The sequence below is a fragment of the Sturnira hondurensis genome, unplaced genomic scaffold, assembly GCF_014824575.4.
Source record: "Sturnira hondurensis isolate 20B ecotype Veracruz unplaced genomic scaffold, ASM1482457v3 Scaffold0014302, whole genome shotgun sequence".
NCBI lineage: Eukaryota > Metazoa > Chordata > Mammalia > Chiroptera > Phyllostomidae > Sturnira > Sturnira hondurensis.
The window spans coordinates 10,144,880-10,216,968 of NW_028086933.1; the positions used below are offsets into that span (position 1 = coordinate 10,144,880).

A 72,089-nucleotide genomic window follows, 5' to 3' on the forward strand; every position below is an offset into this window, starting at 1 on the left:
GTCAAGAAGATTTTTAGATATGCAGCGTAAGGTATTTTCATATCGAATGGAAGTAGGCAGTAACAACCTGATAAATTATCCTGGTTTGCAGTTCGAATATCTTTGGTGATTTTTTTCTGCAATACACGTGAAGATTGTCCATATGTAAACTGTTATGGTGATTTCTCTGAGGTTTATATCAAGTTTTCTCATGTTAGCTTATATGGCTTTCAGAAAAGGACAGTTTTAATTATCAATGATTTCAAGTCAAATAATGAATGAAAATTGAAGATATTAGTTTAGAGAGTCATAACCAGATGTTGGAAAAAACTAGAAAAATTCATAATTCAGTTTAGTTCACAAGTGGGAACAAAACCTCAAAAGTAATAGACAACTCTAGAATTTAACATTCAGAAATGTACATTACTGAAATAATTTTTCTCTTTAAAATCAACCTCATTTTTACCAATGATAGCCAAATTGTACTAATTTGTTTATAAAAATAAGTCTAGTTTTAATAAAGGTGGCACCCTGGCTAGGTAGTTGAGTTGGTGGTAGCATCATCCTTTATACCAAAAGATTGTGGGTTCCATTCCTTGTCAGGGCACATACCTGGGTTGATGGTTCAATCCCCATTTGGGTGCATATGTGAGGCAACTTTTCATTTCTCTCTCACAGTTATGTCTCTCTCTCTCTCTCTCTCTCTCTCTCTCTCTTTCTCTCTCCCCCTTCTCTTTCTGAAAATCAATAAAAAACAAACCCTTGGGTGAGGATTTTTTTTAAGTATTAATAAATGTGGTATGCTCTTTATATAAGAGCAACAAGACTAGTAATTAACCATATAGGCTATATTAAATCTACTTTGCTGGAATTTTTCATAAGGAATCTTCAGAGTGAGGTTTAAAAAGTCCCCTCAAGGCCAGAAAAGCCAAGGCAAGGACTTGCCATCAGTCTTCATCTGCAACATATATAGATTTGTGTGAATTCCTTTAATTTCAAGATTCCCCAGATACCTCGAGGATTCTGTACCTACCAGGAAGTGACCTTCTTTAATCACTTGGTAAGGCTGCTAGAGACCTTGTAGTCAAGGTACCAGGCCTGTATTTCCAAGAGTTTTATTGGTGTCAATCTTAATTCCTTAAAGCTGTTTTTTCATATCTGAGTCTATGCATGTTTCTCTCAAATGTGACATTTCCATTAAAGTCTTGGTAATATAACTAGTTTCCAATTGGGTCCTGTTACAAAGAAAACTGATTTTTATTAACCATATGAAAATAATATTTCCATGACAATAAGAGTACCCACTGAGCCCTGGCTGTTGTGGCTCAGTGGATTGAGTGCCAGCTTGAGAACTTCAATTCCCAGTGAGGGCACATGCCTGGGTTGTGGGCCAGGTCCCCATATGGAGGCATGCAAGAGGCAATCTCACACAATGATGTTTCTCTCCATCTCTTTCTTTTCCTCTCTCTATAAAAATAAATAAATAAAATATTTTTTAAAAAGAGAATATGCACTGATAATTTCCAAATTCTGGAGGGCATTTCAATTCTACTTACAAAGGTATAATTTATCAGATTGTTATGTCATAGGTAGCTTATGAGAAGTGATTTCTTTAGATCTTGATAACAAGATTAAATGTGAAGGGGGGGCTCCACCCACAGCCCCCCCTTTCCCCCACTGGCCACCATGAATGAGAATAAGTCTACCAAGACATGATCTGCTTGGGGAGGAAATGTGGCCAAACTCTCAAAGGAGAAGGGCCAAGAGCCTTTTCCTCAATGGGCTTTTATTGGGTTCATTTTGCACAGGAATACAGGTAAAGCTCATTAATCATCGTCAGGCAATAAGGATCAAGCAATACATAATGTACAAAGAACTGAGGGCTTATTCTGAGTCAGAGTCTGATAGGTAAAGGGCGACAAAACTTTGGGAAACAAACTCATTTCCTACTCAGACCTTTATTATTTAATTAAGAGCATTCTTAAGAAAGCAGGCTTCACAGGATTTTATGTATTCTTCCTTAGGCCTGATCACCCAGGGAACCTGCCCTTTCCAGCACAGGGTTGCACCACCCTCTGTCATTGTTTCAGGCTTAAGTCAGGCAGGGGAAGGAGGGCAGCCAAGAGATTAGGAGACTTCTTGCAGACAGAATGAGGACTCAGGCTATGTCAAAGCTGAGAGGTGAGGGTCCATCACCCCCTTTCTCCATAGCCCCCCAAGTCCTTGCCTGGGGCCTCCATGTGATCATGCCTGTCTTAAGTCATCCCCCTCTTGCGAAATCTTACCCATTATTCTCTAACTGATCAAGCATTGGGGGCCAGTTATGGATGAAGAAAAAGGAGCAGAAGTGGCATCCCTGCCAGGGAGATAAGCCTTGTCTCCGTTAGTGGCTTACAGTTCGAAGGTCACTTTCTCAGCCTTAGCCATGGGGGGGTTACAGCTCCTGAAACCAGGCAGGGCAGTTCCCAACAATTAAAGAACCAGATTATTTGTGATTCAAATAAAATGTCATAAAGTTATAATCATCCTCATTAGTTCATTCAGTTTTACATAATTATTTTTTATATAAGTTTAGTTTTTCTTCAGAGTGCTGCATATTCCTCATGAAGTTTGATGATACAGTATGAAAGTTTATCAGAATCCTGTATCTTAGAGCATGTCAGTCCTCTTTATTAATCTCTCTGCATATACAACATTTTTCAAAATAAAACAGAGTAAGATACTGACTCTGTAAATGGCAAAGACTTAAAGTTACATTGTTAAAAATCTGATTACAATGAAATTGTCAAAAATATTTGCTTTTCTCTGCAACATACAATATATTAAGATAACAACTGGATTTTCAAATAAAAACATCAGGACATTGTGGTTTCTCAGAAATTTTATATACTTTCTGAAACATTTATTTTAATAAATATTTGCATGCAAATACTTTATTACTTTTTGCCAATGCTTTCCCTGTAATTTCAACATATCAAATATATCTACTTAGTGTAATCTCCCCTTTTAATAATGAGAAAGAGATTTTCTTTGAAAAGTTTCATGAGTCTTCCTTAAAAAATCTCAAAGTTATTTTTAGATTACGAAGAAGACTATTAAACATTTGAGTTTTGAGATGTTTGCTAAGCATATCAAAAGTTTTAAAACACTTGCTCTAATAAAATCATAGGGCACTGTGAAACAATACTTAGTTATCCATTTAATAATGGTGACAGTGAAAGACTTTGTAGACAGGCTCTCTGTTCCTCCTGTTCCACAGACACCCACATCTTCTTACACAGTGCCAGCCTCAACCCTGAGACATGATAGTGAAGATTGGAGTGAAGGGATTTGGCCATATTGGGAGCCTAGTTACCAGAGCTGCTTTTTACTCTGGCAAAGTGGATATTGTTGCCATCAGTGATTCTTTCATTGACCTCAAACACACAGTCTACATGTTCCAGTATAATTCTACTCATGGCAAGTTCAAAGGCACAGCCAAGGCTGAGAATGGAAAGCATGTCATCAATGGAAAGTCCATCTCCATCTTCTGGGAGCAAGATCCTGCGTTGGCAGGATCTGGGGTGATTATGCTGCTGAATACATTGTGGAGTCCACTTGTGTCCCCATTGCTATGAAGAAGGCTGGGGCTCACTTTAAGGGTGGAGTCAAGAGGGTCATCATCTCTTCTGTCTCTCTGGATGCCCCCATGTTTGTGATGGGTGTGAATTGTGACAAGTATGACAACTCCATGAGGATTGTCAGCAATTTCTTCTGCACCACCAACTACTTGGCCCACCAGGCCAAGGTCATGCGTGACAACTTTGGCATTGTGAAGGGACTTATGACCACAGTCCATGCATAACTACTACCCAGAAGATTGTGGATGGCCCCTCTTGGAAGCTGTGGCATTATGGCCAAGGGGCTGCCCAGAAAATCACTCATGCTGCTACTGGAGCTGCCAAGGCTGTGGGCAAGGTCATCCTTGAGCTGAATGGGAAGTTCACTCACATGGCCTTCTGTGTCTCCACCTCCAATGTGTGGGTTGTGGGTCTGACCTGCCTCCTGAAGAGAGCTGCCAAATATGATTACATTAACAAGGTAGCGAAGTAGATATTAGAGGGTCCTCAAGAGCATAGTCCTCCTGGGCTATAATGGAGACCAGGTTGTCTCCTGCAACTTTAACAGTGACACCCACTCCCCCACCCTTGATGCCAGGGCTGGCATTTTCTTCAATAACCACTCTGTCAAGAGCATTTCCTAGTATGACAATGAATTTGAGTATAGCAACAGGGTGGTAGACTTTATGGTTCACATGGCCTCCATGAGTAAGAGCCCTGGACCACCAGCCCCAGCGACAGGAAGAAGACTCTCAGCTGCTGGGAAGTCCTTGCCCCAAATCAGTCCCCCAACGCACTTAGAATCTCCTGACCTCTGGTTTCCATCCTAGAACCTCTGAGGAGGGGAAGAGTTTAGGGAGCCCTGCCTTGCCGTGCACCATCAATAAAGTTCACTGTATCCAGCTAAAATAAAAATTTCCTCAGAAATGCATTTCCATAATTTATGCCTTGTTTTACCAAAAAAATTATGTTTTTCCATTCAAAGTTGCTTCTATTGTTACTCCTATAATTCATTTGCAGATATTCATTAACAGATCAAAATTTATCTTTTAGCTTTTCTGTAATAAGAAGTCAAAAATAAGTAAACTGATATTTATTTACCAGTCAATGTTTCAGTATTTTATCTTATTTGGAAATGATCTGAGTATTCAATGACTATTCATCACTTATTTTGCTGGCAAAACTTTAAAGTCTCAAGTTACTAAACAGTTTGGGGAAACTATTTTTAAGTACAAATACTATAACACATATAATCATTACTAAAAAGTTATAGCTTAAAAACAACCTTTTCATCTTACTTATATCATCTAATTTACTAGATTTTAACAATTATTGATAGATTACTTATAAAAATTTCTTCCTACCAAGTTATTATTCTTGCTGACAACTTTTTGCTACAGGGATGAATGAATATATTTAACTAATAAGCCCAGGTAGAATAAAAGTATTATATTTAATGTTGATATATCCAAAGACATGCCTATTTAACAAAACCAAACCAAAATTGTCTCCAGTATCAAATATTTTTCCAAATTATGTGATCCTATCCAACCTTAGGGTTAATTTCTATTGCATATTTTTTTAAAGCCTCAACTTTTTATTTTATTTTTGACTAATTGATTATTTTGTTTTGTTTTTTATTCTCACTGGAGAATACGTTTATTGATTTTAGAGGGAGGTGGAGAGAGAGAGAAATATCTGTTTGTCACTTCCCTGGCAGGAGGTCAAATCCACAATCACTGGAAATCAAACCCACAACCTTTTGAGACCAAAAGGGATGAGGTTCCAGCCAACCAAGCCACCCAGCCAGGGAAGTTTCTATTATATAACTTTGATATAAGTGTTTAATTTCTTTAACCAATTAAAGAGAGCATTTTACATACATACCAACTTTAGTAATATCCTATAGAGGTAGATGTATATACATGGACATATACACAGATATAACCAGAGACTTAATAGTTTCATTTAAAATTTTCAGTCAAAAGGGAAAGCCCCCAATAATTTATAGCAGTTGAACTAAGTTAAGTATATTATTTCAGATAGCTAAGGTATTTTTTATTAATATTTGTGGAGAAGACAATTAAAATTTGTATTTGTCCTTGGCAAGGAGCCTTGAAGCCACATCAGCAATTTACAGTTTAAGAAATTTTAAAGTACCTGCTCAGATGCCTGAATCTTTTGGGATCCTTTTAGAGCTCTTCTCTAAAAAGTCATTTTTGTGTGCATGTGCACTGTTAGTGAGAATGCAGATTGGTGCAGCCACTGTGGAAAGCAGTATGGAGTTACCTCCAAAAATTAAAAATGGGCTCTGGCTGGTGAGACTTAATGGTTTGAGTGCTAGCCTGTGAACCAAAGAATCATGAGTTCCATTCCCAGTTAGGACACATACCTGGGTTGTGGGCCAGGTCCCCAGTTACAGGGGTGGGGTGATTGTGCAAGAGGCAACTGATCAATGCATCTCTCGTGCATTGTTTCTCTCCCTCTCTTTGTCCCTCCTTTCCCCTCTCTCTAAAAACAAGCAAATAAACAAATAAATAAATAAATACTTCAAAAATCAAAAATGGAACTGCCTTAAACATAGTCATTCCACTTCTGGGAATTTATACAAAAAAATCAAAAAAACATTAGAAAGAATATATGCACCTCTATATTCATTGCAGCCTATTTACAATAGCCAGGATTTGGAAGCAGCCCAGATGTCCACCAGTAGATGAGTAAATAAAACAACTATGGGACATTTATGCAATGAAATACTCCTTGACTACATAAGAGAAGAAAATTTTACCTTTCATGACAGCATGGATGGACCTAGAGAGCATTATACTTAAGTGAAATAATCCTGTTGGAGAAAGACAAGTACCATATGATTCCATTGAAATGTAGAATCTAATGAGTGAAATGAATTAACATGCAGAATAGAGACAGACTCATTGATAGAGAGCAGGCTGACATTTCCAGGAAGCCTGGGGGTGAGGGGAGCAGGTGGAGGGATCAAGCTAAAAAGAAAAAAGAGAAAGAACTCTTGGAAACAAACAACAGTGTGGTGATTGTGTGGGGGAATGTTGGGTGGCAGTGGAGGAGGGTATGGGGGAATAAATGGTAGTGGAAAAATTAACAAAAAGAAAAATAACTAAATAAAAAGTCATTCTGTTTTTTAGGAGCTTCTGCATATCAATCACATTGTCCCCAAGAAGTTTGGATTCCTCTTCTTTAGAGGGGTGGGCCCTCCGGGTGGACTTAGGACAAAGATTTATTTGAATGACAAATAGAGTTTTAATTTATTTTGACTGAGTTGGTCTATTTTATTAGAAAAGCATAAGAGGAAGGACCAATATGTTTGTACATACAACGAATAGAAATTTTGAGGAAGGAACTCTTTGGGAACTTTTAGAGGGTGAAGTTCATATGTTAAAGATAAATTCCCCTGAAGCTCTCATGTCCAGACAAAAAGGCAAAGGAGATGTTAAGTTTATCTTTGAATCATTTAATTACTTAGAAACCTCTAAATACTAACTGAAAATGCTTCTCACTCAACTTGTTTAATATTTCTAAAATTTCCTCATTGGGTGTGTAAATACACTAATTTGGGAATTTCAAAAGGTCCCGAAGTGGCCACTGTCATTCTAAATTGTCTTTTGTAACAGAGGATTATCTATCCATCAAGATATAATTAACAGAGGATTAACCATAATGTTTAAACATAAATCGAGCTGGTGTTGCAGATGGTGGGGGTTGTTGTTTTGTAGCAGCTGTAGACAAAGAATGCCTCATCATAAAAAACAGTACCCAACTAGTGGAAACCTAGAAGACAAAGCACAAAGGGTTCAAGCAGCTACCTTGCTTAAATCTAGCAGTATTGCTGAAATAAAACAGAGAACTTGAATTTTACAATGCTGACACTGTAAGTATCACTAGAATACAAAAAGTCAGGAGGTTTTGTCTACAAATAAGTGATAAAGATTAATTCAAGGGTCTTAGAATTTGCAAACTGAAAATAGAGTTAGGCAAAAACCCAGAATTGTTCCAAGAAGAAAAAACTTGAGATTTATAGTTAGAGTTATATCCTTGAGAATATTCAGTCCTGCATTCTTAGCCCTTGGATTGGCCCAGGGCTTAAAATTGGTCCTTAGATTATTAATTAGATGTCAGGAGGTCTGGAGGATGGGTGCCGGGAGGTCTGGTCACGTCCTGAGTCCTTTAGGGAATCGTCCGAAGGCTACCAGTTGGTTTAATATATTTCCAGGCTTGACACACAATGAATTAGTGTATTTCAGGAGCTGCAAAGTTCAAAAGTTTAAGTTCCCAGGGTAGTTTAGAAAAGAAACGAATCATTTACTCAAGCCTCAACCCTCATAATGTTAATACTTTGTCAGCTTGGTTAGAATGACAGCATTTTATGTTTTCCTCGTCTTTACTCTTTCTTCAGAACTTGTGCAGTAGGCGTTCTCTCAGCAGGCTTTATGCAGCAGGACACAGCCCCAACCACCACACAGTGTTCCTTGAAGCAGCCTCTCCCCCAGGGGCCACCTCCAGGAGGCTACCCTGGTGTTCAGGTGTGTTACTGGTAGTTACCCCAGCTGCCCTCACCACTCAGCCCTAGCAAGGCAGTCCAGAAACTTGGAGTTCTGCATTTTGTAAGAATTTTCTTAGTAAATATTTTAAGGCTTGGGAGGAATCAAGACCCCAACCTCCCCTGACTATGCTCAGTAGTAGATCCCTAGCTACCCAGACCTGCTCGGGACAGGCTTGCACAGTATGTGCCCTTTCATCATGCTTTGGGCAGCGGGGGCCCTTTAAACCTGTAGTGCAGGGACCTGGCCCCAACACCTGTGAGTCTTCATTGACTATGTGGACCACCTCTAGAAAATTGCCCTGAAAGAGCAGCTACAAATTAAGGACAGTCAGTCCTTACATGGACACTCGGCATGAGTAATCCTAGGATTTTCCATCAACCAGGGTCTCAGGTGTCTCTTTTGAGATGATTCCCCAGTCAGCCAGATCTGCCCTACCCTGACAAATAGGCTGGTACCCTCTAGTTCTGTTTTCAGGGAGAAGATGCTCACTTGTATAATTTGAGGCTTAGAAAAAGGCAGCTGTCTTGTGTTACAAAGATTCTATTTCTGTGACCAGTTTTCTCTTGACCTATTCCTTAGCTTAGGCTCCAGGCTACCCTGTGTAGTCAGGCCATGTATGTGCAGTGTGAACTGCTTCAGCAGGCTTTGACAGCAGGGGTCTCCAGACCTGAGGAGCTTGGGTCCAGCCTCACCTACCTGCATACTCTCAGATGTGGAGAGAGACCACCCTTTCAAAATCACCTTGGGGCAGCCGCTGGATTTGGAGACAGCCATTTGGACTTGCTACCTCCTGTTGCTGTGAGCTTCTCTATCTCCCAGAGTTTCCAGCCCCACCCAAACAAGGCAGTCCAGTAACCTGGCACTCTGCAATCAGTTTGAATATTGCCCATTTTGCAATATTCAAATATTGCAATATTCAATATTCAATATTCAAATATTCAATATTCAAATATTCTGCATCCTCCTCTAGAGATTGGGCATTTTAGGGCTTGCAAGGTGACATCCCGTGACTCAACCTCTCCCAATCTTGTCAGTTCCAGATCCCTGGCCATTCCACAAATGCATGAGCAGTAAATATCCCATCAGCCAACCTGGGCAGCAGGACCCTTCAGACTGTGGGCTGGGACCCAGCCTAACCACCTGAAAGTCTTTAGTCAGGAGGTGGCCCACCTTCTAAAAATAACCTCAAGGTGGCAGCTAAAATTGGTCACAGTCATTTTTTAAAATTTTTTTATCCTCACCTGAAGACATTTTCTCATTGCTACTGGAGAAAGAGAGGGGAAGAGAGAGAGAGAAACATCAACATGAGAAAGACTCATGGTTAGGTTGCCTCCTGTAGGTGCCCAAACAGGGGATTGTACACACCTGGATAAAGGATTGAACCCGCAACCTTTTGACTATGGAACAACTGAGCCACACCGGCTAGGGCCACACCAGCTAGGACCATAGCCAGCCACCTGAGGGTCCTGGTCTGACTTCTCTGGCAATCAGTGTGCCAGCTGTTTGTATTAAATGTTTGCTCAGTCAGATGGTCTGGCCCCACCCTTACAGGGCAGACCTGTATCTTCCATTTCTACTTTCAAGGGGAATATCTGATTTTAATGTAGTTGAGGGATTGAATTTGCACAAACGCCTGTGTCCACAAGATCCTATTGTTGTAACTCAGCCTCTTCTAACCCACGTGCTTTTCCAGGTCCCCAGCAACTCTGGGCTGGGCTTCTCACAAATACACAGTTTGCATTACTTCAGTGGGGTTCGGCAGCTGGGTCCTCCAAACCTGCCGATCTTGTGCCTGTTTTCAACCACCCACATAGGCTCCAGTTTGGAGAAGTCCACCTTATGAAAATCACCCTCTGGCTGCAGCAGCAAATTGGCCATAGTTAGTCTGACCCGTGTGAGGTAATATCTCATTGTGGCTTTAATTTTCATCTCACTGATGGCTAGTGATGTTGAAGATCTCTTCATATGTCTAAGGGCCTTCTGTATGTCCTTCATGTCCTTTGCATAATTTTAATTAGATTGTTTATCTTCCTGATGTTGAGTTGTATGAATTCTTTATATATTTTGGAGATTAAACCTTTGTCTGATATATTGTTGGCAGATATGTTCTTCCACACAGTTGTATTGGATGAGCCAGCACCTGAGATGCTGGCTCCCTCCTGACATCTGCTTCTTATTGCAGGTGCTGGTTAGCCTAAACTACACTGGCCAGAGCATGGGCAGTACACACTCTGTCAGATGATTCTACATAGCTGGTGCCTTCAAGGCCAGGGGCTCTGGGGTAGTCCCCAGTCTCCCTCAACCTCCAGAGATAGAGGAGCACCACCCCCTTGTGGTGAGAGTCAGTTCCCACTTGGACATACTGCCCAGTGGTGGTGTCCTGGCTTCCCCAACAGTCGTGATGTCCTTATGGAGGGGAGCCTAGGCCACCCAGCCCAGTGGCCCCTTCCTGGACAGGCATGAAATCCTGCCTTTTGCAGCTCAGCCTTCAAAGTAAATATCCACATTGTGGTAGGTTGGGACCTTTAATTAGGCATCTGCTTTGTATGCCCAAAAGCTAGAGCTTGGTGGCTTTCCTTAAGAAGGTAAATTAGAAGCTAAATTAGTCCTAGACTTGCTTGGTTTCTTTGGGGATCTCTTGCTAGGAACCAAGCATTATACTAACTGCTACATGTCCCGGGCATTTCTGTTTCTGCTTCTCTATCCTTGGTTTGTGGCTTTCCTTAAGATGTAAGGTGGCTACTGAGCCCCTGGGTGTTGGGAAAAAAATCTTTCCATGAATGAGACATAGTTTTGTATGGTCCAGGCTTTCTTAACAAAGGTGTGTTACGATAACAAATCCTTGGAAATTGGAGATAGTGTCTCTTAAGCTAGAGACCTCCAAGAACATTTGGAGAGTTAAAACCAACTCCTCCACCCTGGAGACATTTCTTACATTCCAAGTTTGTAAACCTAGTGGTGTCTTCCTTCTCTTTCCTGAAGGAGATTTCATTAATGAGTAATCTCAAGGGGCAAATCCAAGAGAAGCTTATAAAACTCCTAACTTTGGGATTCCTTTACTTTGACACAAACCACGTTGTATTTGAAGGTAACATCTGGGCCTCACTGCATCCTCCTCTAGAGATTGGGAAACTGGTGTTAAAATGCTGCTCTGGCTGCTTTTGTCATGAGTAATCACCTGTTTCTCTGATCCAGAACACCTCAGGTCTCCTGTCAGTATATATAGAGTATATAAACTGTGGTAGACTAACTCGTTAGTTTACAATTAGGGCACCATGTCAGACTCTTCAGTTTCTGATTTAACAAATCTGAGTCTCAGGTGCACCAGCTGAGTCTATTTCTTATAAAAACAATCTTAGAACCTGTGTCTCATATAGTAGTCAGAACTTAGCAGCTTAGCACTCCCAAAGACAAAGAAGTTCCTGGTATGTATGAGTGTTCTAGCTGAATGTCTTGCCACCCCAGACTAGATCAGAGTTTGATACCAAGAAATAAAGTGAGAGTGGATGTTAGTGATGCATCTCATAGTGGTTGGTTTGTCCCAGGAATTTTGTTACACTGTTTCATTACTACTGTTACACTGCCATCTTTCCCAGGTTTTCACAATGTCTTGTCAGTAGAAAATATTTTCCAAGTTCCAAATAATTTACAGTTATGATGGGAAATAAAATTAAATAGGGAATTGGTAGACCTATATTGTGCTGTTTATTAATGGTATGCCCTTAGGAAGGTCATGATCCTGTTCAGTCTCAGCTCCTGAAAATTGAAAATGATGATTAAAAATTTCAGACATGGAGACTGGGAGGAAAAATGTGCCAATGTATGTGAAGATTTCTAGTAAACGTGAATCTCAGCTGAGAGAGTGGAAGGTGAAGCACAAGTCCAGGCAGCATGGAACTGAGTCATCTTTCAGAGCAAAAGCTAGCAAAAGCTAGCTCCAGTGATGTCAAGTGTCTGAATTCACATATGGTCAGCACAATACTTCACATCCTGACAGCAACAATGCCCATGACTGCTAAATTGTACAATCAACTTGCAGTAGTTATTACCACTTTGTGTAAATAATCCAGAACACATAGCACCAGGCTGCTCAATGGTCTTCAGGAGCTGAAGTCTTAGGCTTTCACTTAATGCTGCTTTAATGGAGATAATTGAGTAATCATGTTTTCCAATTTGCTTAAAGAAAAGTATCTTTCATCTTGGCACAGGTGCTTTCATGCATACAGAGTAATACTTAGCATGGGTGAAGAGAAGGAAAAACACATGACTGGAAATCAGCATCCAGTTTTTACCACAAACATCTCTTAAAAATACACACTGTGCTAAGATGGTAAAATTTCAGCACCTGAAGTTATAGTAACTACAGAATTATGTGTGCCTATTCAAATGTATTCTGTAGCTTTCTCAAAAGTTATTGAATAAAACAGATATCAGAATATTAAGAAGTATTGCTGATTTGTATTAATTATGTATCATTCACTGTTATTCTAATAAGGAGTGCATAATTAATACACATAAGAAAAAAGACCATAATACATATAAGAAGCTCCAGTGATAAAAGATGATTGGTTGCTCTTTTCTGAGTTTTTATAAATGATTTCTAAAGTTGTTTACTGAATTAAATCACATCTGAATCAAAACCATTATCTGATTGTTTTATACCCCAGTGAGAGCAGCCTGCTCCTCTCCAGGACTCAGTCTGCCCCTTCAGGCCTTCAAAGCTTTCCTCTCTTGGCAGCTTTTTAAATCATGTGACTTGACTCCTGGACAATCAGTTGTTCTCTCTCTCTCTCTCTTTGCAATTTTTAAAAATTACAACTTAAAGTGTACAATTAAATACCATTAATATATTACAAATTTGTGTGACCATCAGCACTGACCCTAGAACATTTTAATTATCCACAAAAGAAACCCCATCCTCCTCAGCAGTGTCGTCTTATTTTTCTCTCATCTAGCTCCTTGCAACCACTAATATACTTTCTGTCTCTGTAGATTTGCCTATTCTGGAGATTTCATATAAATAGAATAGTATAATATGTGGGCTTTTATGTCTGCCTTCTTTCACTCAGCATAATGTTCTCAAAGCTCATCTGTGTCATAGCATATTCATCCGTGCTCCAGCATTCCTGTTGCAGCTGAATAATATTCCATTGTATAAACAGACTACGTTTTGTTTATTCACTCATCAGTTGATGGTCATTTGGTTTGTTTCCACTTTTTGGTGGTTATGAATATGTTGCTATGAACATTTGTGTATAGGTTTTATATGTAGATATTTTCAATTTGGGGGGGGATGCACCTATGAACAGAATCGCTGTGTCATCTAAGTAAACTCTTAACATCTGAGAAACTGGCAAATTGTCTTCCAAAGCAGCCACACTAATTTACATTCCCACCAGCCTTGTGTATGAAGATTCCTTTTACTCCACATCCTCAATAACACTTGTTATCTGTCTTTTGACTCTAGCCATCTAGTGGGTGTGAAGAGATATCTTGTGGTTTGGATTTGCATTTCCCTAATGACTAATGATATCGAGCCTCTTTTTAAGTGCTTATTGGCCATTTGTGAAGTTAATTTGGAGATGTCTGTTTATTTTTTTTAATTTTTTTTATATAATTTTTATTTAATTCTTGTTCAAGTACAGGTTTCTGTCTTATATTCCCAACCCTGCCCGCCCCCCACCCCATGCTCCCCGCCTCCCTCCCCTTTCCACCCCCCACCCTTAGTTATTGTCCATGTGTCTTTTATACTTGTTCATGGAGATGTCTGTTTAAATCCTTTGTCTATTTTTAAACTAGGTTGTCTTTTTATTATTGAGTTGTAATAGTTTTTTATATATTCTGGATACTTGACTCTTATCAAGTTTATGATTTGCAAATATTTACTCCCATTCTGTAGGTGATATTTTTACTTAATAGTGTACTTTGATGCACAAACATTTATTTAATTTTTATAAAACACAAACTGTCCACTTTTTCTTTTGTTGCATGTGATTTCAATGTCATATCTAAGAAACTATTGCCTGTCCAAGGTCAAAAAGATTTATACCTATATTTTATTCAAGTGTTTTATAGTTTTAGTTCTTACATTTAGGTCTTTGATTGATTTTGAGCTAATTTTTGCATATGATGTGGGGTAGAATCTATATTCACTCATGCATGTGGATGTCCAGTTGTCCCATCATCATTTATTGAAAGCATATTCTTTTCCCATTGAATGGTCTTGGCATAATTGTTAAAAATTGGTTGATTCTATGTTTATTTCCAGACTTTCAATTCTATTCCATTGATATGTGTGTCACTTCTTACACCAGTACCACACTGTCTTGATTTGTACTCACTTTATACTAGGTCTCAAACTCAAGAAGTATAAGTTTTCCAACTTCATTTTTCTGTTTCAAGATTGATTTGGCTATTCTGAATTCCCTGCATTGCTATATAAATTTTAGGATCAACTTGTCTGTTTTTGTGTAAAAAAAAAAGTTAATGACATTATACCAGTCAGTTTTTGCTTGATAATTAATTTGAGACTATTTATTAGAAACCTTTACTTACAGACTCAGGAATTCAGTGATCTGAGGGTGATTTAGACTACTTGAGCTTAAATATTAGCCCATCTATTCAAAAACCACTATACACAGTAAGTGAAATGATGGATATTCAATTTGGGAGGTCAAAATGCCTGGAGAGACCAAGCATGTCCCCACTCTGAATGTCATCTGCTATCCCATCTGCCTTGCTGTCTTTGCCAGCTTGGACTCTAGGAAAAACCTGAGTTGTGGCCTGTGGTCTGCACAGCTGGCTGGAGAACTTCTGACAGGGCACTTTCTTTTCCAGCAGTGCTATCACATGCTTAGGAAGGGCTCTGTTCCATAACTCCTACATCCCAGTGCATGGAGACCTTATAAATCCTCTGTGCACACAGTCTTGTAGAAGCCTCCCTTATGAGATGAGGGCTTTGCAGGAACAGCACTTGAAAGACCAGGAGCTCTGATTTGAAGCTCTCTGGCTTTAAAGTCATAGACAGGTAAGCACTCTAATCCATAAGGGCAAGAAACAAAATAAATAAACAAAAACAAGTTTTAATCTTATAAAAACTAGATGTCAATCCATGTAGGAGTGTCGTAGAACTCTACGAATGTAGAGTTCTACTACTCATGCTTAGGACTCAGAATTCTGTCTTCCTCATGGGCCACGCAGAAGTTTTTTTTTTTGTAGCTGCACTGTTCTGAGAGTCCTAGGCAGGAGATTCCCAATGAATTAAATTTCTTGTTCTGTGAGACTTTTGCTCCTATCCTTTCACAGGGAGTCAGAATACAATTCACAGAAGAGCTTCTGGCCTCCCCTCCTGCTCACAGAATCATGAAGAAGATCTGCAAGTGTTGGTGAATCTGTCAAAGGGCTTGGTGGGAGAGCTCTGTGGAAGGTACCTTTGTTCCTGTGATGGATTTAAGACTGTCCTGGATGATTATGAGCACTGTAGAAAACACCATTGCACCTTAAGGCCCTTTTTGTTGGGAGCCTCAGTTTCCCTAGCCTTTGATTTATTAAGGACCTGATCCAGGGGATGGAAACCTACTGAAAGTCCCTGACTGGCCTATGTCCCTTTCTGGGAATGGATGCCCTGGCTTCTGTGTGTCCTCCATACGATTCATTAGCTGAGCAGTGACCAGTCACCGTCTCTCTTTCTGGAACCTGAAACCTACCCAACCTGGAGTCATTCAATGATAGGTGCATGGGCTTGTGTCAGTATGCCAAATGGACACCCTATGTGGACCAAAGGTTGGAGAGCAGGCAACTTGAGTGATCAGAGAAAGTCATAAATAGGAAGAAAGGGAAAGAACCAAAGGGCATCCGTCCATGTCCACACTCCCCATAAGGCCCAGCTGGGCCTGCTATAGTGACCAGGCCCAGCCCAAAGTCAAAACTAAATCTTAAAGGGCATCTGTCCTATCTGGCTCCACGAACTTTGCTATCTGAACTTTGCTATCAGGACCCAGGAGCACGAATGTGAATCCAGGGGCGCCAGGGCATATCTTGAGGACATTTTTTAGGTGTCTTGGCTTTTTTTCTTTAAAATTGTGAAGTCCTAGTCAGTTTGGCTCAGTTGGTTGGAGCATCTTCCCATTAACCAGACGGCTGCCAGTTCCACTCCCAGTCAGGGCCCATGCCTAAGGTGCAGGTTCAATCCCTTGTTGGGGCATGTAGGAGAGGAATCCAATATTTCACTCCCCACTCTCTTTCCCTCTCTCTTTCCTCTTCTCTAAAATCAATAAGCATGTCCTCTAGTGAAAATAAACTTTAAAAATGTATTAAATAAAATAAGGAGCCATTTTACTCTGGAATAGATATATGCTTTTAAAAAGTGTTTTCCTACAAAGAATGTTTTAGCTAAAATGGTGTCATTTGTCCCCTGGATTCTGAACTCCTGACTTACTAGCCCCACTGTGAGAAACAGGAAGTGTGTCAGGTGCCTGATTTTGCTGGTGAGAGAATGAAATCAAAGACAAGGGCCTTTCTCCTCCCACCTTGCCCTTAATTTTCTAATCTGAAAAATGAGATTATATGATACTTCCAAGACTGCAATGAAGATAGAGACTGAATAAAGCACTTAGCAAAGTGTCCTATAGACATGCCAGTGAGGAATAAATAGCCATGTTCTTATCATCATTCCCCTCAGCTTTCTCCTCCCTCTCTACCCCTCCCCCCACCTTTCCTCCGCCCTCAGTCTCCCTCCCCCACAGCCCTTCTCCCTCTTCAACCGGAAGCCTGAGCTTGTCGGAGTGAAGTGCACACGTCAGCAGCTGGGCAGCTCTGCAGACTCTGTGTACCCCTGACCGGCAGCCACGTGCGACCCGGGCCGGCAGCCCTCTGCCGGCAGCCCACCACCGATCCCTGCCGGCGTGGGGTCCCTACTCGCTGCGGAGACCACACCACCCTACTCCAGCCAGCCGGCACCCCAGTGGCCTTGTTCTCCTACGCCCATTGCGCGTCGTCCTGGGAAAGTCCGTTTTATCGGTATTTCTGATTTCTTGAACTTCTTGAACTCTATGAGGTTTCTTTTAACCCTGACTTCAGCGGGACTGTGTTGGCTCCCGCCCCTTTCTGTAATTAACCTCTGGTTCAGGCGCTACAACTTGCTGGAACCTGCGAGGGTTGAGGGTTTCCGATTCTTTGCACCTAGTGCAGGGTTCCTGCGGTGTTTTCAGAGGCTGAGAGTGGAGCCCTAACCTGCAGATCTGTTCAGAACCTTTTAGGCTCTGGGCGTGGTTAGCGACCAGTGACCTAGGAGTCATGCCTGGGGCTTACAGGGGCCTCCACTCCCTGGGACACAGTCTGTGATCTGCCCACAGTGGCCAGGGGGGTCCAAGTCTCTGCCCCACCACACCCCTTCTCAGAAAAATCTCTCCACCTTTCAGGAGCCTTTCCTCAAAGGGTTCCCAGCCTTGGGGCAGTCTCCTGTTTCCTATGTTATTCATCAGGTTATTGGTCAGTGTTTCTGACCCATCTCTGTTCTGGAATAGGATGCAAAATTAGTCACAAGGGTAAATTACAAAATATTTTACAGGTCACTTAGTCCAGTCCCCATCAGACTGAGTGCTTAGAGTCCCCACACAACAGTCCAACAAAATTGCTTCGTTTTCTTCCTCAACTTCACCTCCTGTAGCAGCTACTTCTACTTCTGGGCTTCTGTGTTTGGTTTATCTTACATTGAACCCAAGGATGTGTATTCTCTGTAGCTTTGCCCTGGAAGTGCTGGCTCTTAGGGTCACTGGACAAAACAGGAGCAGTCTTTCCCAGGCAAGGATCATCACCTGCATGCTTATCAGTCCATTTCTTGACACTTACGTGTGCAGAGCCTGCTGGCAGGCCCTCTCCTTTGCTCCTGGGTGTTTGTCCGCATCCTTCATGAAATGCAGAGGCCAGTGGCCCAGATATGATGTAGTCCAAGCCGTCAGGGAAGGGCATTCCACAGATACTTTCCTTATAGCTCTGCCTGCACCTGCCCCTGGCCTGCGGCAGCTTCTTTGGCAGTTCAATCGCATCCTTTCCTCTAGTCTGGTCCTATGAAGTGTCTGGACAGGAACTCCCTCTTGTTACTCCAGGGTCTTGGGCAGTTGGCATTGACTCTAACACTTGCCACAGAGTTTCAGAAATTCCTTCCCTCACTGAAGGTTCTGCTAGTCCCCAGAACACCTACCTTGGTTCTGTTTTGTGAAACACTGGGCCTGCTTTGCTTCCCTGCTGCAGTTGACCTTTGGAGTTACTCTGATTCCATTTCTTTGACATGCATTTCCATACCATATGTCCCAGTTTGCCTGAGACAGTTTGGGCTTGTACCTTTGTCTTTGCCTAATTATTAATAGTACCCACTTTTACTTTCCAAGGATTTATTATTTGGTTGATTAAACTTGTCTCTGTCTCTAAATTGGATTCATTTGAATTTGAAGGCAGCAGGTAGCACCCAGCAGCCCTCACAGGACTGGCACAGGACTCAGAGGTGTCATCCACAGTCCAGAAAACTGCAATTCCTCCGGGTCAATGCTAGCTCATACTTTTTCTTATACATGGGAAGCTTCAGGCTGTTTTTCCCCTAGAGGGCAGGGGTTCCATTCCCCTCTGGTCTTGGCACAGAAATGAATCCAAGCTGGTCCTGAGAGCTTCTGTGTATCTAGTGAAATTCATTCCTGGAGGTTCTGTGGCTTTAAAATGAGAGCCTCTGAATTCATAGCTATGACCCAGAGCAAGATGTTCAGAGTTCAAACCCAGCTTCTTGACATGGCTCCTGGCTTCTGGAAGTCCAGCTGCTGTGGCACTGTGACCTGAGTTAGGCCTGAGGGGCCCTGGGATAGCCTCTAGCTTATCCCAGGCAGAGGCCTCTGGGTACCCATAGGCCAGTCAGTGTGGCTAGTGTATTAAAGGCAGCATCTCAGCACTTCTAACTACTCTTCTAGGATTAGGCTGAAGTAAGGCACTGGTTTTCAACTAGGATGACCTACTCTCCCAGTTTGCCTGGTACTAAGGAGTTACCTGGACCATATGACTTTCAGTTTTAAAGTTAGGAAAGTCCCAGGAAGTGTGGGATGGGTTAGCCACCCTGTTCTTAACCCCGGCTGCCCATTAGCCTTAAATAAAGAGCCTCTCATTTAGAGATTCTAGTTTAGTTGACCCAGGTAGGGTCCCTAAGTAGACATTTTTTTTAAAGATCCCAAGTGGATTCTAACAAGCTTCTAGAGCTGCAAACCACTAGGTTATGGGTCACATGGCTAAATAACTATTGAAGTTGGTGATTTTTCAGCAGAAGTGGCACAAACTGCTCTCTAAAGTGTATATGACCAAGTGTGGTGGTATTCTTATCCAAAGAGTTATCAAAATGACAATTATTCTCATTGCCCTTATCTTTCCCCACTCAAGGCCTTCCTCACCAGTGAGGACCAAGTATCTTTCCTGGCATGGTCTAGTACCCCTTTTCCCAAGGTAGTAAGTCAGTAAAATTGCTTCATTTTGACCGGATGGTTATGATTTGCTTAATCCCAGATGAAGCTGGAATGAGACTTGAGGCAGGGCTCCAGAATTCTGGTCTGGTACACTCACCCCAGTGAGTGGTGACCCAAAAGCTAGCTGAAGGAGCTGTGTACACTTCAGCTTTGCCCATGGGGTGCTGGAGAAAGTGACCAGGTGCCTCTGTCTACTTTGCAGGCTCTAAGGATCATGTGGTATGTCAGCACCAGGGGGATGGCCCCACGTGTTGACTTTGAAGGGGCCCTGTTCTCTGGCTATGCACCTGATGGGGGCCTCTTCATGCCCGAGAAACTCCCCGAGCTGGACAGGGAGACCTTGTGTCGGTGGAGTGCGCTCTCCTACCCCGGCCTGGTGATGGAGCTGTGCGCCCTCTTCATTGGTCCTGAGCTTATTCCCAGAGATGACTTAAATGGTGAGCATCCATCCTAATGCCATTTTTCCCACCCCTGCCAGCCCAGCCCCCAGAGAGCTGAAAATCTATCACTTCCTCTGTAGGAAATCTTTAGTAACATTTCCTAAAATTTAGGTGTTTTTTTTCAGATGCTAGAATTCCAGAATTGGGAATATCCCAAAAGAATGAATCTATTCCAGCTCCTCCCACCAACCAAAATGACCTGGGGAATTTTTTTTTTACGTTTTTGTATTTATTTATTTATTTATTCTAATCCTCACCTAAGGATATGTTTATTGATTTTAGAGAGAGAGGAAGGGAGGTAGAAAGAGAGAGAAACATTGATGTGTGAGTGTGACTACCTCCATATACACCCTGACCCAGGACTGAACCTGCAGCCCTTTGCAGTATAGGATACCTCTCCAACCAAACTGAGCCACCTGGCCAGAGCTACTTTAGTTTATTTTTAAAACACCTTTTCAAGACTAATAGCTTGAATGTTGGGATTTTTCTTTCCTGTATATAAGGCACACAGATCTGCAGATTGCTGTTTCATTTCCTTGAATGGTGATTCCAGAAGGCATTTTTGCATGTCCTGGACTTACTAGTCTCCAACTATAATGTACCTATGGACTCCCCTCAGAGATCTCATTAGAATGCAGACTCTGATTGTGCAGATCTGGAGTGAGCCTGAGAATCCTGTGTTCCTAGCAAGTGTCCAGCTGAGCCAGTACTGCTGTTTCAGGGAACAGATATGTGATATCCACAACTTAATGGTAAGAGTTTCAAGCTAGAAAGAGAAGAGGACCACTCAAAATGTCTGGTGACCAGCACTGATGGCATTGCCTGGACACTTATTAGCATTGTTAGATTCCTTCAGACTTACTGAACCAGAGTCTGCATTTAAAGATCCCAGGTGATTGGCTTGCCAATTAAAGTTTGAGCTGTGTTCCACACTGACCTGCTTTGGGTAGGGTTGTATGCAAACCCTCCAAAGGTTCTGGCGTCACAGGTATGAATTTAGTAATGCAACAAACAAACAGTATCCTGTCTTTAGGAAGAAAAATTAGAAGAGATGAGACCAACATTGATTTGTTTGTCACATAACTTTAATTGACTCCTCTGTTGGAATACATGCTCACAGGAAATCCAAATGATGAAGATATTTGTAAAATTTAAAAAACGAAAGTCTTACAGTACATTTCTGCTCTCTGGGGAATCACTATGAGGACTCTATCAACAGTTTGGTGCATGTCATTCCAGAATTTCTGTAAGATTATAAATAATATTTATGCATGGTATCATGTAGGATAAAAATTTCTGCCCTTTTTATCCTGTAGCAGAGATAAAATCTTCAAAATCAAAAGTGTAAAGAGACTAAGAGAGAATTGGAGGGAAGACATACTAATGCCCTTCACCTGCTGTGCCCACAGATCTGATCCACCGAGCCTTCAGCAGATTCCGCCACAGAGAAGTGGTCCATTTGTCCAGGTTGAGAAATGGGCTAAATGTGTTGGAGCTGTGGCATGGGGCCACATATGCATTTAAGGACCTGTCCCTGTGTTGCACAGCACAGCTTCTGCAGTACTTCCTGGAGAAGAGAGAGAAGCATGTCACTGTGGTTGTAGGTGAGCATTATGGGAGGGAGTACTAAAGCCCCTTAGTGCCCCAACTGGCTGGTGCCCACCCACAGCATGTCCTCTACTGATGTCTATCTGGGAGTATATTACTGGCTCTTCTAGACCAGGGTTCTTTTTTTTTTAATGTTTTTTTTAATTTAATTATTGTTCAAGTACAGTTTTCTCTTTTACTCCCATCCCAGCCAAGCCCCCCAGTGCTCCCCACCTCCCTCCCATTTCCACCCCCCTTAGTTGTTGTCCATGTGTCCTTTATACTAGTTCCTGTAAATCCTTCCCCTTTTCCCCCTGAAATTCCCCCCCCTCCCCTCTGGTCACTGTCCCCCTGTTCTCTATTTCAGTGTCTTTGTTTTTATTTTGCTTGCTTGTTTGTTTTGTTGTTTAGTTTCCTGTTAAAGGTGAGATCATATGGTATTTGTCTTTCAACATCTGGCTTATTTCACTCAGCATAATGCTTTCCAGTTCCATCCATGCTGTTGCAAAGGGTAGGAGCTCCTTCTTTCTTTCTGCTGCACAGAATTCTGTTGTGTATATGTACCATAATTCTTTGATCCATTCATTTACTGACGGGCACCTAGGTTGCTTCCAGCTCTTGACTATTGTAAATTGTGCTACTATGAACATTGGGGTGCATAGGTTCTTTTGGATTGGTGTTTTAGGGTTCTTAGGATATAATCCCATCAGTGGAATTGCTGTAGACCAGGGTTCTTAACCTTCTCTCATACTTTGGCCCTTTTAACAGTCTGGTGAAGGCTATAGAATCTTCTAAGAATATTTTTAACTATATAAAATAAATATGACTATGTGGTTCCAAGTTCACAGGTGCCCTGAATTTGATCCATGGGTCTCTTGGTGGTTCATGGGCGCAGATTAAGCACTAGATTCCTACCCTCAAAGTATTTGATAGTAGATATTGCCTCATTTGGCAGCAATACTTTAGGGACCATTTTTTTCCTTTTATATCTCCCTTGGTCTAAATGGGCAGTTCTTTTTTCTTCCTATCCAGGTACTTCTGGGGACACAGGGAGTGCTGCCATTGAAAGTGTTCACGGGGCAAAGAATGTGGACATCATTGTTCTCCTGCCCAAGGGGCACTGCACAAAGATCCAGGAGCTCCAGATGACCACAGTGCTAAAGGAGAATGTCCATGTGTTTGCAGGTGAGTGGTGGGACCGAGACTCCAGGGACAGCATGGCCTGTTAGAAAAGGTGGGCTAGGACAAAACTGGTTGCTGACTAGCTGACCATCCCTTCTTCCCTTCCTCCCTTCCTTGAATAGTCATATTTTCAGGTTGGTAATATGCCTTGGCTTAGCTTTGGGCAGGTTCTTGGCTATACAGTCTAATAAACTATTAGAGGTGACAGATGCATAAACCAACATTGACAGTACAAACTAGGAAATGCAAGTTTAGAAACATATACCAAAGAACACCACCTCCATGCAGTTCAACTTACCAGTGCCATGTATATATGCAGCAACCCACAGCCATACCTTAAACTAAGGGACCTGGGTTTTTCCCCCCAGGGCACTGAAGTTTAGAAGGAGAAATATGCTACATAATTATTTTAAAAGAATATGTCATTACAGCTAATGTCCTCCCTTCTAGTATGGAAGTAACTAAGGCTAAAGTATGAAAAGAACTTGACTAGCAAGTCTAAGTGTTGAAAGTAGGAAGCTCCTCAGCAGACTTGGGCCACATCACGAATCGTAGCATTTTGGGAAAAGCAAAAAACCATCTCCCTTAATGTCAGACCATCTATTCTAAATGAATTTAATCTTTATGGAGATTAAGAATGGAGAAAGAGGGAGTTAATTTTTGTTTTTATCTCTTATATCCTACAAGACTCCAGGTAGCCCCAAGGTAAGGGTCTAGGTGACGTTTTGTGCACCATGTCCTTGGGCAGGCTGTCCAGGCTGTCCTGGCTTGCTTTGGTCATGTATCTGTCAGGACAGCAAATATTGCAGAAGACATTCCTTCTATAGCTGGCCTGGCCTCCTGCTATAATCTCATAAAGTCTGTTTTTATATAATACTAGGTCATTAAGGAGAAAAAACTCAGTAAAAACAAACCTTACCCATGGGAATAGCATGAGTATCCTTTGTCTATTTGTTCAAGAAAAAAGCCCCCTGTGCTTTTTTCTTCAGCAAGCGCATACGCATTTATGGTTTAACTAATACAGGTGTTGCAAAATCTCACACGTTAGTCTTGTTAATTGCCTATATTTGGCTGCATTTTCCTGTAGTCATTGCAAGGTTTTAATGCACAAGATTCAGGTTCCTGAGGGTCCCTGTTATACCCAAAGTTCCAAAATTGCTAATTGTAGAACTAGGACTGTGTTTTCTTAGAATCAAAGCAATGAGTAGTTGTGTTTTGTATCTCTGTCCTGCTATCTACTCCCCCCCCCCCCATTTGTACAGATACTGGAAGGCTTTTACCTGAGTGTGTGCTTGGAAGCTTCATTCCTGACCATGAGTTGGAGAATGGTGCCCATTTGCAAAATAATGAAAGAAAAGTGGATGGTGATGAGTTCAGTTTCTCAGAAATATGTTACTGCTAGAGTCAAAGGGGCATTTCTGTTTTGTACATGTTCAGAGCTTTAGGAGAATCGAGCAACAGAGTTTAAATTAGTTTTTGTTTCTAGAAATCCCTGTTTAAGTTCTTCCTTTCCTTTCTAGAATTTTCTGATTTGGTTTCTGGGAGGATGTGTGTTAGTTTAGGAACAGTGAATATGTATTTTCACTTAGACTGGTGAGCTCAGGGTGTAGGGGTGGGTCACCTAGATTGTTATGTGTTGGACACTGTTTCGTAAGTCATTAATTTCCATATACATTGTATGCGTGTTGTATTCTTAAGTACACAATAATTGTCACATGCTAGTTATATATTATTTGGGATGGTTTTGGCTGGAAGTAACAGAAAATCCAACTCAAACCAGCTTGAGCAAGAATATTTTCCAGCTTATATAAATGGAAGTCCAGAGGTGGGGTGGTCTGCTGATTGGTTGATTCAGTAACTCAGCAGTACCTTCAGGGACCCAGATTCTTTGCATTCTCTGTTCTGCTTTCCCCAATCCTCAGGCCCATTTTTCTTGTGGCCTTTGATGGTTACCTGAGATAACCAAGTCTCTCTCCTCCTGTGACTTTCTCTTAAAAACAGTGAATCTTTTCCTGGAACCACAGCAAACATTCCCTTTGGCATGGTTCTAGAGGCATCCCCCAGACCTCATTGTTCTTGCACAGTGGTGGAGGTAGAATGGGTAATAACCTCAGTGTGGCACTTCTCCCAATAAATCTTACTCCACTGTCCTTCAAGTTAGGATCTAGAGGAGAAATAACCCAGATTTCAGATACGAGATCAATATTGGCTTGATTGCTGATTGAGCTGGGTTGGAGGATGCAGCTTGTACTAGTAGCCTGTTCACTCATAAATTTACCCAATTCATTTGTGAATTAATCTATGTGTATACTTTGCTCAGGGAGGAGATGTCCTGCCTGCACTAGCATACCTACCATGTAGGGGCAGAGAGCAGAACCTTCACCCTTGTCATCTAAATGAGTGAAGAAGGGCAGACCACATGGGACTCTTCCCCCCAACTCCTGATAGAGGATGGTGGCGTAAAGGATCAGCCCCTCGCTATCTCACTGTGTGTTAAGCCATTCCTTCTTCTTCCCAGAGAGTCAGGGAGGTGGGCATGGAGTAGCAACAGGAATTATTTTCCCAATATCCCAGAAAGTTGGCATTTTATATCTTATTTTATATAATAGTAAAAACATCATTACCTTTGGAGAACCATAACTGCAAGAATATGAGGCATGGTTTCTATAGTTTAAGAGCTTAATTTTGAGTATAGAAAGCCAGGCCAAGATAAACCAGAGTAAAGAAACCAAGGCCGAACCAAAATCCCAGGTGGATGGGCTTAGCCTGGAAAGCCTTGCTATGGCAAGTGTTGACTGCCTGGGATTCTTTGTGCTCCTAATAGCTGCCTTCTCTCTCCCCTGACAGTGGAAGGAAACAGTGATGAACTTGACAAGCCAATCAAGGCTGTCTTTGGGGATGTGGCTTTCGTCAAGAAGTATAATCTGATGAGTCTGAATTCAATCAACTGGGCCCGGGTCCTTGTGCAAATGGCTCACCACTTTTTTGCTTACTTCCGGTGTGTGCCATCCCTAGATGTGCACCCACTGCCTCCTGTGGAAGTGGTTGTGCCAACAGGGGCCGCTGGTAACCTTGCAGGTAAGGAGACCCCTGGGCGGAAATGGGCTTTCCAGAAAAAACATCTATGGCCCTGGTTCTTGCAGCTGCCACTTGCCTGCAACTGTGAGGAGAAAGATTGAGTTGCAGTTCTGAAGGTAATGGGAAATTATGCATAATAAGCTCCCAAAAACTTCTCCTTAATACTCTTGGGAGACATCTAGCCTCTTGCTGCAGGGGGAGACATCCTCTGGCCAGTAGATCTGATGTTCTAGCTTGGTAGAGTGTGGAGAGATGAAGTGGAGGGCAACTGCTTTCCTTGGCTGGCAGTGCCCTCTTCCAGAAATATGGACTTAACTCCTAGCCACAACCAGCTGCCTGCAATGAGGGCAGCAGCACAGCAGGTAGTGTGTTTGCACTCCTAGAACGTGACTGAGACCTACACAGTGGAAGAAGCTCTGGACGTCAGGTCTTGTTCTGTTCCAGCCTCAACTAGTGGAATGGTGTGGGTGGCCCCTGAGGCTCTGGCCCTCAGGTGTAAAGTGGCAGTGTGTCACTTATCATAGCTCTCAGGACTGCTGTGAGGTGCAGATAAGATTGTTTTGTTTGTGTATGACCTTTGTATAGCTGCGTGATATTACAATCATTATCTATAATAATAATTAACATTTATAAAGCACTAACTATACAGCAGGCATTGCTTTAAGTGCTTTTCCATATTAAATCATTTAATTCTCATATGTCCTATGATAAGGACAATACTATTATTTCCATTTTAGAATGAGGAAACTGAGGTACAGAGAAGTTAGTTGGCCTGTCCCTGTATCCACACTGGTCAGTGGCAGAGCCAGGATTCCACCCAGTGGGCTGCTCCAGAGCCTGTGTCCTCACTTGCTTGCAAAGCTGCCTCTTGAAGGGAGTGCCTGTTCCTGGGAGTTCTGTCAGTGGGTATCAACGGGGTGGATTAGGTGAGGCCATGCAGGCATTTCAGTGGTCAGGAGTCTTCCTGAGTCCTTCCACAGTTAAGCAAAGATGACACTGCCTTCCTCATCACCCATAGGGTGAAGCCCACCATGCTCGCCATTTGCCGTACCCTCTAGCAAATAATGCCATCTACACACATGCAGGCTGCGCATGTCCCAGTGCTGACCACAGTGCCTGCCACAAAAGAAACATTATCAGACGGGGTTTCTAACTCCTCCTGCTCCAACAGGAACTAGCTGTTTGTCCTTAAGCCGCTTGGCCCTCCTGAGCCTCCATTTCTCTTCTTTCATAGAAAGATATGACATTTTCATGAGGATCAAATTAAATAAGAATGTGAAAGTGCTTTGCAAAGTTAACAGTAATATTGGGGCCGGGTGGTTATCCTAACATCTCTTAACTACTCATGAGAGATAAACCATTCATGGAAGTATACAGGGTGGGCAAAAGTAAGTTTACAGTTGGAATACAAATAAATAATACAATAATTAATAAATATTAATGGAAGAATAAACTTTCAGGCTCACAACTATAAGCCTACTTTTGCATGCCCTGTCTAAAATCTTCCTAAGCCTTGTTACTGTTCTGGGCTTTCCACCTCTCAGGTGAGGAGAAGCTCCTTGTTTGTCCAGTCTGAAGGTGCTGTTCTAGGAGGCTGAGGCAGAGGATCAGTGCTTGTGTCTGGACTAAGACCTCATTCAAAACTGCACTTTGCTACTTAGCAGGCTTTGGATGGATCATTTAAACTTCTCAGAACCGCCATTTTCTCTTCTGCAAGTGGCAGCTGGCATGTGTGTCAGCACCTGGTGGGGCAGGGATGTGGAAAACAGTATCAGAGCACGGTAACATTCTCCTCCTCCCCTTTCCTTCTCTGTTTTTGGTAATAGCTTATTGCTATTTGAGTCATATACTGTACAACTCATCAATTTAAAGTACATAATTCAGTAGTTTTTAGTATATTCAAAGATTTATACAATCATTACTACAATCAACTTTAGCACATTTTTATCACCCTAAAAGGAAACCTTGTTCCCATTAGCGGTCATCCCCTGACCCCCTCATTCCCCTAGCTCTAGATTTTATTTATTCTGCCTCTACAGATTTGCCTATTCTGCAAATTTTATATAAATGGAATAATACAATACGTGGCCTTTTGTGTCTGGCTTCTTCCACTCAGTACAATATCTCCAAGGTTCATCTGTGTTTTTACATTGATCGGTACTTCTTTTCTTTTTATGTCTAAATAATATTCCATTGTATGGATAGACCACAATTTGTTTATCCATTTATCAGTCAATAGACATTTGGATTATTTCAATTTTTATCTGTTATGAATAATGCTGCTATGAACATTTGTGTATATGTTTTTGTGTGAATCTCTTTTTAGTTATCTTGAGTGTATATACCTAGGAGTGAATTTCTGGGTCATATGGTAACTCAGTGCTTAACTTTTTGAGAAACTGCTAGACTGTTTTCCCAAGTGGCTATACCATTTCACATTCCTACCAACAGTGTATGAGAGTGGTAATTAATTCACATCCTAACTAAGATATGGTATTATCTGTCCTTTTATTCTAGTCATCCTACTGGGATGTCTCTACTGTGACAAACAATGACAAATTTGTTTGTCACTGTACCTGGTTTATATTTTCTTAATTACTAATGATGTTAGGTTACTTTTCATGTGTTCATTTTCCATTTGTATATCTTTGGAGAAATGTCTACTTAAGTCCTTTGCCTATTTTTAAATTGGGTTATTTGTATTTTTATTGTTGGGTTGTAAGAGTTCTATGTATATTCTCTTATACATATAAGTATACATCTCAGATATAAGTCTCTTATCAGATGTATGATTGGCAAGTAGTTTTTCTTTGGGTTTCTTTTTAATTTTCTTGATGGTGTCCTTTGAAGCACAAAATCTTCAAAAACACAGAGGTTTTAAAATTTTCATGAAGTCCAATTTATCTGTTTATTTTCTATTGTCTGTGTCTAAGAAACCATTGTTCTTCTCCTCTCTCATCTTAAGCCGGGTGCATTGCTCAGAGGATGGGCCTGCCCATCCACCTGGTTACAGCAGTGAATTGCAATGATATCATCCATAGGACTGTCCAGCAAGGAGACTTCTCTCTGTCTGAGACCATCAAACCAACCCTAGCATCTGCTATGGACATTCAGGTGGGACCTGTCGGAAGGTGTTCAGTTCTGTCCAGTTGTTGGTTGGGTGGGGATGGACAAGGGCTGAGATCAGAGTCCCCCCTGCCACTGGCTCCTGCCTTTCTGTGCAGGTGCCCTACAACATGGAGAGGATTTTCTGGCTGCTATCTGACTGCAACAGTCAGGTGACAAGAGCCCTCATGGAGCAGTTTGAAAGGACCCAAAGTGTGCATCTATCTAAGGAACTGCAAAGCAAGGTCAGTTACCACCCATACACCACAGAGAAAGAAAGGGTGCAGCTCTAAGACACAACCAGACTTCCAGTTTGAAAATCTGTTCAAGGGATGTTTCTTGAGCACATGCTCTGAACCTGGAATTTTTGCAGTCACTTCATTGAATGAGGATAGGAAGTAGAGAGTACTGACTTAGAGTCAGATGGGCTCAATTCCAAGCTAGCTGTGAGACCTTGGACCAGTTTCTTACACTTGGTGCCTTAATTTCCTCATCTGTAAAATGAGCATAATAAGAATGCCTACCTCATAGTCTTGTTGAAGATTTAAGTCAAATAATACCCATTAAGTATTTTGAATACTACCAGGCAATATAGGGCTTAATATATTAACTATTGATATTATTTTAATTTTTATTGTTGTTGATTTCCAGTCATAGCAACAACTGGAAGTCACTTTGTCCATCTAGTATGAACAAAGACTATTGTCCTGTTAGGTTTTTTTTTCTTTTGAAGGAGGTGAAATTTTATCTCCTCAGAGTGGTAGAAATCTAGTTGGGAGGGATTGCTTTCATTTTAATGTCACCTGGTGATGGTCACTTATGCAAAAAAATAGAATTTTCTATCTTGAAGTTGCATTTAATTTTCTCTACTGCAATCCCACCAAGTGGTCATCCAGACTGTGTATATCTCCAGGGACCAGAACCTCATGTTCTCATGTCAGCTGTAATCATTACACAGTTCTTTATGTTGCTCTAGAGTTTGTTCCTCCAAGCTTACACACTGGTTCAGTCCAATTCCCATATTTCAAGAGGATCTTTGTTTACCCACTAATCCTTCTTGGTTCCTTTAACTGTGTTTACATGACAGGATTTTGAGTGGTTAGTTTCCAGAACTAGATACAATTCTCTGGGCTTAGGGACCAACACAGAGCAGAGTGGTCTTTCTGTCATCTGGAATATGTGCTGCATTGACATAAACTTTTTTAACCAGCCTAGTCTGCTATAACAAAGTACCATAGACTGGGTGGCTTATAAACAACACAAATCCATTTCTAACAATTATGGATACAGCCTGGAAGTCTGAGATCTGGGTGTCAGCATGGATGGGTTCTAGTGAGAGCCTTCTGCCAAGTTGCAGATGGTGGCTTCTCATATCCTCACACAGGAGAAAAGAGATTTAGTGAGCTGTCTGTCTTCTTTTATAAAAACACTAATGCCATTCATGAGAGCTCCACCCTTGTGACCTAAATACCTATTAAAGGCCCCACCTTCTGACATCATCACATTGGAGTTATGGTTTCAAGATACGAAATTTGGGGCAACACACACATTCAGACCATAACACAAGCAAAGATCAACTTAATTGGTTAATGGTTTGTTTTGACCTCCACTTTCTCCTCATGTAAGTAAGGAACTCCATGAACACAGACACAGAATCCCCCAGCTCTTTGTTCCCTTTCTGACAGTGCTGTAGAAGACACTTCATCTACTAGAACAGCCTTCATTCAATCATTTGTTCATTCATCACATAGATACTATGAGCCAGAAACTGTGCTAGGCACTGGAAATAACAATATAAATAAAACACATTCATTGTCCTCCTTGAGCCCTAATGAAGCAGGTAGCTATATAAACAATTTTATAACACCTTCTGGTCTCTATTGATGTTGAATATCTGAGGTCTTTCCAGAAGATATCTGGCCATGGAATATGAAAAATAAGACATTTATTGAAGTTACAAGGTACAAGAAATACTGTACACAGGACAATGGCACCTCAGTCCTCTTCAAAGTAGGCACCTTGGGACCTCACAGAGTTCTGCAAATTACCATCAGCTGCCCCATCATATTTTCCTGAATCTCATCAATGATCTGAAATCTCTTCCCTTTCAAAGGCAATTTTAATTTGGGGAAAAACCAGAAGTCACAGTCGCAGAAATCTGGGCTGTAGTGAGGCTGAGTCACCTGGGTGATTTGATGTTTTGCCAAGAAACTGCACAGGACATGAAGCTAGGTGCCCACAGCTGCAGCATCCCGAATCATCTGAATAGTTTCCATGGAGGAATGTTCAAGCTTAACTCAAAACTCGATGCAGATTCATTGCTCTGCTCGCTCAGTCACTTTGAATGAGATGGTCACTCAGTGCACATGCTCACTTAACAGCTTCTACTGCCCCCACTGACTAGTAGAGTGAAGTCATCATTGTTCATGCATGTGCATTCCAGTCCATTCTCCTTGGCTGCCAGGTTACATCGATATTGTACAAACCATTCTTGTTATATTAACAATGGATGGACTTGTTCCAGACAGACCTCACATGCAGGATGTTTGGCATATTATAGGCATGCAACAAATTTTCAGAGAATGATCGACTTAGCCGTCTATACTGAGGGACACAGAGAAGGGAGTTTTTCTGTCTGAGAGCAGTGGAGCAGTGAGGGAGTTTCCTAGAGGAGCTGCTGTACAAACTTGGTGGGAACTGACAGGAAGGGGTTTCACACCCACAGAAAGAGGGGACACCAAAACACTGTCAATGTTTGAATGCTCTTGACCTGTGGATTTGAGGTTGTTGAACCAGACTCTGTATTTGCTGATTCATGAGCCAAATCCTAACTAGGTTTATTGACCTGAAAGTCAAAAAAATTTCCCCAAGTTGAGTGAATCAGCTTAACAACCGGGAAATGTGAGACTTGGCTGAATCTAAGCCATTCAGTCTGAACATTTCCCTTGGGTATTGTGTTGGCCTGGCTATGTTATGAAATGGGTTTTGGTCACCTTTCTCCCTGCTTTCCCCTAACTCTGATTCCACCCCTTTGGCCCTGGGACCTGTCAGCTTTCAGTAGCAGTGACATCTGAGTCAGTGTCAGATGAGACCATCACCCAGACCATGGTCCGCTGCTGGGAAGAGAATCAGTACTTGCTGTGTCCCCACTCGGCAGTGGCTGTGAGCTACCATTACCAGAAGTTGCGTGGGCAGCAACCCAGGTATGGCTGTGGACACCTGGGTCACTTGGTAGTGGGGATACTTTGACTTTCAGGGACCCTCTTTTTCCTCAAGCAGGGGAGACAGGAATATGAACAGATGGCTTTAATGAACATAATAGATGCTCTGTGAAACTGTGTCCCCAAAACCATGGTCCTAGAAGTGGGTGTGTGATACATATCCCAGGGAGAGCCCACATGAGAGGCCCAGCTTCTTGCTGGGCCTCTAGCAAGAAGCAATTTGCTCAGCAGTCATTGTAGAGATAAATTTAAGATACCAAACATCTGTCTTTCTCTTTTTCCTCTGTGCCCCATACTACCATAATTTTCCCTGTTCCCTTTTCACACCCCTCCTCCCCTTTCCCTTTCTGTGCCTGTTCCTCCATCTATTATCTCCCACCCACTTTTCCAACTACTCCACTCCACAGCACTCCCAGGTGTTGTCTGGCTCCAGCCTCTGCAGCCAAGTTCCAAGAAGCTGTCCTGGCTGCTGGGCTGACCCCAGAAATTCCCTCAGAGATCTTAGCCCTGGAGAAAAAGGAGACACACTGTACCCTAATGAGGAAGAGTGACAACTGGATGCTGATGCTTCGGGACACAATTGAAAACATGGACCAGCGGTGGAGGAATTGCTTCCTGAATGCTGCAGAATAGCCAGACTGGAGTTGGCTTCCTTTAGATTTCAGACTTTGGCAGTGCACTTGGTGCTACCTTGAGCACCTTCTCCTTGCAAGTGTTGATATAGGAGGTTCCCAGGAGGCTGTGCAGTGGGGTCTGGAGCCAGTGGCCTTGCTTGGTTCCATGGCTGCTTGCTCTGTGCTCTCACCTGGTGCTGTGGTACTTAGTTACCAGGGAGGCTGGACAGGGTTTTGCATGGTCACTGGAGGGGCACCCCAACCGCTGGACAGTGCAAGGGGCATCGCTGCTGGATGGGAAAGTTTCAGGACCTGCACATGAAGAGCCTTGGGCACAGAGTCAACCTTGGCTCCAGGGTTTAGGACCCCAGACCCTAAAGCCTTTGCAGGTGGGGCCTGTACACTTCATTAGCACAGGTTCAAGGCTCACAATGCCTGACCCTGTTTATCCAGAGGTCTGGGCCTGTCTTGTAAGAGGCTACCACCCTGTTGAAATGTCAGAATCCCTAGAATACAAATGCACATCTAGTATGATGGTGACTCTGTATGGCCTGTGGGCTGGGGACAGTGACTGCTGAGGGGTGATGGTGCTGTGGTGTGTCCTACATCTACCAGTTGTTTCAGATTGGCCCAGCAGTGAGGGGCAGCAGAGCAGGCAGTGGGGCACAGGTGGCAGTGAACAGAATTGAGATGTGGGGTCACCAGGTCTAGTCATGTGGGAAAGTGTGCTCCTCAGGCTGCAAACTGAGTCAGGTTGCCCTGCTGCTCATATGTCAGTTCACCAGGGCATGTGACATACCAGCAAGAAGCAGTGATTTCTCTTGACCACTAAATGAAGTCCAGATGCCTACATTTCCATAGGTATCACCAGAATCACAATGCCCCAAGAAATCAAAGCATTCTTCTCTGAAAACATGACTCATGCTTTCCTCTCTCCATGCTTCCAAATTTTCACTTGCCTAGGCCAAAAACCCACAGACTACTTGAGTTTTGGTTCCCATGTCTTGTTTTTTGTGGGCCCTCATTAGTCCAGCTGTAAATAATGATTTTTGTATTTGATTCTGAGGACTTTATTTGCAAACAGCTTTCTTCCACAGCGCAATATGATTTATTTTCACAAAGGCACATTTTATCACTGCCAGTATTTTTATGTTCTAGCCCTGCATTGTCTAGTTTGGCGGCCACTAGCCATGTGTGACTGTTGAGTACTTGAAATGTGAATAATAGTCTAACTAAGGAACTGAATTTTAAATTTAATTTTAATTTACATTTAAATTTCAAAACTTACTTGATTGAGTTATTGGACAACTTTTAAGTGTGGTTGGGAAAACGCTGGTATGTAAATCTGCCTTTTCAGCTGTAAATTCTATGAAGTGCATAAAACACAGAAACGTGTTCCCAATAAAGTAAGAGTGATAAATTCAAACACTGAGGTATGTCACAACTGTAAAATGCATATTCAATGTCAAAAACTTCGAATGGAAAAAATCTAACATATCAACAATTTTATCTTGATTACTGGTGAAGATAATATTTTGGTGTTTTGGGTTAAATAAAATATCAAATTGGTTTAATCAGTTTTCTTTTTTAATATTATTTTATTGTTGTTCAATTACAGTTGTCTGCATTTACCCCACACCACTCCCCACAACCCCAGCCAAATCCTCCTCCATCCCTTGCTTCCACCCTCCCTTGGTTTTGTCCATGTGTCCTTTATAGTAGTTCCTGAAAACCTTTCCCCCCATTATCTCCTCCTAGCTCCCCTCTGGTTACTGTCAGATTGTTCTTAATTTCAATGAGACATTCCATGCAGCAATATCTTCACTGATATGTCCCCTAAAGTAAAGGACATAAAAGAAAGAAGAAACAAATGGGATTTCATCAAATTAAAAAGCTTCTGCATGGCTAAAGAAAGCAGCATTAAAATGTAAAGAGAACCAACTATATGGAAAAACATATTTGCCAATGATACCTCAGACAGGGGTTTGATCTCCAAAATACATGAAGAACTCATACGACTCCACTCCAGGAAGACAAACAACCTAATTTAAAAAATGGGTAAAAGTTGAGGGAGGTGGGTTTGGAGGGGGTGGGGAGAAAATACAGACAACTGTAATTGAACAACAATAAAATAATTTTTAAAAATGGGTAAAAGACTTGTACAGACACTTTTCCAAGGAGGATATACAGATGGCCCAGAGACACATGAAAAGATGTTCAGCATCACTGGCCATCAGAGACATGCAAATTAAAACCACAATGAGATACCACTTCACACTAGTTAGAAAGGCCATCATAAACATATCAACTCACAAGTGTTGGAGAGGTTGTGGGGAAAAGGGAACCCTAGTACATTATTTGTGGAAATGCAGACTGGTGCAGCCACTGTGAAAAACAGTATGGAATTTCCTCAGAAAACTAAAAATGGACCTGCCTTTTGACTCGACAATTCCACTGCTAGGATTATATCCTAAGAACACTGAAACACCAATCCAAAAGAACCTATGCACCCCCATGTTCATAGTAACACAATTTACAATAGCCAAGTGTGGGCAGCAACCTAAGTGCCTATCAGTAAATGAGTGGATCAAAAAGCTGTGGTACACCTACACAATGGAATACTACACAGCAGAAAGAAAGGAGTTCCTATCCTTTGTGACAACATGGATGGAACTGGAGAGCATTGTGCTAAGTGAAATAAGCCAGGCTGTGAGGGACAAATTTCATGACTTCATTTATAAGGACATTTAAAGTTATATGTATATAACTATATATATGCCATATAGGATATATATATATATATATATATATATATATATATATATATATGCACACATATATATGCCATATATATATATGGCTCACATTGTATTTCTATTAACAGCAGTGATCTAGAGCCTAACCTTGGCTTTGTGTACAAATATATACACAGCACATAGTTGTGGGTTTAGTTATATTACTGGATTGAAATCCTGAGTGAATCAAGGGGAGTTTTACACAAACACGAATACGTGAATGTCAACACAAGCCTCATTCCTTCCCTGGACATGGGTAGGGGGAGGGCCCTTCTGGAAGGCAGGTGAGGTGGGTACAGTATGGATAGAGATTTGGGGCCAGTAGAGGCCACTGCTGCCACCACTCTGAGGGCTATCATGGAAGGACCTAGTGGCTATTTGGCCTTGAGAGCCCCTTTCTCATGACCTGAAGTGTGAAGGAGTTTGTCATCCAGGCTATTCTCTATAATATATCCCCACATAAAAACATGCCAGTCCCACATCTCTGTGGTGCCCAGGGACTGAAGGGAGGGGCCAGAGGCCACCCTCTTAGTGGAAAACTTGACCTTGCACCATGACATTCAGTACAAATGTGATGGAAACACAGCAAGATGGAAAGAGCATTTCTGAAGGAAAGATTATGATTCTTACAGAACACAGCACTTGACAATTGCTGAGATACTTCAACATCTGCAATAACATACATGATACACCCATTAGGCACAATAAGGCCCAATGGTTTGGGGTCATGATACACTTAGACACCCATAAAAGTGTTTCAATTTCTTTTGAAAGAAATGTGCAAGTGCCCAGGGCCCATAGAAGTCATAATGTTGCAGTGATAGCACCTACTATATTAGTTGAACAATTATCTAACTTAATCCTGCCAGCAACCTGTGAAGCAGGTGTTAACTATTGTCTGCATTTTAGAGAAGATGAAAGTGAGGAGCTGAGGTGAGGTAACTTGCCAGGGTGGCAGCACGAGGGAGCAGAGAGGGTGTTACTTGAACCTAGGCATGTGACTTCAAGTCCAGTGTGTAGCTTTTATCACACCATGTCCAATGTATCTGCTCACATAATGCTGTGGTCTGCCATTCTCTGTCCTTCTCCAGGCCATGGCCTTGCCTCTGGGCCTCCTTCCCCCTCCTTTTTAGGGCGGATGTGGGAGCATGGCTGTGCTTCTGGAGAGAGCCCACCAGGGGCTGCTGCAACCTGCTTTCTGGGTCTCTGTTATCGGCACTGGCCCTGCACCCCAGACCCTGTGTAGGTAGGCAGAGCCAGGGGTTCCTTCTCTGGTGTGTATTTCTGAGGGCCTCAGAGGGCAGTGTTGGGGTTACAGGTCACAAAATCCCCCGTCCTCTAGATGGTTCAGAGTTTGAGTACCTCTGAGAGGCCATGACAACTGTGAAAGGAGGCCCAGAATAAAGCCACCAGACACAGAACAGACATGAAACGTGAGCTACAGGATATTATTCTGGCCATAAGGGTCTTGGGCCTGAATGCAGGAGCAGAACAAGAGTGAGATGAATTCTGAAGAAGCATCATCCTTGTGAACGTACACAAGGGCATGCATGCACACACACACAGATCACTTAATGGGAAAAGCAAAGAGCCTCATACCCAGTGAAATCAGAATCAGGCGGAAGTTATCCTTTCTGAGTCACTCACTTACTGGTGCTGTGATCACAGACAAGCCGTTTCATCTCTGTGATCCTCAGTTTCATCATTTGCTAATTACAATATTAACCATGCTGGTTTGTTTGGGGGGTTATATGAGATAATGTATTTCCAAGTGTTGGGTAAATGCAAAAATGCCATAACAAATGGTTCTTACAATTAACAGAATATAGCCTGCACCAAACAATTTTGTACTTCTAAACTATCTTGTACTTTCTACTAATTGCTTTGACAATTCGTTCTATCTTGCCAGTGAGTTTGCGTCTTCCCAGAGGACACAGTTCTATTGTGGCCTCACAGCTGGCTCAGCTCTTATGCAGGTTTGCAGTTGCCATCACCTAGCTAGTATGCCCAGCAGCAGGCTCTGTGACAACCATTTAGGGGGCTGAATGTCATGGATTAGTCAGTGGTGGATATGCTAGCCAGTTAACAGCCTTGTTAATTTCCATTGATGATGATGGAACAAGTCCCTTTCTTGAGCACTAATGATGTGCTGAGCCCTTCATAAAGCACTTTCCAGACATTGACTCCTTTAATCCTCATGAAGACTGTATGAAAAATACTGCTAGGATCTCTATTTTAGAGATGGGGAAATGAAGATCATAGAGGTTAAGTAACTTGCCCAAGGTCACCCATCCACTAAGTGGTGGAAGAGAGATGTAAGGCTGACTGCAGGGTCTTTGAGCTCAACCACTGTGCTAGACCAAGAGAGGTGCTTTGGGTCAGAAGGCCTCCAAGTCGTCTTCAAACTAGAGTCTTCAGGCTAGACAGGGAGATAGCTATGTCTGAAGGTAGAGGGAAAGAGAAGAAGTCCCATCATTAGGAGAAGGACCGGATGCTCTGTGGAGGGGGCACAGAGCTGGTACATTTATGGGGAGCTTTTCTCTGGCTTAGCCTCTTAGTTGGAGCTGGGTTCCTCATGGGGATGGCTGGGAGCAGGGGTGTGCTGAGTGGAGGGGGTGTTATAGTAGAGTACCCCTGGAGTTAGAGTAGTTCTGTGGGATTTCCAGCTTCTGGAAAGGAGGCTGAATCAGGTTGGCCCCAACTGAGAAGACTCAGACTGCAACTGGATGACGCCATGGAGACTTTACTACATTTCCTGTGTCCCCAAATAAAGGGCAAGCAACATGGAGAGATTGGGCCATTGGACTCCTGAAAAGAGAAGACAGATTCCTGCTGACTTTGCCCAAAAAAGCATCTTCCCAGATCTTCCCTTTCCAGGCCATCAATTCCACAATCTGCATGTCTCCTGGGTGCCAGGGCCTGGGCAAATGCTGAAGACCAGTGTGGTGACTTCCTACCAAGTTCTGGGCACTGTCCTGGGTACCAAGGGATAGATAAAAAATAGGAAAAGATGTGATTGGAGTTGACTTATATAGAAGGGTAAAAGTTTATGACAACACCCTGGGGCTGCCCAGTAATTCCTCCTTCATGCCCTCTCTCTTCCCCATCCCACTTCAGCAATGATCCACTGTGTCCTAGTGATTGGTTTAGGGGTCTGCTTTCCCAGTACTTAAACAGTTTCTTAGAGTGTGATGTTGAATACCCCTGAATCCAAGACCTAGCCAGGGAATCCAGCCTTCACTCAGTGTAGACTCTGTGGATGGTGGATTGGGACAGACATGGCAGAAGAGCTGCAGGGCCCAGAGGAGGAAAGCTGACTGGCCAAGATGGGGAGGTGGGGGCGGGGGGGGAAGAAGGCTGGGTTGGGTCTCCAAGGATCTGCTAGGTACCAAGGGGATTCTCCTAGATTCAGGACTGTTGCCTCAATGGTTTTGTCATCACAAAGGTCTTTTACAAACCTGTACCCTGAAGAGGGAATGGAACCTCCTGTCATAGCAGGAGAGTCTGTGAACTTAGGGAAGAGTTCCTTTACTCTGAATGGCAGCTCAAGACAAAGCCCTGTACCAGGTTCAAAGCCGAGGACTGAGGCAGTGTGCTCAGTCCTTCAGGCCCAGGTGAAGCCCCTGGAACTTCTCCATGGTTTGGCCACTAGGAGGCTATGGGAGTGTCATTTCTGCAGCTTCCTCTTCACCTCATCACTTTCTTCACTGTCTTCCTCCCACTATGCCTTATTTAAGACTTAGCCCCAAGCAACAACAGCACTTGTTTGTAAAATTGATTAAATTTAGGTTTTAAGGCTTGAGAAGCGTCGGGGTCCAGATTTGTGCAACGTTTCTGCAAATAAAGGTTACTTGAAGCTTTAATCACCCCCACCTCCTTCCTGTCCCCACCACCTGTGGGCAAATATGTATCCTTTCAAATTCTCCAAGCCCAGGTGAGCCCAGACAATGATTCACGTGGCCAGTAGAGGGCAGCAGAGCACACTCTCATACCTCCCTGACAGGCCTGCTGGTCTGTTTCCTGGGAATCAGGAACCAAATATTTTTTCAGTTCACCGTTTCTCAAATTTAATGTTAGGAACTCTCATTTTTAAAAGTAAAACATCATTCACATTTACTTCCAATATTTTAAATAGCTTTTCTGTTTTGTAGTGATGCTATTCAGACATAATCAAACCTTTAAACTTCTTAATCTGATAAATGCCATACAAGGATACACAGAAATTATTTTTTTCTTGTTTTTATTGTTGACACTATCGCAGATGTTCTTTTTCCCTTCCCCTCTGCCCACCCCACCCATTCGGCTCCCCTCCCCTCTGGCCATCTATGAGTTATGCATATATGTTCTTTGGCTAATCGCTGCACCTTCTTTCACCCAGTTCCCCCTCTCCTCTGACAGCTGTCAGTGTGTTCCATGTGTCCATACCTCTGTTAATAAAAAAAATTAATTACGAACAAATAGATAAAGTCAATAAAATTCAAAGTCATCTCATTAGTATACATGATACATCATATGCTGCACTCAAATCTCCTGTGCATGTAACTACCCACTTCATTCCTAAGGCATGATTTTTGTTGTCATTGCTTGTTTAGCATATTTATTTTTCAATTGTGGAATAACTAAGATCTTCCATTGCTTTTTGCATTCTAACCACAGGGAAACATCCCAATCACAGCACATTGTGATGTCACATGGTTTTACTTGGGACCAGCTTTTCATATATGTGTCACATTTGTCTGCCTCTCCTTACTGGTTTGTGGCAATTGAGATAGTAGCAATTGTAAATACCAATGCAAATTCAGACACTGAAATATTTAAGATTTAATTGTAAGGTGTCCAGACTGATGATACAGCAAATGTCTTTAAAAAAATTATCAAAATGAAGTCACACATAGAGAGAAGCTCACCATTCACTGAAAATTCTGAAACACTAAGAATGCATGTCTAGAGCCCCATCTGAAAAACATCTCCTTCAACCCTTGCTTTTTATAGATGAGCAAACAAGATGAAAGATGAACATTGGCCTAGCCAAGGTCACACAGCTAATCTGGTGGGACAGCTTGGGAAGTCTGGACTTTTACTTTGCAAGGTATTACTCCTGTCAACACAGGTCTGGCACAAGGTCTTGTGCAAGGAAAGGGATCCTGAAGATTCTCTTAGGGTTCAGCCCTTGCAACTGAGGTAGAGCTTCCTGCAGGTTCCAAGTAGCTGTCTTGGCTTGGAACATGAAAGAGACTGGATATACACAGACACTGCCACAGATAGGAAGAACTTGTCTAAGCCCTTCTAGACTCCAGGGTCTAAAAAGAAGGCTCAGTGTGCACCACACTGAGTGTGTTCTCATTTTCTGACATGTACACACACACATTTAATTAGTTCTTTCAGGTATGGAGACCTTATTGGATACTATTTTTAGGACCTTGGGAAAATAGACCATCTCTGCCCCAACTCCACGGGCAGGTCTTTAATTTGAGGTCTGTTAACTCCCAAACGGTCCATGGATAGAACTGGGGTAGGGGGTGAGGTGGGGTAGAGAACTTGACTAGGAAACACTGCATCTTTACTTTTACTAGCCTGCGTCTGAATGTTAGCACTTTCTTAAAATACAAATGTTGGCGACAAGCCAATTAATACTAGCAGCACCTGGGACTTTACCAGCAATACAAATCATAGACATTTTCACATGATGTTGTTGCAGGTATATAAAAATATCATGAGCAATCATCAGTACTTTGAAATAATATTAGATCTGACACTATGTTTTTATTTAACAATAAGGAACCTATCTTTCTATATTACAAATATTTTTAAATATTTTGATAACTGACTTTGATACAGTTGGTTTTCTTTTTTATCCTATGTATTTTATTTTATACATTTGAAAATATTATTTGAGACTGTCAAAGTAGTTCACAGTACAAGAAAATCACCCTTTATCTGGGGAAAACGAATCTTTAAAGAGTTATCATTATTTGGGCATCAACTAGAAACCGGGAACATCCTCAGTGCTGTATGTACATTATCTCTAAATTTTGCAACAATAAAGTGGACATTATTCCTGTTCTTTTGTATATAAAGAAACTGAGGCTCAAAAAGGTGCTTAATGACATATGTACTACAAAATATGATAACAGTAGAGAGGTGATCAATGTCACATACTCCACAAAATATAAGTAAAGAAGTACTTAATATCATGTACTCCACAAAATATAACTATAGAGAGGTGCCTAATGTCATACACTTCACAAAATATAGTTTGTGAAGTACTATCATTTTGGAAATGGAATAAAATAAAGGCAGCACTGTGTTTGATTTTGTTCACTACTATGTCCTTTATGCCTGGCATCTCCTAGATGCTCAGTGAATGGTTGGTGAATGACTAGATGAGAAGCAATCAAAAAGTCATACCAATTTCCAAATTGGCCTGTCACCTGTCCCTGACCCATGAAATGCAAGGGGAAGCTCATCCAAGACTGGCTTTATCTGTTGACATTCGTATAGGAGGTGGATACATGTATAGCTGCTGCAGCCCACTGTTCCCATGAAGGTGGTAGATCAGAGCAGGAACGAGGCTCTTGGCCTTCAGTGATGCTGTGAACCTCAGAACTGAGCATTCCTGGAACTTTCCGCCTCTGGACTTCTAGTTAGGGGAGAAAACAAGGTTAGTTATACTGAAATACATTTTAGCTGAGTTTTCTGTACCTTACAGTTAAAGGTGTCTTAGTGAGAGATATGTGTGAAGAGAAAGGCAGGGCCATATCAGGAAAGCCTTCCATATGCTATTATTATTCTAGGGAGCTTGTGGTTTATCCCTAGAAGTAATGATATGGCTGGTGGGATGGAAGATTAAATGATTGGGAAAAGAAAGTGAAATGGTGTGATTAATGTTTTAGAAAAAATACTTTGGTGGCAGTGTGGAGCATGGGATAGTGAAAAATGGTTAATAAATGGAATGGTAAAATAATGTACATAGTGTACATAAGCAAGTTGGGGTGGAGCCTGATTCTATTTTCAGCTTGATGAAAAGAGCAATGGAACATATAAGCATGTTAAAATTGCAAGCTTATTATATAACTCTTTGGATATTACCCCCTTATCAGATGTATCAACAAATATGTTCTCGAATTCTGTGGGTTGTCTTCTTATTTTGTTGATGATTTCCTTTGCTGTGCCAACTTTTTAGTTTGATTTAGTCCCATTTGTTTATTTTTTTCTTTTCTTTCACTTGCCTGGGAAGATATATCTGATAAAAAATTTCTACAAGCAATATTCAAGATTTTGCTGCCTATGTTTTCTTCTAGGATTTTTATGGTTCCAGGTCTAACATTTAAACCTTTAACCCATTTTGAATTTATTCTTGTGTGTGGTGTAAGAAGGTGGTCTAGTTTTTTTCTCTGCATGCATCTGTCCAATTTTCCCAACACTATTTATTGAAAAATCCTCTTTAGCCCATTGTATGTGGTCACTTCCTTTATCTAATATAAATTGACCATAAAGGTGTGAGTTTATTTCCAGGCTCTCTATTCTGTTCCATTGATTTATGGGTCTGTTTTTGTGCCGGCACCATGCTATCATGATTCATCTAACTTTGTTTTTCTTTCTCAGGACCACTGTTGCTATGTGGGGCTTTTTGTAGTTCCATATAAATTTTTAAAATATTTGTTCCAGTGCCTTGAAATATATCATTGAAATATTGATAGTAATTGCATTCAGTCTATAGCTTTATTTGGGTAGTATGGTCATTTTAATGGTGTTAGTTCTTCCTATCCATGAACATAGAACATGCTTCTGCTTATTTGTATCTTCTTCAATTTTGGTAGGAGACCATTCTTCGTGGCATGGGCCCAACCCCCAGTGTCAAACATTTACCGCAAAGTAACTTCCTAACATCCATGCTAAACCTTCCAAGGATGAGTGTAACAGGTTCAGCCACTTTTGCCCTTTTCATTTGCAAATATCCCTCTTCTGATTAGTGGCATTGGCTCCTTTGTTTTCTGTAAAAGGTAACCAACTAAAGCAACCTGTGCATAGAAAATGAGGACTATCATGTAATGTGCTGAGAAACCCAATAGAGGCCAGTCATGGCAAGGGCCACAGCTTTTGTTTCCCTTGAGAGAAAAGCCATGGTCGCCCTTTTCCTGCACCATGTGAATGTCTCATTTCATCCATAATGACACAGACACTGCGGGCAAGTGTCCACATCAAATTTCTTTCTTCAGTGTCTTATAATTTTCTGAGTACAGGTTTTTTACATTCTTGGTTAGGCTTCTTTCTAGGTACTTTATTCTTTTTGAAGCATTGTGAGTAGGATTGTTTTCTTACTTTTCCTTTCTCTTAATTCATTATTGGCGTATAAAAATGCAACTGATTTGTGGATATTAATTTTATATCCTGCTACTTTGCTGAATTCATTTATCAGTTCTAGCAGTTTCTTGGTGGAACCTTTGGGGTTCTCTAAATACAATACCATATCATCTACAAATAAAGACAGTTTTATTTCTTCCTTTCCAATTTAGATGCCTTTTATTTTTTTCTTCTTGTCTGAATGTTGTGGCTAGGACTTCCAGTACTACATTGAATAAGAGAGGTGAAAGCAGACATCCATGTCTTGTTCCCGATCTGGAGGGGGACACTTGTATTTTTGCCCATTGAGTTTGATGCTGGCAGTGGTTTTGTCATATATGGCCTTTGTTATATTTAGGTATGTTTTCTAATCCCACTTTGCTAAAAGTTTTGATCATAGATGGGTGCTGGATTGTTGTTTTGTTTTTATTATCATTGTTCAAACACAGTTGTCTGCCTTTTTCTCCCCACCTGTCCCCTCAATGACCCCAGCCATCCCCACCTCCCTCCCCTGATTCCACGTCCCCTTAGTTTTGTCCATGTGTCCTTTATACATGTTCCTGAAAACCCTTCACCCTTTCCTCCCATTATCCCCTCCCCTCTTCCCTCTGGTTACTGTCTGTTTGTTCTTAATTTCTGTGTCTCTGGTTATATTTTTCTTGCTTATTTATTTTGTTGATTAGGTTGCACTTAAAGGTGACATCATATGGTATTTGTCTTTTACCACCTGGTTTATTTCACTTGGCATAATGCTCTCCAGTTCCATCCATGTTGTCACAAAGGATAGGAACTCTTTTCTTTCTGCTGTGTAGTATTCCATTGTGTAGGTGTACCACAGCTTTTTGATCCACTCATTTACTGATGGGCACTTAGGTTGCTTCCAGCACTTGGCTATCGTAAATTATGCTGCTATGAACATGGGGGTACATAGGTTCTTTTGGATTGGTGTTTCAGTGTTCTTAGGATATAATTCCAGCAGTAGAATTGAGGGGTCAAAAGGCGGGTCCATTTTTAGTTTTCTGAGGAAATTCCATACTGTTTTTCACAGTGGTTGTCCCAGTCTGCATTCCCACCAGCAGTGCAGTAGGGTTCCCTTTTCTCCATATCCTTTCCAACACTTGCTTGTTGCTTTGTGTATAATGGCCATTCTCACTAGTGTGAAGTGGCATCTTATTGTGGTTTTAATTTGCATCTCTCTAATGGCTAGCAATGCTGAATATCTTTTCATATGTCTCTGAACTCTTTGTACGTCCTCCTTGGAGAAGTGTCTGTTCAAGTCCTTTGCCCATTTGGATTTTAATACAAGCATTTTCTGCATCTATTGGTATGATCATGTGGTTTTTTCTTTTAATTTTGTTTATGTGGTGAATCACATTTATTGATTTGTGAATGTTGTATCAACCTTGCATTCCCAAAATAAATCCCATTTGATCATAGTGTATGATCTTTTTGATGTATTGCTGTGTTCAGTTTGCTAATATTTTGTTGAGCATTTTAGCATCTATGTTCATCAGGGATATTGGCCTAGAATTTTCTTTCTTTGAGGTGCCTTTACCTGATTTTGGAATTAGAATAATGCTGGCCTTGTAAAATGAGTTTGTGATCATTCCCTCCTCTTGAACTTTATGAAATCTTTTGAGAAGGAGAGGTGTTCTTCTTGTGATGTTTTGTAGAATTCACCTGTGAAGCCATCTGGTCCAGGGCATTTGTTCATTGTGAATTTTTTTTAAATTACTGCTTCAATTTCATTGGGTGTAATCTGTCTATTCAGATTCTCTGATTCTGATTTATTTTTGGAAGATTATATGTTCCTAGGAATTTATCTATTTCATCCAGGTTGTCCAGTTTGTTGGCGTATAATTGTTCATAAAATTTTCTTATAATCCTTTGTATATCTTTGGTGTCAGTTGTTATTTCTCCTCTTTCACTCCTAATTTTATTTATTTAGGTTATTTTTCTTTTTTCTTGGTGAGTGTGATTAAAGATTTGTCAGTCTTGTTTATCTTTGCAAAGAACCAGTTCTTGGATTCATTGATCTTTTGTATCATGTTTTTAGACTCTATTTCACTTATTTCTTCTCTGATCTTTATTGTTTTTTCTTTTTTTAGAGAGAGGGGAAAAAAGAGAAAGAGAGGGAGAGAAACATTAATGTGTGAGAAATACGTTGATTGGCTGCCACTCCCTGCATGCCCCCAACCAGGGAACCTGGCCAGCAACCCAGGCACATACCCTGACTAAGAATCAAACTGGTGACCTTTCAGATCTCAGGCTAGTGCTCAGTCCACTGAGCCGCACAAGCCAGGGATTTTTATAAATTGATTTATTTGCCTTGGCTGGTGTAGCTCAGTGGATTGAGTGCAGGCTGCGAACCAAAGGGTCGCTAGTTCAATTCCTAGTCAGGGCATGTGCCTGGGTTGCAGGTGAGGTCTCCAGTGGGGGCCACATAAGAGGCAACCACACACTGATGTTTTTCTCCCTCTTTTTCTCCTTCTCTTCCCCTCTTTCTAAAAATAAATAAATAAAATCAATAAAATTTTTTTAAATATAAAAATAAATAAATTTATTTATTTATTATTGGGAACCACCTTGTCTGGTTTCAGGATCTGTAATCCCCCCATGGCTAAGGCTGAGTGAGTGACCTTCAGACCATAAGCCACTAAGGAAACAAAGCTTATCTCCCTGGCAGGAGCTCTGCTTCTGCTCCTCTTTTCATAACTGGCCCCCAGTGCTTGATCAGTTAGCCAATGACGGGTAAGATTCCCCAAGGCAGGAAGGACCTAATGCATGATCACGTGGAGGCCCCTGGAAAGGACTTGGGGGGCTATGGAGAAAGGGGGTGATGGACCTTCACCCCTCTGCTTTGAGGAAGTCTGACTTCCCTGAGTCCTCGAGAAATCTGAAAATTCCTTGGCTATCTGCCTCCTCTGCCTGACTTAAGCCTGAAACAATAACAGAGGGTGGTGTAGCCATGTGCTGGAAAGGGCGGGCTCCCCAGGTGATCAGGCCTGAGAAAGGATATGTAAAGTCCCGTGAAGCCTGCTTTGCTAAGAATGCTTTTAGTTAAATGATAAAGGTCCAAGCAGAAAATGAATTTGCTTCCCAAAGTTTTGTAGCTTTTTAGCTGATAGACCCTGACTCAGAATAAGCCATAATAGTTCTTTGTATGCTATCTACTGTTTGATCCCTACTGCCTAATAATGATTAATGAGCTGTACCTGTATTCCTGCGCAAATTAAACCCAATAAAAGCTTGTGTAGGCAAGGGTCAGTGCACTCTCTCCTTGAGAGGGTGGCCAAGCCACTTGGAGGTGCTCCCCGCTTGAGGGAGTAGCCATGCCGTCCCTTTTCTTCCACAGGACTCAGTAGTCCATGTGAATTTGTCTCATATCTCATCCATGAGGTCTCAGGCACCACAAGCCAGTGCTCGAGTCAATTTATCTTTATTATTTCCTTCTTTCTACTCACTTTGGGCTTTGTTTATTGTTCTTTTTCAAATTCACTTAAGTATGAAGTTAGATTGGTTATTTGAGCTCTTTCTTGTAATGCTATGGATTTCCCTCTTGAGATTGTTTTCCCAGTGTCCCACAGATTTTGTATTATTGTGTCCTCATTTTCACTTGTTTCATTTCAGCTTTTATTTCAGGAAGATAAGGAGGAAGCAACAGAGAAATAATAAATAAGTAAGGTAATTCCAAACTGTGATAACACTGTGGAGGAAAATAAACAGAGGGTAAAAATGTAATGGAGATAGAGAGGGGCAGGACTAGCTGTAGGTGAGGTGGTCAGGGAAGGGTCTCTGAGGAGCTGCCAGCCTAAAGGTAGCCAAGCTCAAGAGCATTCCAGGGGGTAGTCACAAGTGAGAGCAAGAGCAGGGTGGGATGTGCTTGGTTGTATGAGAACCTCGGGGAGGTGAATGTGGAAGTGGCAGGATGTGCAAAGGAATGGTGGGATGAGGTGAATAACTATCACTCAGACCCTTGAGGGCCCCAAGAGAGGCTTGGAACAAAATGATTTAGCTTATATGTTTATAAGATTAGTCTATACCACATGATCCAGCAATTCCACTTCTAAGTTTATACCCCAAACAATAAAAACAGGGACTTGAACAGATATTTGCACACCCATGTTCATAGCAGCATCATTCACAATAGCCAAAAGCTGGGAGTCACCCAAGTGTCTATGGAAAGATAAATGGATAAACAAGGTGTGGTCTATACATACAATGAAATATTAACCAGTTTAAAAGAGGAAAATTTGATAAATGCTACAATATGAATAAGCCTTGAAGATATTATGCTCAGTGAAAGAACCAAATATCACAAAATTCCACTTTCATGAGGTGGGAATTCATAGACCCAAAATGAAAATGGTGGTGGCCTACTGGTTCAAGAAAAGGGAGAATGGGGAGTTAGTGTTAAATGGGTCCAGAGTCTCAGTTTAAGATGATGGGAAATTCTGGAAATGGTTAGTGGTTAGGTCGCTTAACATTGTGAATGTATGTAATGCCACTGAATTTGTTTACCTGAAAATAGTTAAAATGGTAAATTTTATGTTACGTGTACTTTTCTACAATTAAAAAAGAAGATCAGTCTCATTGGAGCAGACTGGAAACCACTGGGCAGCCCAGGCCACTTCCATTTCTCTGTGCCCTTCCAGGAAGGCTCCAGAGTTGCCATCCAGAGACCTTTGCCAAGTCCCAGTGCTATGGATATTGAACTTGCAGCAAAGGCCAAGACTTTGGATCACACAAGGGAATCACAGTGTCACCTGGGGAACATATTATGTTGCTGAGGAAGGGGAGGATGTGGGGTAGGGGCCTGGGGCTGCCAGCTTCCTAGGCCCCTGGCAGCCTCCTCAGATGGAGCACCAAGAGGCAGCAGACAACTCCTGCAGGCTCCATTCTGCACCAGGCCCCTGGCGCTGCCTGGGCAGGCCTTTGTGGGGGAGTCACCTTGCCCTGGGGGTGAGGGGGATGGTGAGAGAGGGAGAAAAGCAGCACAATTAAAATCTTAGTGTATGAATAATTACATTTTAAAAATCCCCACATTTTTTACATCAAAAGGAAATCTGTAATCAGAGGTTTAATTTGCAGATTTAGTGGCATTTGGCAGGTTAAAAGTAGATGCTGTGAAGTGAGTAAGCGTGGGATTTGGGGCTGGAAGGAAAGAACAGGAGAATTTTCTCTGCCAGAAATCCTGGCTTTGAGCTGCCTCTGAGTCTTCCGTCTCACTTCCTCTGACCATAGCCCCCCTTGAACTGTGCCTTGCTTGCTTAGGGGACAGAAGGAGAGAGAAGTGGAAGAATCAAACCCACCATCCCTGAGTCTTCACTTTCTTCTTCTGCTTCAAAATAGCTTCATTGTTTGTTTTTTTTTAAATTCCCTGGATGGTTTGTTTATTGCAGAAAAAATTCTTGAAAACACATAAGAGCAAAAAAAAAGAAGAAGAAAAGAAAAGAAAGATAACTCATAGTATCACTGGCTGAAGGTAGGAGTACATTTCCTTCTCTTCAAGATAATGTGGATAGAACCCCTATGCCAACTGGACTGGACTTGGCAAACATACAGGTTAATTATTCTCATCCTCCCTACCTTTCTCTTTCCCTCTTTTCTTTTGGGAGTATTTTCTCCCCCACAAAAACAAACAAACAAACAAACAAGAAACAAGACAGGAGATTTTTGACATGTGAAGATCAGGAAGGGAAATTTTGGCCCCAAAACTTTCCAAAATAGTGCTGGCAGAGCAGACTCATTAAAGGAGCTCAGAGCAGGGAAATCCTGTTGGGGGAGGGAATAGGGTGAGGAAGGTAACAGAAAAGAATAATTCCAGGGTGGTCTTTCCAGTGGAAGGGGAGGTAAAGGAGCAGGAGTGGGCATGGTTATCACCATATCAACTAGCCATTGGATGCAGTCTATCCCAGGAAGGGAGGACCTTGTGTGAGGTCCTCTTTCAGCTGAGAAAATTTTCACATAGGGTTAGGGCTCAGGGCTTCTTTCACTTCCTGCAGCAGAACTCCCAACAGTGGGCAGGACAGTAGGGGGTAGGGAGCAGGGGAGGAGGGTGGAGGGAGGGGGTAGGGGAAGGGAAGAGGTGGTAGGGGTGGGTGGGGTGCCCTTCAGTCCTGGAGAGAGAGAGACAGAGAAATTGAGATTACTGGCAATCACAAAGGCAAAAATGGAAAATCAGTACAAGGCAGCTGCTTCTGGAGAAACTTGACCTGTTGCCAGGCAGTGTGAAGGTGCATCTTCAAAGACAAATGGAGGAAAGAGACAATAGCTGGGCTGTCCTGCAGCTCACAGAGATAAGACAATAGGCAGTAGTCTGAGACAACATGGCAGTTTGGGGAACAGGAGAAATAAGATGAATCAAGGCAAGACTTTCTGGAGGAGCTGAGGCTGTTGGTACCGCAGCATCTCCCTCATCATTCCTGGACAGAATCTTTCCTCTCACAGACTCTGCAGATACCTGGCAAATATTAAGGGTTACCATTACTTCAGCATGACCATCTTATCCCCCAAGAAACTGGGGTTCTGCCCTCGTACTAAAGCTAGACACTAGGCACTAACTAAGATGATCACTAAGAGAGGGTGAGGAACTTCTTCCAGAGTCAGAGAGAAATGGTTAAAGAAAATTCAAACCCAGGTGACCCACACATATCCACCAGCTCTTATGACCCTGCTTCTCAAGTGACATCATGAAATACTTTATAAAAGTATAATGGATTGAAAGGACACCAAAATAATTAAGTCTTTAAGCTGCTTGGAAATCAAACCAGACAGCATGTATTAACATATTAACTAATTGTAGCAAGAAATTACCAAAAGAAGATTTGCATTTTTAATTTAAAATACAATTGGCAAATTCTAGAATTTAAACCATCTTTATTTTGTTAATAATTAAATAGATCAATTTTAAATATGTATTGTATATTTTTATCTTAAGTAGATACTTTAAATATTTTTAGAATGAAAATATTGCTAATAGAGCTTTGAATTATTTTTGTTTGTGAAACATCTATTACATCTCATGGTTCACAGGCTTCATCTTTGCCTCCATAATAAGTTGGTAAAATCATGCTAATTTGACCCAATTCTCAACAAAGTAGCAAATATTCTGAATACCTTAATAAAAGACATGTGCTCTAGGCATACATTCTAGAGAAAAAAACATATTCAGGGATTTGTTATCTTGATAAAGTTTGCATAGAGTAAGCTGAGGCATGGTCAGGATAAAAGTAAAAGACAATTTATTGTTCCTTAAAACTCCTGAGAAAGAAACAACACTCAGTAGGCTTAGTTGAGTTTTGAAAGCTTACATATTCCACTCTTAGCAATCCCACTGTGACCCATTCATTGTGTGATGCAGAGAACTGCTAGCTTTGAGTGGGGCCCAGAGGAAAAGCAGACTCTGTGGCAGGTCCAGACCACTATACAAGCAGACTCCTTCTTGGCTCTACAGTCTGGAAGCTCATATAGCATTGGACTTGTTTGTGATAGAGAAAGATGCCAGGTAAATCTTCTGCACATCCCGGTGAGGAAGAAAAAACACAACCCTTAGGGTTCTGAGGTAAAGGCATTAGTAGCAGAGAATTATGTACCGTTGTTGCAAAAACAGCTCCTGATGTTATTGGGTACTTACAGAGAGTTAACTTCTGACTATGAAAAGGCAGGTGGCCATGAGGCCATGAGTTGGATAAGGCCCAAGTCATAAGGCTGGGGAGGGGACCTACAGAAATCTATAACAAAATGGAAATGATACATTGGGCAGGTCCAGGGGACAAGTGAGCTGCACAAATGGATGATCCAGGCACCCATAGTGTTCATCATTATTGCTCTAACACATCTCCCTCAGCTCTCTCTTGAGAGAGCTCTCCCTCAGCTCTCTCTCTCTATGCAAGGAAGAGGGTGCTCCCTATGACCAGCTGACAAAGCAGGCAAAGAGGATGGCTCTCTAGATGGGCAGGCTCAGTGCATGCGTGTGAGCCCAAAGTGGATTTCTGATACATCACAGCCTCTCTCAGGGTTGGCTTTAAAAGACAGCAGTAAGAAGATCTACCAGTGGACACTTGGTCATCCTTTTTATGTGACAGAGAAATTGCCTAGGGAAGAGACAACATGTAATTGGCCTTGGCAAATAGCTTGGCTGCTGTGTCAGAGGCCTGACAGGGACAGAATAGAAAGATCAAAGGTAAAGAAGCTTGGAGAAGTGTTGGGAACCACCCTGCCTGTTTTCAGGAGCTGCAATCCCCCATGGCTGAGACTGAGTAAAAAGACTTTGGGACCATAAGCCACTAAGGAAACAAAGCTTATCCTTCTGGCAGGGGTGCAGCCTCTGCCCCCTTTACGTCACCCTGCTTGACCCTGGGCAGATGACTGGTTAGCCAATGATGGGTAAGATTTCTCAAGGGAGGGATGACCTAAGACATAGAGGGGCCATCAGGGAAGGACTTGGGGGCACTATGAAAAGGGGGTGGTGGACCCCTCAGCTTTGACATAGCCTGTGTCCTCATTCTATCTGTAAGAAGTCTCCTAATCTCTTGGCTACCTTACTTTCCCCACCTGACTCAAGCCTGAAACAAATGCCAGAGGTAGGTATGGCCCTGTGCTGGAAAGGGCGGGTTTCAGTGACAATCAAGCCTGAGAAAGGAATGCATAAAATCCTGTGAAACCTGCTTTGCTAAGAATGCCCTCAATTTAAATGGTAAGGGTCCAAACATGAAATGAATTTGTTTCCCAGAGTTGTATGGCCCTTTGGCTATCTGACCCTGGCTCAGAATAAGCTCTCATAGTTCTTTAAATGTTATCTATTGTTTGATCATTACTTCCTGACAATGATTGATGAGCTTTACATATATACGCCCTGTGTTCCTGTGCAAATTTAACCCCATAAAAGTCCATCGAGGAACAAGCTCAAGTCCCTTCTCCTTTGAGAGACTGGCTACCTTTCCTCTCCAAGCAGATCATGTCTTGGTAGACTTATTCTCATCCATGGTGGGTGGTGGCGGGATTCTGTGGGTGGAGCTGCCCTACAGAGAAAAGGTCTGTGGATAGACCTAGGGGAGTGAGCACCTTGGGTGAGACTCTGTATTGATCCATTAATGCCCATCAGGGAGCATCTGCTGCAGAAGGGGGAACAGCTGAGTGATGAAGATGATTCAGCCAGTTGGCTTAGCCCACTTCTGTCCTCAACCAGCCAGTGTTTTCACTGTGGCTTGTTAACAAAGGAACTCTGTTGATGGAGATGAGATGGAGGTCATGCATGGTTCCAACAGGACTCACGGTCTCGATCACACCAGGGCTGTTTCCTACTTTCCATAAATAACTGTGTGACCTAAATCTGATCAAGACTATAGCTCCAAATACTAATTTACAGGAAACACAGAAAAGGTAGGAGAGAAGAAAACTTTAAGTCACGTCAAAGAGTTGCAATCAGTATGCTGTGAGGAACTCCAAGCTACAAGTGCCTGAATTTCCTCAACCAGTAAGCTGTAAAATCAGAGTGAGTATAGATTAAAATATTATTCTAGAACTTAAAAAATTGGAAAGTGTGATCCTTACTTGGATTGTATTTTTTTAATGGAAAAAAATTCTAACATTTATTAAACAATTGGAAATGTGAATGCCAAATAGATATTTGATGATATTAAATAATATTTAATTTTTGATATGATAATGGTATGTTTTGTATTTGTGTTTTAAAAAGAGAGAGGAAAAAATCCCAACCTCTTAAAAATATATTCTGAAATATTTATGGATGAAATGATATGATGGCTGATATTTGTTTCAAATAAAACCAAAGGTGGACATGAATGAGGTGTAGATAAGGCAGAACTGGTCATAAGATGATGGTTATCAGGAATGAATAATAATGGATACTTGAGGGCTTATCATATCATTTTGTCTACTTTTATGTATTAGAAATTCTCTACTTCAAAAAAAAAATGAAGTTGTGTGATTTAGACCTGTTCCCTTACCTAGAAAATAGGATAAAAGAAACACACTTCAACTTACCTCAGGTAAGGTTGAGAGAGTAAACTAAGATAATAGATATGAAAAAAAACACATTAAACAGTTAAAATTACTAAAATTACAAAAATTACTTTTTGCCATAGCCCCCCAGTCCTTCCCTGGGTGCCCCCTGTGATCATTCCTGTCTTAAGTCATCCCTCCTTTGAGAAATCCTACCCATCATTGGCTAACCAATCACACATTGGGAGTCAGGCAGGGTGAAGTAAAAGGGGCAGAGGCAGTGCCCCTGCCAGGGAGATAAGCTTTGTCTTCTTAGTGACTTATGGTTTAAAAGTCACTCATTCAGCCTTAGCCTTGGTGGGAGAGATTACAGCTTCTGAAATCAGGCAGGGTGGTTCCCAACAGGGGGTCACTACCGATATCTGCACTGGTCTCTTATCCACCTGGTGACATTTGCTTTAGAGGAAGTTTATGACTGAGGTATAGGATGGTGTCATTGGCACCTCATTAAAACCAAAGAAGGTAGGGGCTTCTGGTTGGCTAGCTCTGGTGCTGTGTCAGTGTTCTGACTGTAAGAAAGCCTGAGTGAGAAATTTTGTGGGTTGCTGCTTTCTTGGTGTGACATAGGCTTTTCTTCTCACCAAGAGGTGGGAAATTCTTCCAATTAGGAAGAGAGGTTAAACGCAATGCTTTGAAAAGTGTTCATGCTTCCATAGTTATGAAATTCTTCAGGTCTTTTCATTTAATGAATCAGCACACATTTATCAAGTTCAAAGACACTGTAAGGTACAGTGGCTGTCACATTTAGTTAAAACTTAGATCTCCAAAGAGACCAAGGTCTATCAGTTCCTGCATGCACCAAGCCTTAACTGAGCTCTTTATTTACAAGACCAGATGTCAAACTGGGAAGTGAGAAGTGGTTAAAGGAACTTACCTTATCCTCTCAGGTTTAGAATATCCAGCTTAAAGGCCCAAATTCTCACCCTATGAACAGGACTTACACAGGGCTGTCAAGGTGATATTCCTAAAACATATATAAAATAGTGTCACCTCTACAGCTCAGAAATCATTGATTAATCTCCATTACTCAGAGACTAACCCATTCATTCACTCATTCATTCATTCACTCAAAGTATATTGGTGCCTATGAAAAATGAAAGCCATGGGCCAAGCCCCCAAGAATTTCAAGTTATAGCCAAGGAGAAGGATGTGAGCATGTTTACATCTGGAGACATGGTAGCATATGCAGCTCTTGTCTCTTTGGTGTTTCTTGCTGGAATGTCCTCCCCAGCACAGCAGTTTCCTTACCTTCTCTTATAATACCTGTGTCTTGTAACTTCCATGCTTCCTTCAAATCTAACCTAGATGCCTTCTGGGAGATCTTAGATGTTTCTCTGTGTGTTCTGAATGCTGGAATCTCCTGAAGAACTGTACAGGGAGGAGAAAGTGGGCCCATGGAATTTTTACTGTGTGTTCCTGCAATGCCCTGCAGAACATACTCTCAGTATGTAAAAGAATGACTCCTCTGACTTCTCTTCCCCCAAAATCAGCATATGTTTGGTAATGCCTTTCAGGAAGATGAAAATATGTTTTCATTCTTCAGTACCTGAATGTGATGGGATTGCTCTCCAATCTCACGTGCCCTGCACCTTGGCAGGCACTCAGTAGGCACTGTGAGGAACATCTGTGGGGTTCGTTCAAGAGCTCAGCTCCCATCCCAGTTAGGCCTGTGCAGGGTGGGGCTCCTCACTTGGGGGCTCCTTCAGCCAAACAGGGGCACAGGGAGAGCCTTGCTACTTGGGGGGCCACTCCACCTCCATCAACTCTAAGTGAGGAACTTGAGCCCAGAAAACTAAATGCTTTTCTGCCTGATGGGACTTGCTTCTTCTCAGATTGGCCAGTGAGCTTTGGTTTCTGGCCAAGTCCTCGGTGGGCTTTTCTGCTTTGATGTGGTTTTACAAGAAAAACATCTGTAAATGAGCAACAGCTAGCAGTCTTTTTTCTCTGTTAGTCCACCTTGAGTTTATTAAAATCAGGGTTAATTAGCCTCTTGGAGTTGGTTGGGGCTGAGAAGCCATAGCCCCTCAAGAGGAGAGAATGGATACAAGCTTCAGAGTCTAAATATCAGCACAAATTTAGACAAAGCTAGGATTTCTAAAAAAGTTACTCAAATGAATGTCATTGGTGGAAAGCAGAAAGAGGGAGAATTGAAGTTAGAGACCTGGGTTTTAAATCACTCATGTTCTACCTGTTAGTTAAGGTATATAATTTTTATATCCAAACCTCAGTTTTCTTACTCATAAAAGGGAGATACAAAGCAATACCTCATTGTAATAATCTCCAATGAAATGATGCCTGTGAAAGTTCTTTGTGATCTTTCACAGGCATCCAAGCTGTGAAGCAGTCTCCATGCTGAATATTAATCAGGGAGAAATATCAATCTTAAGGCAAAATAATTTTTATTAGTGTTAGAGGCAAAACATGTTGCACAATTATTTTTGAAAAAGGCTTTTAGTTGAATTCATATGCTTCAGTATCACATGGCAATAACAATATAGCCCATAGAAACAGATTTAATATTAAAATATTTTCACTTGTCTTCTTTTTCTAATGGTGCAAGATGGTTTCTTAACTTTTTATTTTGAAACAACTGTCAATACAAAGGAAGATGAAAAAACAAAATGTGTGGGGAGATCTGTGTCCCTTTAGTCAGCCTCCCTCAGTGTGAACATCTTGCATAACTGTAGTACACCATCAAAACCGGGACACCGACCTTGGCATAATCCATAGAACTTATTCAGACTTAACAAATTTTATATGCATTCATTTGTGTATGTGTGTATATAGTCCCAACATATTTTATCACACATGTAGCTTTGTGTAACTATATCCACAATCAAAATCCAGAACTGCTTCATTACCACAGGGCTCTCTCCTGCTGCCCCATTAGAGACTTACACCCTCTCCTCCATCCCCCCAGTCAACCCCCAACACTTGGCAACCACTAATCTGTAATCTATCCCCACAGTTTTGATATTTCAAGAATGTTACATAAATGAAGTCAAACAGTAGACAAACTTTGGAAATTGGCTTTTTTTACTCAGCTTAATTCCCATGAGGTTCACACATGTTGCTACATGTATCAATAGTCTGTACCTTTTCTTTTCTGAGTAGTAGTGATGTTATGGATGTACCATGGTTTGTTTAACCACTCACCCACTGGACATTTGAATTGTAATCATTCCTTATAAAAAGAGAAGCATTCATTGGTTCATTCAATAAACATTTATAGAGTCACCCCATTTGCCAGGTTCCACAGCAAGTATTGGTGATGTAGCAATAAGTAAGAGAAAGACAATAACCCTTGCAAACAAAGAGAATGTTTGAGAGGATGATAAGAGATTTGAAGAAAATAAACAGACTGGCACAGCACAGTGCATGTGACTCCTTTAGACTAGTATTGCTGGGACCCCTCAGAGGAGGCCATGTTTAGTGAAGACCTGAATAAGGAGGAACCAGCTCTTCAAAATCCCCAGGGCAGAGTCTGCTAGGCAGAGGGAACAGTAAGTACAAATACCCTGAAACGGGCATGTGCCTTGTTGTTAGGGGAGCAAAGACAAGGCCAAGGAGGCTGCAGCAAAGGGAAGCAGGGACAGGAGTGGTTGGAGAAGGAGGCACAGCCAGATCAGGAAGAGCCTGGGAGATACAGGGAGGAGTTTGGATTTAATTCTAAGGATATCAAGCAGGGAGAAGCATGATGTCATTAACAATTTGGAAGATAAGTCTAGAGACAAACTCTATTTTAAGCCCCTGGGTATAATTTCACTGAGTAATGGCTCATTTTTTTATTCACAAACCCTTGAACAAGAATCGAATGCTAGCAGCCTTGTTGCCACTTGCAGTCAAATGGGCATTTCTGGAGACTAGACAGCATCAAACATTTTCTGCAGCTTCAAAGCCAGAGGCGCAGCATGTATAGATTAATACAGAGGAAGAATCTTCAAATACTTTCTTCGGAGATACTTCACTGGACTTCACATGGACTCCAGGATAACTTGCTGCCTTCTTCCCCCAACCCACCACGCACCAGGCCCCTACCCCCTATTCCCATTCAGTGGCAACCAGAGTAATCTAGGTTGTAGATCCTTGCTTTTCATCACTTTGAATACTTCTTGCCAGTCCCTTCTAGCCTACAAAGTTTCTTTTAAGAACTCATCTGACAGACTTATGGGAACTCTTTCATAGGTGACTATCTACTTTTCTCTTGCTGCTTTTAAGATTCTCTCCTTATCTTTAACCTTTGGCATTTTAATTATCATGTGTCTTGGTGTGCTCCTCTTTGGGTCAAATTTGTTTGGGTTTCTCTGTGCTTCCTCAACTTGTATGTCTATTTGCTTCACCAAATTAGGGAAGTTTTTTTTATTATTTTTTCAAATACATTTTTAATTTCTTGCTCTTTCTCTTCTCCTTCTGGCACCCCTATGATTCAGATGTTGGTACATTTGAAGATGTCCCAGAGGCTTCTTAGCCTATCCTTGGTTTTTTTGAATTTGTTTTTCTTCTTGCTATTCTGATTGAATGTTTTATATCTTCCTTATGTTCCAAATCATTGATTTGATTCTCGGCTTCATACTCTCCACTGTTGGTTCCCTGTAGACTTTTTCTTTATTTCACTTAATGTAACCTACACTTCTGCCTGGCTCTTTTTTTTATGCTGTTGAAGTATCCAGTGAGTTCCTGGAACATCCTGATAACCAGTGTTTTGAACTCTGCATCTAATAGATTGTTTATCTACATTTCAGTTAGTTCTTTTTCTGGAGTTTTGTTCTTTCATGTGCCATATTTCTTTGTCTCCTCATTTTGGCAGCCTTCTTATGTTTGTTTCTGTGCATTAAGTAGAGTTGCTTTGACTCTCTATCTTAGTACCATGGCCTATTGTAGAAAAGTACACTTATAAGTTGAATGAGGCATAGCCTTAGGTAATTGCTAGGGCGGGGCAACCTTTGAGAGCCAGGTTGATGAAATCTTTGATATGATGTTGCCTCTCTGGTTCTCTTTTGGGGAGGGCTCAGAAAAGGGACAATACCACTGCCTGGCCTCTGGAGTTTTGTTGAGAGGAAGCTGTACCCCGGCACTCATCCAGGTGCCAGACACTTCAATTTCTCCCCATATGCCACTGGTGCCCTTCCAGCTGCTGCCCTAGTGCTGAAGCCCAGAGGAAATGAGTCTGGAAAAGTCCTAAGTCTGTTGTGGGCCTTTTAAGAAGAGACTCCTGAGGATCCCAGTTTTTTCTGCTGCCCCAACCACCACTAGTTTTTACAGCCAGAAGTTATGGGGACTTATCTTCCTGGCACTAAAACTCTGAGCTGGGTGGTCTCATGTGGGCCTAGGATCCCTTGCTCCCTATCCCTCCTGATTTTTGTCCATCACACATGGTTGTGGAACCATCTGTTCCACCTCTCTGAGCTTCTGCTCCTCCTACCTGTCTGGATGAATGTGACTTCTTTAATTCCTTGGTTATGAGACTTCCATACAGTTTGATTTTCTGATGATTCTGGGTGGTATTTATTTTGTAGTCTAGTTGTAATTTTTGTGGTGGTTGTGCAAAGAGGTAAGTTGTGTTTACCTCCATATTGACCAGTCTATAAATACCATTATAATTTTAAACAGTGGGTTAAAGCTTTACATAAAAACACAATCCTACCATTTGCCCTAAGTTTTTAAAACTATCAGGTCTGCAGCCATTCAGGAATTTTTAGGAAACTTTTATGCATGATCTTAATTCCTCATCCCTGGCTCTCTGAGCTCAGTGAAAAAAGCTCAAAACCATCAAAAAGGGTGGTTCACTTGACGTCAGATGAAAGACCCTGGCTCAGTTAGTCTGGTAGGATGGAAGCAGTGCTGCATCAGCTGGCTTCTAACAGGAGGGGCCGGGGAAAGATCTCATCAACCACTCACTTAGACAACCCAGGTGACAGATGTATGTACATGTGTGCCAAGATCAAAATGTGTCCCCATAGAAAAAGTCCACCATACAGAGAATACATTCTGGATCTTTTATTTTGATCCATCTCTTCCAGGGTCACAAACTCCTCTAGGCAGATGCTGTACAGTCCCATTCTGTGAGCTACCCTCATTTGTTCCTCTTCAGTCAGCTGAGTTGTCAGTTGAGTGTTCTGTGAGTCTGTCTAGGTATTGAATCACAGACCAGAAGTGGACCTTGCTCTGGATATGGCTGCAGCAGCTCCTCATCGGGCACCATCCCCTTGCCAAAACTAGTCCAGCAGTGGGATTGGGACTTGTGAAGCAGGTAGATGTCATCCAAAGTGGGCATCTAAGGTCATTCCCCAACTTCGGGGGCAGGGGTGGGCCATCTGTGCACTGACAGTCTTCTACTTGTGACTTACTTTGAGCCAGTAGAAACAGCAAAGGCTGTCACTCCCATAATTATTTTTCATAGGATTTTCACTTTCATCTTGCTAGCAGATTCTCTCCCTTTGTGACTTTAACAAAACTGGTTGCTGTGTTATGAGCTGCCCTACAGCGAGGTCCATGTAACAAGAAAATGGGGGTGGGCTTCAGACAATAGCCAGAAAGAAACCTAGGCCCTCGGTTGGATAACCTGCAAGGAACTGAACCCTGTGAACCAGCAGCTGAGCTTGAAAAAGGGCCATCCCTCACTGGAGCCCCAGTGCCTCAGCCTTGGCTGATACTGCTTATAGCCTAGTGAGAGACTCCCAAAGAGACAGTCCAGCTAAGCCATGCTCAAACTCCCCCCGACAAAAGCTATGAGGTAATAATGAGTTGTTTTATTAACTGCTAAGTTTGTATACTATTTATTATTATTTTGCAGCAATAGATAATGTTGACCTTAAACAAATAGTCAGATATTTCTCTAGGAAAATCGGTTGAATAAGAAACAATGAAGAATTGTAATTTGGGACGTGATCTAACAGAGAACCACACACAAATCCAGAGAACAAAGGAGAGAAACATTCTTTTATCAAGGAAAAAGAGAGTTCAGAGGGGCTGTTATAAACAGAGTTCCCTGGAGGAAACAAAGAATTGGAAGTGTAGTGGCTTCTCACAGGTTGAGTTGTAACAGTCTTTCATTGTCTGAGTCTTTGCCAGACAAGAACATGTTTCTCCTTCCTGCTGGGGTAGTAGTATAGAAAAAACAGCTTCCTGTTGGGGCAATTGACAATCAGGGGTAGGGCATGAGATGTCTTCTTACAGGCTTTCCCAACTCCAGTTTAAATGTGTTTATTAGTCTTCACAGAAACTAGATTTTTAAATTTCCTCAAACACAGAGAGTCCAGTGGAATTCTTTTCACACAGACAGGATTTCTACACAGCTTCTCATGGGCAAAGCAGGGAAGTGAGGTGAGGCTATGGAAGCACTGGGTGTTGTTGGAGGACCAGGTAGATGAAGATTTTTCACTGAAGATTATGTTCATCAGCTCCTAAGAAGAGATTCCTGAAGACAACCCCATTGAAATGGATTATTAAGACCTCAGTTCTAAGGGTGTAACTACATGGGCAGGACTGGAATAATGTGAATTCCCTAGATATGCTTAGGGTCCTAGGGGTCTGCCGTCCAGAGGCACACTGGCTACTTGGAGCTGAATTGCTACAAGGTCAAAGCCCTGTGATTTGGGTGGGACTCCCCTGAGACTTGAAGACCCTTGTGATCCATTACTTAAGTCTTAGGCTGGAGTAAGGATTATGCAGGATATACCATGACTCCTCTCACCTATTCCCCAGTGGTCATCCCCTGATCTCAAAGAACCCCCTCTCCACCCTATCCTGTATTAGACAGTTCCACCACCTCAGAAAGCAGAGCCTAGGAAATTAAGAGGGCAAGAAGTGGGGAGCTCTGGCTTCTGCCTAGGAGTGAAAGCACATTTAGATACAAACATCTAGATTCAGAGAATTATATGATTATGTAATTTAGGACAGCAAAATTAAAGATGCAGTAGATGTATTTAAAGGAAAAGTTCAAAACCTTTCTTAGTCTTCACATTAGTAAACATCATCATGAGATTTGGGGAAAGAGTTGTCATGGGGTTAAGCTGTGTAGGATTGGGCTAGGTTCACCACCCAACAATACCGCCCATGGGCTTCCCCTTCCAGACTGGCCTCAAGGCTCTGCCATTCACCCTCCAGCCACAGAAGAGAAGGAGATTCTGTGTCATGGAAACAGAATCAGGAGGACTTCTCTGCCACGAGTTTTTGATAACTAAAGGAAATCATGAAAGTTAATTTTGGGGAAATTGTGTTCTTTATTTTTAAAGTCCTGAAGTAGCATCCCTAGGGCAAACATCTTTGTGGTAAATGTCAGTTAGAATCTAAATAGTTTACATTCACGTCTTCAACAGATATATACCAAAAATGTTCCTTGAGCATATACTATGCTCCAGGCACTGCATTAAATTCTGGGGATATAAAAGCAGATAAGATGGGCTTGTTTCTTGCACTAGTTGAAGCAGTCTCAGGGAGTTTCAGATTATACAATGCCAATAATAATAGTTGTTATATTATATTATTATATTATTACTGATATTGTAGATCCTCAATAACTGTGTTTTTTGTCCTGTCCTTAAAATTCAAACACCTGTTAGGAAGCGTTCACCCTGAGCCCCTTTAACCATCAAGCCTAATGAGTTCCCACCTGCCATGTAATAAGATTATTTATGGATATAAGAGAGTCTTCTCTGTAAACTATAAAGCGCTATCCCTGAGGATGAGATACATACCCCAATGAAGACCAAGTTATCATACACTTGACTGGAACTCTAAAATTTTCTTACTTTGAAATCAAATAAAACCATTTTCTGGCAATGCTTTGGGGAATATATATTTTTTCAAATAAAAATGTATCTTTATGCCCTGGCTGGTGTGACTTAGTGGTTCAGTGGCAGCCTGTGAATCAGAGTTACCAGTTTGATTCCCAGTCTAGGGCATGTGCCTGAGTGGCTGGCCAGGTCCCCAATAGGGGGCATGAGAGAGACAACCACACATTAATGTTTCTGTACTTCTCTTTCTCCTTCTTTTCCCTTCTCTAAACATTAAATATATAAAATCTTTTTTAAGATGTATCTTTATTACAAAACAAAAATCTGTAATATAAAAAGACTTCTATGAGCCTTCTAAACTTTCTGCATTCATTGTTTAAAAAGTAAAAACATTAGAGAAGTACAGAGTATAAACCTTCCCTTTCCTCAAAAAGCACTCACCTTCCTCCTCCCCACCCACAAAACATAACCATGGTTGATAGCTGGTGTGGATCCTTCCAAGCTTTTATGACATCTAAACATACATATTTCTGAAGTAAAAATGGAACATTGTATCTACTTACACAATGCTTTTCTCCCCACTCAATGCTTCATGGCTCAGCTAAATGCATCCACATCACTCTTGTGAGTACACATGAAGTCATCTACTCTATTTTGAAAGCTATGTAGAATTCTATTGCTGGCTGTTCACAATTTTTAACCAATTCTCCACTGATGGACAATCAGATTACCCACAATCATTTGCCAACAATGTTATAGTGGTCACTCTTATACACAAATGTGTGTATTCTTTTATGAATATTCCTGTAGGATAAATTCTTAGAAGTAGATTGTTTTGTAACATATCAGTAGGTTAGTTCTGATAATGAGCTGTGGTAGAAGGGGTACTAACCATGGATTTAGGTGCCCCCAGGATAATGACACTTCCCAACACCCACTCTTGGAAATATCAGTTGACCTCTCTGAGCCTCAGTTTCCTCATCCATGAAATGAAGATATGAGTCCCCATTTGTCTGTTTCTGTGAAGATAATTGAAATAACAAATGCAAGAGTGCTTTCAAGGAAATGAAGAACTGCCCAGATGGGGGAATGGATGGTAGTATTCTCATTAGCCCTCAGTTTGGGAGAGGTTATGAAATTACCTATATGAATTTAATTAACTTTAATTTTTAAACTATCCCAGAATATTCTGGGAGTAAGGTGGTAGGTTAGAGGGATCAGAGCTGTGGACTCCAAAAAAATGTCAGATTTTGTTGGCAAAGACTCCAGAGCTTGTATACAAATATCCAGAGGAGTCTTGGTCTAGACTTACACTCAGAGGCCAGAGGCTGGTTCTGATGTGCTCTATAGAAAAGTTTAGGACTTCCACCAAGATGGAGGCATAGGTGGAAACACTGTGCCTTCTCCCACAACCAAATTTGAATACAACAAAGGTTTGGAGAACAAAGGCACAGCCAAAGAACAGAAAATTGAATTATACGGAAGTCTGACAACAACTAACTGTTTAACCGGGACCGTAAGAGGGGCAGAGCCAGCAGCAGAGCAGGCTCAGGCAGGAAAGATCCCCAGACCTAGGCGCACAAGTAGCCCGGACCCAGTCAGGGTGTGGGACAGACTGACCACGGTCGCACATTCACGCACAGTGAGACAGACCATGCAGGCCCCAGGGGGCGAACCCAGTGGAGGGCTAACAGCGGTGGCGCACTCGTGTGCAGTGGGACAAAACGCGCGGGCCCAGGTGGCAGCTTCCGCACCTGTGGGGGCCGAGGTGGGAGGTGGCAGACGGGACGCCATTGCTCCTCTTTGACCCCGCCCCCACATATAGCGTCACAACCCAGCGACTAAGTTGCCCTGCTCTGGTGAACACCTAGGGCTCTGATCCTGTTACGTTACAGGCATGAACAGCCCAAAAGATGACGAAAGAAGAACTCAAAGTCCCAGAGCCGATAACTCTAAGCGACCGAGAAATTGCCAGCCTTTCAGAAGCACAATTCAAGACACTGTTTATCAGGATGCTCACAGAATTGCTTGATTATAGTCACAAATTAGAGGAACATATGAAGGCTAAACTAATTGAAATGAAGGGAGATGCACAGGAAACCAATAGTGATGGAAAGGAAACTGGGACTCAAATCAATGGAATGGACCAGAAGGAAGAACAAAACATCCAACCAGAAAAGAATGAAGAAATGAGAATTCAAAAAAATGAGGAGAGGCTTAGGAACCTCCAGGACATCTTTAAACGTTCCAACATCCGGATTATAGGGGTACCAGAAGGGGGAAAGAAACAGCCATGAGTGGAAAACGTATTTGAACAAATAATAAAGGAGAACTTCCCCAGTCTGGCAAAGGAAATAGACTTCCAGGAAATCCAGGAAGCTCAGAGAGTGCCAAAGAAGTTGGACCCAAGAAGGAACACACCAAGGCACATCATAATTACATTAGCCAAGACTAAAATGAAGGAGAGAATCCTAGAAGCAGCAAGGGATAAGGGGACAGTCACCTACAAAGGAGTATCCATCAGACTGTCAGCAGATTTCTCAAAAGAGACCTTACAGGCAAGAAGGGGCTGGAAAGAAGTATTCCAAGTCATGAAATCCAAAGACCTACAGCCAAGATTGCTTTATCCAGCAAAACTTTCATTTAGAATGGAAGGACAGATAAAGTGCTTCTCAGATAAGATCAAGTTCAAGGAGTTCATCATCACCAAGCCCTTATTATATGAAATGCTAAAGGGACTTATATAAGAAAAAGAAGATGAAAAATATTAACAGTGAAAGGACAGCAAACTCACAGTTATTAACAACCACACCTAAAACAAAAGCAAATCAAGAGGACAGCTAGATCAGGAGTGGAATCATAGAAATGAAGAACACATGGAGGCTTAGCAACAGGGGGGTGGGAGGAGGAGAAGGGGGGAGAAGGTACAGAAAATAGCATAGGAAGTAGGTAGAAAATAGGGGGAGGGCAAGAATAGTGGGGGAAATATAGAATCTAAAGAACTTGAGACACGTGGTTATAAACTAAGGAGGGGAGAATGTTGGGGGAGGGAGTGTACTGGTGGAGGGGATTGAAGGGGGGAATAGAACAACTGTAATGGTATAATCAATAAAATATATTTAAAAAAGAAAAGAAAAGTTTACTTATAATCAGTCATTCAACCTGCAAGAGTTTATCCTAAGAGGGGAGTTTTCATCACTGGATGCCTTCAAGGACAGGCAGATAAACCCCTGTAGGGATCACACAGAGAGGTTTCCTGAAGGAAAACTTGCCACCAGAATACTTGGGTGGACCCACTTCTTATCTGAGAGGTCATCAGTCTCCATCCAAACATGGCTGAGGTCTCTAGCTGGCACTTGTGCACTTGGGAGTTCTTTTGTTATTTATCCCCCACATTGTGGCTCTGTTCCTCAAAAGTTTTGCCTATAACCAAATAAACTACTTTTATTATGAAATAATGAAGCTCCACTTATTTTTATTTATCAAATCTGAGCCAATCATAGCTTCTTCTTCCTATAAAAAAGCTAGGGTTCCATTTTCAACATATGTGGTTACAAGCTCAAACAACAACACCTAATTTGGAGAAGTTGATTGACTTGTCAAAGGACACACAACTGGAAAGTTGTAGAGACAAGATTGGAACCCAAGCCCTCAGCACCTGCAGCCTCCTTCCTAAAGCAGAGTGCTGACACCTCCAGGAGGCCCCTTATGAGGGCCTAATAACCTCACGACCTGCCTTTATAGGAACTCTGGCTCTAAAGTCAAACCCACTGCACCTGAAGTTACAAGATGGGGTGGGGCAGAACTCAAATCCCAGTCCCACTGCTTTCTAGCTGTACCTACTTCTGGAAGAGGGAAACAATGCCACCGTGCTCTCACAGCAGCTTTGAGGAGCAAATGAGACTGGAAGCACTCCCTAAGTACATAAAGAGGAGGTTTCTCTTTCTGTGATTGAGTATGTCAGGAAACAACATGTGAGGCCTAGAAACCCATCTGCACATTAAGCGTTAGCATCACTGCCTTTCCCGGATCCCAGAACTGCTAAGTGTGAGGCAGCTCCTCACCCTGAAATGGATCTGTCCAGGAAGACGTGATCAAGGGCTTCCTGCTTTCTGCTGCCTCCTCGAGGAGCCTCAGGAGCAAAACTGCTGGGCAGGGAGAGCCAACTGATCCAGGGCCAAGGACCCCTCTTCAGTTGGGAAACTTGCATTTTAATTAACCTGTGTATCTGAAATGTTCCAGTAGATAAGGGCACTTGGTGTTGTCTTTCTGTGATGCCATCCAGCCTCTGGAACCATTTGTTTGCATCGGCACCCAGACAGCCAGTGCTGCACCTCCCTGCAGAGAGCCCAGGAGTCATCAAACCAAGAGGGTAGAGGCTGAACACATCTGTCCCCTCCTTTTTCTAGGAAACTGTGGCCCAAGGAAGGCAAATAATGAGTCCAGTATCACAAAGCTAGACTAAACAGAAAATGTTTAGTCAGAAAATATCAGGAAAAAGAGAGGGCAATGATGTACATCATTCTTGTGAATAGCTAAGGGTGGAGACGTGCTTGGTGAATGAAAGGGGTCATGAGACCTTGTTCAGTTTCCTGCTGTAGGGCATGTGCTCAGCCCTTCAAGCTGGGAGCCTCCATATGTGTAGCCAGGAAACCCAAGATCAGACCGAGAGAACCATAGCCTTTGGATCACTGGTTCTCAAACCTGAGCACACCTCAGAACCACCTGCAAGACTAATGCGGGAATGCCTGGGTCTCATTTCCAGAGTCTCTGGTTCAGAAATTGTGAGGCAGGTCTGACAGTCCGCATTTCTAGCAAGGTTCCAGGTGATGCTGAGGCTGCCGATTGGACCATACTTCGAGAACCACTGCACTTTTTCGTATTTCTGCCCCCACTCACGGATCAGCCCCATCTGGGCTAAGAAAGGTGGATTTAAACAAGCAGCAGCCTCAGGAAGTGAGATAAGAAGGGACTTTGAAGTCTGATAAACTGGGTTTTGATTTTTCTTTTAAAAAATCATATGACCTTCCTTAATTCACCTTCCTTCTCTGAGCCTCTAAGAATTCTCTAAAAAACTCAGATGCTAAAACCTAGTTCATAGAGTAGCTGAGATTACAACCATAAACCCCTGGCACATAGTAGGAACTTGATTAATAACAGTTAGCCTATGTCTGGCACATAGTAGTTTCTCTTTGATTTCTGTTTCTCCACCAGGCCTCTGGACTGTTGGGCCTGGATGCTTAAGACTTTGGGGCTGACTGTGTTCTTTAAAATTAATGCTCAAAGCAGCATTAGCTTGAGTAAAAGGCCTGCCTTCCAGCAACTCCCCCAATCGCAGAGAGGCAGCTGAGAAAAAAACTGGAGGAGGAGGGAAACTGCGTATAGTTTAAACCTTTAGTGATCCAAAGGAGCACCCTTAACCCTGTCAGCTGGAGGCTCCTGGCTTTGTCATGTAGGAGAAAGCAGCAGGCTCCTGGGGGGGCCTCTCCCCACCTAGCAGGGCCAGACCACCTCATTCACAGGTGCTTGAGCTGCACAGTTGATAAAGCACAGGCCTGGCAGCTGACCAGATGGGGAGGGCGCCAGCATCTGCTCATCGGACTGTGTGTTTGCCTGCTTCCATTAGTAACTTCACCTCTGCCATGTACCCTTTCTCCTCATGGCTGCTGGAGGGTACAGACTTGCTGCCTTCTGCCCAAGTTCTGAGAGAGATGCATGGGGCATGTTGTCAACATGCCCACATACTTAGCCAGTGCATGTCCTTTAACACAGCTCGGAGTTTCAGTCCAACAGGGGCTACCTCATAGGCTAATGCAAGAACCTGCTCTCTTGGATTAGTCAGGCCTCAGTTGGAGAGGTAGAACCCCAAGATTTGTTACAGGGGTTGACTGTATGCAATTGTGAGAGCTGGAAAGGGGTACATACAATTGTGAGAATAGGAAAGGGGTACAAAATTTAGTTAATATATACCCAAGCATATTCATTTCCAAAAAAGGGAGAAATACAAATATTAAATTTATTGTTTCTGAAACTGGTCGTGTGACAGCTATTTATAATTCTCTTCTGCAACAGCCCACCCTATGTTCCATCTGCCCTCAGCACACACCTTGGCTGGCCCAGGTTCCTTGCCTGGTGGGTGACCTGAACCTTTCTTCCTGAAGAGACTCAGCCATTAGCAAACCTGGTTGATTTGGGCTGTTGTAGCTTTCCACTGAATTTTGTCATGGCATATGAGAGTGCTGAGATACCCCCAGGAAGCCCCTGCATTCCAGACATATTCATCCTGACCTCCATCATGTGCTTGCAGCCCAATTTTCTCCTGAGAGTCAAGATCAATCATCCCAAACAGTACAGTGACCCCTTTGCCTGGTGATTCACTGGAGAGAGGAGCCAAGGCTGCCAGGTGGCTGTGCCAACTTCCAACGGTGGCACCCTGCTGTGCTCCATGTGGAAGTGTTCCCACTTGGGGACTAAGACCCCTTGACCAGCAGGGCTCAAAGTTTGGGGGGTTGGAAGCAAGATGCTGGACAGGGATCCAGGGACAATAGTGAGAGGAGCTACTCTCAGGTCCTTTCCTTAATCCCCAGCTGATGACATCCTGGCTAAGGAAAGCACAGCAGCATATGAGTCACCACTGACTAGAGCACACACAACACCTTGGAGGACACTGTCATTGCCACAGAGTTTGAGACTAGCCCCTTCTCTGCCTTTCATCTCAGGGAGATCTCTCCAACTCTCCCTCTCTCTCTGGATAGACATCATCTTCAGTCAGACACCGGTTGAGTCCTCAGGTACACAGCAGCACACCCTCTACACTACCCTGAACATTGCCTTCCAGACTCAGTCCATTCTCACTGGTCACCCTATGCTGGCGGAAAAGAAGGAAAATCATTCCCATTTTATTTTTTGCTTTGTTTTCATTTGTTTCTTGCTTTGTTTCATAAACAAAATGGTAATCAAAACAACAGTTTCCATGATGTGCATGAGGCCACCTAACCAACTTTGGAGGAATCTTGCCCTCAGGATTTCTGATCCTGAATTTGGTGGTAACTTTCTAGCAAGCAATAAATTTCTCTGCTTCTAAAATTTTCAACAACAATAATGGCAATATTTACTGAGGACCAACTGAGTGTTGGACCCCAGCAGCCTCTGGTCACACAGCTTTTCACTAACAGACATCTCCTGTTCCTCCCTCAGCCTGGTTAAGTCAGCCTATGGTACAGCAGGAGGAGCTCAGACTTGTTGCAGGAGCCCTCCAATTATTGTGGGGAGATATTTGGAAAACCCTTCAACTCTATGGGATTGGAATTTTGTATATAAAATGGCAGCAATAATGATTTCTGAATTAAAGGAATCTGGAAAAAATTAAGTGATGTGGTATATGAGGGAGTTTTTAAAAATTCTAAATTTTTGTTATCAACATGACCATTTATCATCAACATTAAATGCTTCTATTGTCAGGGACTGAAGTCTTTGATCTGTACTGTGTGTGTGAGTTGCAGAAAAAAGTCATTTTGGTTGGCAGCCTCTTGGTAAAAAGGGCCTCCTTGGTGAGGTGATGGACAAGTTGTATGGGGCCAATGGGCTCCAAGTACATCTGTTCTGCCAATTATGGGAGATGAGCAGGGGAAGCATTAATGGAACACCAACATTGTGCCAAGTTTTTTCTGTGGTTTCCAACATTTTTCTTGTAACATCTCCCATTCAGACGTTTCTTCAGCAAAACATGGTTTTGTCTGGCACCTGTTCAATGTGGGAGTCAGTGGTAGTTCAAATACATCACAGATGCTGGAAATAAAGTGACACTATTCCAAGTCCCAGGCAGTGTATACTTTCATGAGAACATCAGGTATTACACACTGGAGCATGAATGACTCTCTTTTATTCAGGTCTCAGCCATTCTTTTTTTATTTTATTTATTTATTTATTTTAGAGAGCTGGGGAAGGGAGGGAGAAAGAGAGGGAGAGAAACATCAATGTATGGTTGCCTCTAGCACAACCCATGCTGGGGACCTGGTCTGCAACCCAGGCACGTGCCCTGACTGGGAATCAAACCTGCGATGCTTTGGTTCACAGGCCTGCACTCAATCCACTGGGCTACACCAGCCAGGGCAAGGTCTCAGCCATTCTTGCTGCCTTCAGATTCCTTGGGTGTCCACCCATTGTAAGGGTACTTAAGTCTTCTCATTCTCTAGGACTGGTTCTTCTGCTGACCATTATTTCCCTCCATTGACTTATCACCGTCTAAAATGATTTTATTTATTTGCCTAATGTGTTTAGAGGCTCTAGTTTATTTCCCAGAACCTCCTGGAATGCAAGCTCCCTAAAGGTGAGGATGCTGTTTGTCTTGTTTGAAGATGTATTCTTTGGGCCTAGAACAATGCTTGCCCAATAACAAGTACTCAAAACCTAGTTTTTGAGTGAATAAATGAATGACAGAAGAAAGGAAGATGAGTCCCTACTTTCAGTGAAGCTCTGCTGTATGCCCTGTGAAAGTGCCCCTTTGGCCAATGGAGGAGCCAGGGGAGTGCTAGATGAGGCAGACATCAATGATCTGGGCACACTGGGCTGGGTGGTACAGGGAACAGCTCCCAGGTGGGAGTTGTATACCCCGTTGCGAAGGAGGTGTGTTAGTTTCCTAGGGCTACTATAGCAAAATACCACAAACTTGAGTTGCTTAAAACATTTTCTCCTAGTTAGGGAGGCTAGAAGCCTGAAATCAAGGTGTCAGCAGGGCTGTGCTCCCGAGACTTTGAGTAGAGTCCTTCTTGGCTTCTTCCAGTTTCTGGTGGCTGCCAGCAATCCTTGATGGCCCATGGCCAGCAGCTGCATCCCTTTTATTTCTGCTTCTGTGGTCACATGGCCTTCTCCATGTGTCTCTATCTTCACATGGCATTTTCCTCTTGTTATAAATACACTGGTGGATTAGGGCCCATCCTAATGACCTCATCTTAACTTGATTATCTCTGCAAAGATCCTGTTTCAAAATAAGGTCACATTCACAAGTACTCAGGGTTAGAACTGCTCAGGATGCCCCTATTCTCTACCCTAAACTATCCCCTAGTGAACCCTTTTGTCTTCTTCTTTCTCTACCTCTGTATCAGTTTGGATGAGGACACATGGGAGAGCTGGTGACTCTGAGAGCAGGAATGTGCACATTGGTCTCTGTCACAGCTGATAGGATCAGAAGCCTCTTGCTTTGTCTTTCATGAAGAGTGGATTGTCCTTACTCCAGGGGTACAGCCCAGGAATTAGCCTGAAGTCACTCCTGACTCTGAGTTACTCTCCTCCAATTGTGTCTCTGACCAAG

General features: G+C 42.2%; 1 protein-coding gene and 2 pseudogenes across 4 annotated transcripts; 2 read left to right on the top strand and 1 right to left on the bottom strand.

Moving 5' to 3' along the window:
* Positions 1–3,281: 3,281 nt before the first annotated feature.
* LOC118998479 (glyceraldehyde-3-phosphate dehydrogenase-like) lies at positions 3,282–4,071 on the top strand (annotated as a pseudogene).
* A 12,882-nt stretch (positions 4,072–16,953) lies between these two features.
* THNSL2 (threonine synthase like 2) lies at positions 16,954–34,448 on the top strand. 4 transcript variants are annotated; one of them, XM_037062768.1, is made up of 9 exons: positions 16,954–17,173; positions 19,856–20,090; positions 21,503–21,697; positions 22,713–22,865; positions 25,710–25,940; positions 28,906–29,054; positions 29,165–29,290; positions 32,097–32,248; positions 32,674–34,448. In XM_037062768.1, the coding sequence occupies exons 2-9, from the start codon at positions 19,868–19,870 to the stop codon at positions 32,897–32,899; spliced, it is 1,455 nt and encodes a 484-aa protein (XP_036918663.1). In that variant the 5' UTR covers positions 16,954–17,173; positions 19,856–19,867; the 3' UTR covers positions 32,900–34,448. The 4 variants fall into 4 exon arrangements, with proteins under 4 accessions (XP_036918663.1, XP_036918662.1, XP_036918661.1 ...); XM_037062765.1 differs by lacking the exon at positions 16,954–17,173 and adding an exon at positions 18,241–18,693; XM_037062767.1 differs by lacking the exon at positions 32,097–32,248 and having other exon boundaries at positions 17,082–17,173.
* A 25,408-nt stretch (positions 34,449–59,856) lies between these two features.
* On the bottom strand, positions 59,857–60,318 carry LOC118998480 (RING finger protein 11-like; annotated as a pseudogene).
* Between the last annotated feature and the right edge of the window lie 11,771 nt (positions 60,319–72,089).

What these genes read in the sequence shown, in the direction of transcription:
- THNSL2 (XM_037062768.1), top strand. Translation starts at nt 19,868, where the DNA reads ATGTGGTATGTCAGCACCAGGGGGATGGCCCCACGTGTTGACTTTGAA. An exon ending in GAATGTCCATGTGTTTGCAG is followed by an intron (nt 22,866 to 25,709) that starts GTGAGTGGTGGG and finishes CTCCCCTGACAG; the next exon opens with TGGAAGGAAACAGTGATGAA. An exon ending in GGCCGCTGGTAACCTTGCAG is followed by an intron (nt 25,941 to 28,905) that starts GTAAGGAGACCC and finishes TCTCATCTTAAG; the next exon opens with CCGGGTGCATTGCTCAGAGG.